The 72,089-nt window shown below is 38.7% G+C and overlaps 2 protein-coding genes across 4 annotated transcripts; both read right to left on the bottom strand.

The window, feature by feature from the left end:
• Positions 1 to 12,826: 12,826 nt before the first annotated feature.
• Positions 12,827 to 25,805, bottom strand: aldh8a1 (aldehyde dehydrogenase 8 family, member A1). Its single transcript, XM_017707195.2, has 7 exons — positions 25,551 to 25,805; positions 21,918 to 22,065; positions 19,717 to 19,872; positions 17,860 to 18,009; positions 17,417 to 17,673; positions 16,665 to 16,826; positions 12,827 to 13,718 (listed from the first exon to the last, which is right to left on the bottom strand). The coding sequence occupies exons 1-7, from the start codon at positions 25,683 to 25,685 to the stop codon at positions 13,266 to 13,268; spliced, it is 1,461 nt and encodes a 486-aa protein (XP_017562684.1). The 5' UTR covers positions 25,686 to 25,805; the 3' UTR covers positions 12,827 to 13,265.
• Positions 25,806 to 28,114: 2,309 nt separating this feature from the next.
• On the bottom strand, positions 28,115 to 67,404 carry hbs1l (HBS1-like translational GTPase). 3 transcript variants are annotated; one of them, XM_017707174.2, is made up of 18 exons: positions 67,251 to 67,404; positions 66,384 to 66,449; positions 65,045 to 65,182; positions 64,021 to 64,233; positions 47,680 to 47,788; positions 41,439 to 41,662; positions 39,799 to 39,964; positions 38,772 to 38,889; positions 36,229 to 36,375; positions 36,011 to 36,085; positions 34,986 to 35,103; positions 33,433 to 33,501; positions 31,811 to 31,915; positions 31,088 to 31,178; positions 30,841 to 30,949; positions 30,640 to 30,740; positions 30,417 to 30,561; positions 28,115 to 29,094 (listed from the first exon to the last, which is right to left on the bottom strand). In XM_017707174.2, the coding sequence occupies exons 1-18, from the start codon at positions 67,291 to 67,293 to the stop codon at positions 29,083 to 29,085; spliced, it is 2,049 nt and encodes a 682-aa protein (XP_017562663.1). In that variant the 5' UTR covers positions 67,294 to 67,404; the 3' UTR covers positions 28,115 to 29,082. The 3 variants fall into 3 exon arrangements, with proteins under 3 accessions (XP_017562663.1, XP_037397356.1, XP_017562671.1); XM_037541459.1 differs by lacking the exons at positions 64,021 to 64,233; positions 65,045 to 65,182; positions 66,384 to 66,449; positions 67,251 to 67,404 and adding an exon at positions 47,884 to 49,225; XM_017707182.2 differs by lacking the exons at positions 28,115 to 29,094; positions 30,417 to 30,561; positions 30,640 to 30,740; ... (9 more) ...; positions 41,439 to 41,662; positions 47,680 to 47,788 and adding an exon at positions 60,600 to 63,014.
• Positions 67,405 to 72,089: the final 4,685 nt, after the last annotated feature.

Here is a 72,089-nt window from a genome sequence, read left to right as displayed (position 1 = left end):
CAGTATATGGTTTCTAATAAATGGTCCACTGAGTGTAGCTACATGATAAGTGAACCTAACTAGTAAATATGAATAATTTAATGTAAATCATGTTACACTCACACATGCTTGTTTTCAGACTATTGCAGTGCTAAGGTTTGGTTGTACAAAGAAGAGTTCAACTCTTGCCTAATAAAAAATTGTTCAAGCAGATTTTTTTCTTTGTGGTATTTCGGTAGGTACAGTTCTTCCCCTGGTTAGGACTTCAGTAGCTGAACTGAAGGCCTAACATTTCAGATTTCAGAACTCTTAGCATAATTAAGAACTGACATTGGAATCAACCAATCTTGTTTTGATTTGGGACCAATTTTGTGATATTTTGTGATCTCAGGATATCCAGGCTACCTTATTGGAAAGGAGTAGTCTGAACAGTGCATTTCAGTCAGATGTTAGAGATGGAAATGATCATTTACAAGCTTTAAATATTTGTGTTTAATCTACAGCCGCCAAAAAAATCATGTGAATCACCATTATCTTAGCGCTAACATACTACTAGAATCCTGTAGGGGTGCTAGCAGAAGCAGGCATTATCATAGAGGTATTTTGATATTGTGCCAAACCAAAGGTCTGCACTCTTAAAAAAAGATGCCACAAATAGGCGTGATAGAGTGATGCTTTTGAAGAACCATTTCAGCTTACTAAACAATAGTTAAAGGATCTCTACTTCTTCTTAGAACCTTTAAGTTATGTGGTGGTTCCTTAAACTTCAAAAGGATCTTCACACTCACACATTCTTTTTAAGAGTGTAGCTCTTATAGTCATTAAATAGCTACTGTTTATTAGAAACTCATATCTTGTGTTTCCATTCACCAGACACTTTTTGAAGCCCTCCTACCCTAAAGATCCAGTATACAGAGGGACAGTTTCACATTGTGGCCCATACTTGCATCATCCAATACTGAGAAACTCCTAGACTAAGTAACCATGATAATTATTGACTCTGAGTAGCTCTTCAGTTCTGCTCTGTGATCAATTTCTCAAAACGTAGCTTGGTTGACAGTGGCCCACCACCAAAAATATCTAGCCATGAGCAGCTCTGCAGGTCATAAACTTACCACTGATGGAAGGCTAGTGGATTGACAAAAATTGTGTATCCAGGCAGCTGCAAGCAAGGGCTTTCCAATAAAGTGGCCAGTGAGTGTATCATTATCATGTATTGTGTGAAGTGGGCCTGTTTGTGTCATCCTGATGCGTCGGATATCATTGCATCATTGCAGTGATACACAATCATTAGTTCAGTGCAGATCCTGCAGACAGGCTAAACAAATGCACTCAGGCTCTAAAATGGGTGCTGTGTTCTTAAAGCAGGGCCATTATTCAGCTGAGTCATTTTCTGTGGATGAGCCCAGTGTTCTGCTCTGGGTAATAACGTGATTGTGCTCACACTGTGATTCAGTGCTGGCTTGTGGTGTGAGTGTGTGTGTCCGCTGTATCACGCGGTGGTGGTGTGTGTGTTTGTTCATGCTGAATTGTAGCATTGTACGCTTGTGCAGTGTGGGAGAGCTGTTCTCTCTCATGCTTTGAGTCTTATAGTGACACTGCTCAGCTTTGTAGTGACTTGTGTGATTAGCCAGATTAGGATTTGCCTGTACAAGCTCCGCCCACAAGTGTCCATTATTGGACACACTTCACAAAATTTCCATTCAGTTTGATGAGAAGCTAGTGTGCAAATTCAGCTTTTCTCCAAACTCCTTGACAACATTTGCAGTGTGGCTTTCATTTCAAACAAAATTTATTCTGTATGTGAGTGAAAAGTCACACCATTAGGATAAAGCTAGTACTATCATAGTGGCAAATTCAATGTTGTTTATCAAGCTGCCTACTTTTGATTACCCAGTTCAGCAGTGTAGCATTTTAAACTAGAGACATTTTGTAGGCTGACCTAATCTAAATAACCACTGGAGCTGTTAGCATTAGACAAGAAAAAAACATGAGATTTCTGGTTCACCAAAATCTCTACTAAAACTCAAGAGCATGAGTTTACTGCATTTTTTCAGGAGGAATGTCTAAGCAGCAGGAGACTTAATCAGAAGTCTCTTCTGTCTCTCCATATGATGTAGTCTTTCAGGGGAAACTAGACATTGTATCTCTTTCTTGATTTTTCTTTCCTTTGGGTAAAGAGTCCTTTCATTTTTCAAAAGTAAAGGGAAACATCTAAATAGCCTGTTTTCATTTTTATTTTTAGGCTATTTTAAGGGTTATATCAAATTCCTTGCTCTGTTTCACAGCTGGAATAAGTCGATCTGTATTCTGTTTGCTTTGTTTCTCAACACAAGATGATGCAAGGAAGGCTCACTATTGCAGACAGACAAAAGCTGAGTTTGAACTGGAGTGAATCAGAGATACTGTGTCCACATGCTGCAGAGCGGAAAATGTGTAAATAGAATCACGGCCTTGTGAATGTGCAGACTAATGTGGGAGTCAGTTTTATCATGAAGAACCATCTGGGTCACATAAGTTTTATAGTGGTCAGCAAAAAGTCTATCTAGGACTGACTGTATTGCACACACACACACACACACACACACTGTCAGGCTAAACACAATTTAACTTACTCATTACTTTGGCAGGTGAGAAGTCACCAAGCCATATCACATGACCAATAGGCTTTAATCAGCATAACTGGCCATTTCATTTCTTTTACTGCAATCAGCTGTTTCCTTTTGAATAAATTATTGTTCCCATAGTCAAAACACTTAGGGATTCAAGCTAGGCCAAAAGCTAACCCTAGCAGCTATACCATCTCTTTTCCTCTCCATGGTCTGCTCCCTCGACAATAAACTGGACCACCTCAGACTACAAGGAACTCCAGGACTGCTGCGGTTTTGTTTTTACAGAAACGTGGCTCAGTGACAGCATTATAGATGCCATCCATCTAGAGGGGCTAACCGTACACCGATAGCAACACTGATCCTGTATTTCCATCAACAATGAAAGATACAGAAACACTATGGTAGTATCGACACAATGCTTGGTGCTACTGGAGTGTGTGATTGTAAATACCCAGGCCTTCTACCTCCCCAGAGTTTACCATTATGATCATTATGGCAGTACAAATTCCATCTAGCACAAACATATGGGAAGGACTGAGCAAACTATATGGGGCTATCAGTAACTTACAGACTGCGCACCCTGATGCATTTTCACTGTCGCTGGGGTCTTTAATCATGCAAAACTTCAAAATCAGATTTTATATTATTTTTCTTACAATAAGCTTTACTTGGCAAGATACCATTTTTGAAGTGTAGATCAATCAGCATACATACACAGTAGTCAGGTAAATCTACAACACTTACCGTAAAGTTTGCAATTTTTAAACACATGAACTCATTAATATTATCTTGGTAGCTTGTCCCTAACAAAACTTGGTTTAATTGAGGTATTAATGTTTTTTCCCCACTTAGCAGCTCAAATGCTTGGAGGTTAAAAATGACGTAATTCAGAGGTCTGACTTCACACTTTCATGCTAACCTTGCAAGAAAAACCATGTGTTGTGTTTTGGATACAGGTATAACGGTCAACCAGCATGACCGTGCTGGGTGAGGACCTAAATCAGCACTGGACCAGTAGTAGATCAACTTATGGAATGGAATTCATGCTGGTCTTTGATGTATTTTTCAGATTTTTAGAACTGCTGTCAGAACAAAATCTCGTATATCCATTGTAAAATGCCTGCTGACCTTTACATTATGTGTAAATGTCATGATGAATGGACCTAAAGAAACAGCCAAAAACTACTTTAAAAAAGGTTTGGTTCCTTTGACTTAGGCCCAACCCCATTTCTTATTTTTATGAGGGCATCATATGCCTTAAAAGAGAGGGATGACAGTTATGTATTTATTTATCGCCACCAAGAATTCTTCAGTGCTATGAAGCTGAATTCAGCTTTCTAATCGCCAGCTTCATATCAATTTCCCGTTCCACCTTATTTGGTGCAGCAGCCTCAGGTACCAGAACATAACTGCTGCACCATTTAAGGTAGACATCAGCATATTGCTAGCGTTTTTTTATGCATTATGAAGGAAATGACCATAAAATGCTATAACAACGGTTCTCTTACAAAAAAAAAATGGCTTTTTAACAGAGAAAATATTTACATTAATGTGTCTCTTTGGTTGCTTGTGCAGCCATCTTGCCAATGATTCACAGGGCATTACGGGAATTTTCTCATAACGCTCCGTTTGTAGTGCGCCTCTGAAAAATCTCCGTTTGAAGGGCCATGTAGACCTAACACTTCACCCTACCCCTCCATCTCAACAACAATCGGGACAACCCTACCCCTACTCATGAACGTGCAAAACAGAATGGTAGGGCTGTTAGGGGCAAGGGGTGAAATAGGATTGGTCCTTACATTAAAAATCAAGTATGTTTTTTCCTTCTCCTTTAAAGATACAATGTTTTGTTCCGACAGCGGCGATATGCTAGTACCTTCTGTAATGTGGTGTATTTCTCAGTGAAATGTGGTATTAGGGTTAACTTTAACTTTGCAACTTTCAGCACTACAGTGGATTCTATGTACAGGCATGTGTTTTATCACTAAGAGAGGCCATCTGGGTCTCATAAGCATAATAGCAGCCAGCAAAAATACAGTCTAGGACTGGCTGAAACACACAAAGCTAAGCTGTCACAACCCCTCTGGCTGTGTCAAGGTGAGTCTGGATCTGTGGCTTACATAAGAACTGTGTCCATGTATGCTTACAGCAGTGCTGTGACCAAATAAAGGCCCGATGACCCAATTAAAACTCTCAGGTAACACAGGTTACAGTGCTCAGGATGAGACAGCAGAGCAGTTCTGCCAAGTTTACACACACAGTGGGCGGGGAGGATGGACGGAATGATGGACAGATGAATGGATACTTTATTAATCCAATGGGGGGATAATATTTGGGTTGCCAATCTCTGCACTAGGATAAGGTTACATTGTATATGATCTTAAATATAGACAATGTAACTAATATTTCTTTATATTATAATAATATGTTACAAGCTTATTACAAGATAATTAAATACATTTTAAGGTTTTACTTGTTTTAAGTGATTTTATTAAGTCAGATTAACTCACTGTATTGACTATATCACTATAAAATGAGCTCTGTTAATATAGTGAGATCATTTCACTAAATAAAATTGCTCAAAGCAAGTAAAAGAAAATCTATAAATGAATTAAAATCCCAGGCTTATTACATACTAGCCCGTATTATTCAGTAACTACGGCAACTTTAATGCAAAGTAGCTGAGTTATTCTTGGGTTATAGAAGTGTGCAAATTAAACTTTGGGTCCACCAGTGGGCCCCAGCAATTTAAGGGGTTAAACAAGCTTAAAATACCAAAGAAAAATATTCAGTATGTTGACCAGATTTAAGATATTTTCACTGATGCATTAAAACACATTAGTGAACATTTGATAACCTTTCATGTGGTTAAAATGATTCATTTATGTGACTAAAAATATTTACATTTGTTGGATCTTGTGAGTGCTGTGAAAGCCAATATCAGGATAATATAGACAATATCAAACAATATGCTGCACAGCCCTAATATGAGCAGGTAGAATAACAATACATTTAAATTAAATACTGACACAGGTCAATTGTGCGTTCACTTTACTTCTCTTTTATGATTATCAACTTTATGTACAAAACTCAGAAGATATGTGTGTTCACTGGTCGGCTTGGATAATAAAGAAAATGGTTGCATTTACATTGTTGACATTGTGACCTCTGGTTTCTATCAGCACCACTGTAAAAATCTAAATAGTTTTCTCTACAATTAACCATTTCACAAAAAACCTCAGACTGTTTGTAGGCACTGCATTATGGAGAAATCATGAAAAATCTGTGGAATTCCCATTTAATACCCTTGATTTCAGAAGAAACGTTAAAAGAGTAGGTGTCTACAAACTTGTGTCTATATAATGTAATTGCAAACTGCTATTAACCAATAAAGTGGCCAGAGAAGCTGCACAGATCAGAGCACTTGGAGGCCCCATCCACTCTCCACACGGCAAGCGGATGGGCTGGGTGCTGTTGGCACACATACACACACACACAGGGCCCTGCCCTTTGCAGAGAGTTTCACTGGCTACGTGATCTTCCACCATGTACTTCCTAGGCCATACACACAAGAAAAAGGGAAAGAACGAGGGCAGTGCTTACCCTCCATTCATTTTCCTCTCTCTCTGACTTTTCTTGCTCTGCGTTTGTTTAACCTGGATAGTCTGAGAGCATTTTCACAGGAGTCAGCGTTATGCCACTTGGCCATTAGTTCTCCCTCCACCCTGCAGAGCCCACAGAGGAGCATTAGAGCAGGCTAATGCTGACCTGCTGTCCCGTTCTCACGCTTTATTTGCTCACTAACGCCCACACACACCTGTTTCTGCCACTAGGGCTGTGAAGACATTAAAGGATCCCCAGTCACACATGTATAATAAGCGGATCATGGTGTATGGTTAGCACATGTCACACATATGGCTAAAAAAACATGAACTAGTGAGTCTTTGTGTAAGCATTACAGTTTGTTTCAGCACAATATGGTGTGCTAGTGAAGACATTTGGTAGTAACTGTTGTTTAGGAGTTTGATATACTGGCAACATGATAGTCTTTTGCTTGTAAACCACTCTTTCTCAAATTTACTCACTCACTCACTTTTAGCAGGCTGAGCACTCAAATAATTTGTGGTGCTTTACATCCCCAATACTTTTTGTTCTTATTCTATAAATGATTGTGCACTAGTGAAGACATTTGTAGTAACTGTTGTTTAGGAGTTTAATATTATACTGACAGCTTGACAGGTTTTTGCTTGAAACCATTCTTTTACACCATCACTTACTCACTCACACACTTTCAGCAGGCTTCACATTCTCCACAAGGGGGGGCTATCCATTCTCAAATAGTTTTTGGTGCTTCACATGGCCAATATTTTTTATCCTTTTTCTATAAATGACTGTGGCCCTTCAACCAGTTAAATATGATCAAATAAAATATTTTTCCCTGTAACTCCAGATTGTCTGTTGCCAGATTAACTAGGACACTGTTGGCTCTCTGTATGCTCTCTGTATGTGAAATGTTTTATTGAACCACTAGTGAGCATTTAGGGGTGAAAAGGGAGAGCTGTGAAAACAATTCAAACCTCCCCACAAAGACAGATATGCTACAATAAAACGGACACCAAATCTGCAGCTTTCTTCAGTCATGTACAATTGCTTGATTTGCTCGCTCACCTACAAAGATGAAAATGCAGTTCACCCCTAATTTTGTACATCATACACATTTCTATTGAAACATATTTCATCGATATTATTGAAAATCTTGATCATGATGCAAAAAACAGAAGGAGCTCCAAAACAGGCGGAAACTGCATTTTATGGCTGCTGTGACAAAAACATTTGCTTTATCAGTTTTGCACAGCACCTCTAATGCTAAAGTAGCTAAAAAGCAATAGAAGCTAATGTACACCAATTTCTGCAGACTCTATGTCTAAATCATCACACATTAGCCTCAGTGTTGGGTTATTAAGTAACCTTGACTACACTTGCTCATGTGGTTTGTAACACTGTACGACACAAGAACAAAAGTATAGACAAAATGTATTTCATGTCAAGAAGACGGCTACTGCCATTTTTAACAATACAATATACTTTCCCCTTTAACTGCATGAGCAAATCTCTTTCAGATGAATGAACTGTTTCGTTAACATGACTGTGAAGAGGCAGAGTTATCCTGACTCTCTTTCTCTATCAGGCATCTATTGTGTTTAGAGCCTGTGTGAGATGGCTGAACTGAAGTAAAAATTGAAAAGGCTGACAGGCTGTGCTGATACCCCAGGCCTGGACTGAGGGGTTTCCGGTGGTGGACCGCTGACTCAGCAGCCAATCGGCAAGGCCTGGTCCTGCACGTCCAGCCCCGATAACGGAACCCTCACACATGGCTCCGGCACGCGAGCACACAGCAACACAGGAGCATGAGCAGGCCTTCAGCCAAGGGAAATAACCCCTGACTTTCCAATAAGTGTGTGTATGTGCAGTATCACAGGAAAGTTTGAACACACGTGATTGAATGCGTTAAGCTAAGGCCTAATGCTTTAAATTAGTTTCCGATAGAAATATAAATATTGAAGCTCACACCTATATATGATTTTATTTGCAAAAGAAATCATTTTAGGTCTCGGAATGTATGGAATTTTCTCAGTCCTGTTGGAAAAGCAACTCAGATTGCCCTTCATGAAACTGCTTAAGATAATGGCAAGTGTATGCAAAGCTGCTTCAAGGCAAAGAGGGTACTTTGAAAATCTAAAATAGTAAAAAAAAAAAAAAGGAATTGATTAAAGAGGATGTATCATGGAAAAAATATTTTTCACCATTTGTTTTAAATAGGAGTATATATAAGGTTTGCTTCCCAGTTTGTAGGGTGCACATACAAAAGATAAACTGTTAAAATGGTCCAGTTTGAACTGTTTTTAAATGAGCCACAATACAGTGCTTATAAACAGAGCAGAGGTCACTTACACACAGTTATATGCAGACGTTTTGGCAACCCTGATCCAATGGTATTTTGTGGGAAAATTTTGTGGGTTGTGCAAAGGTATGACAGATTTAATATTTTCTACTTTATTGTCTCCAATATGTTAAATTCAGCAAATAAACTGTGAAACTTTGCACTAAAATTATTAGAAAAATTAAGTGCATTAATTTATTTTCACATAGAAAATCAACAATACAAGTCATTTGACTGGGGCTGTTCAAACCCTTACTTATTGTATATTGCTCTTAATGGCACAGCAAGAAAAATAGCTTGTTTAATTCTAAGGGATAAAGAGTTGCTTTGAAAAAAGGAATTATGACTTTTTATGTAAGTAAAGCCATGCAAAAGTGGACCTCAGCGAAACAATAACATACTAGAAAATGTAGGATATGGGCCCTTTAACACTTTCTTGGTCACTGTATACTTCTCACGTCTTCATTATTGCTCAAAAATGTGGAAAACTGTATCAATAAAGAAAATGAGTAGGTGTGTCCAGACTTTACGTGTACTTTGTGTGTGTTTGGAATGGTGTGGGCATCGCCTGCAATCAAGTCAAAATAAAAGCTGACTCTAAGCTGGGTGTGGAGGCAGTGGGCCTCTGAGCGTTTGATTGAATGACGGAGAGACGTGACTGACCACATTTGCTCGTTTCCTTCAATGTTTTTTCTGCTTTCTTAAAGCAGCCTTCCTCCCAGATGCTGTAATTCCTCTTTCATTAACACAATATTCACATTCTCTGTGTCGTGCCAATCCACCTCACCTCACAAAGTCTTTTGTAGCCAGACATTTTATTTCTTTATACTCCTACTTCTTTATACTCCCTTTTTGCAGCATTCATGTCCTCACTCCAAACATGCAAACCTCACATGGCTTTCCACTCACTGTTTGCTTATTTTACAGCTACTGAGGGACTGAAGAGACTTATCTGCTGAATCTATTGCATATGGTCTATTACCTTGTGCAATAATTTCAAAACATTTTATGTAAATAATATAAGAACAGAAAACAAGTTCATTAAAAAATACTTATAGTAGAAATCAGTGGGCAGATGCTGCAAGCTTTCCATTGTCTTCTACTGTGAGAGTGTTTTGAGGGGCCTATTTCACAGAAACTGAATTTTCCTCCACTAGCTTAAAACAAAAAGGTCAGATGTAGTACTTAAACAAAGTTTATTTAAAACTTATCATTCACTTCTGAGTCTATACAGTCCACATATGGTAACTAAGCTACTAAAACACACAGAGGTCATGAAAAGCAACACAATTGCACATATCTAGCAGTTTAACATTAGTGAGAGGAGCTAAAGTTCTAATGGGTGTTTCAGCCTGGACTGCTTTTAGAATGAGTCACAAAATGGCAACCAATCAGAACAAAGCTCATTTACATATACAAGTCCTAAGGACACAGTAGGAAAAATAGCGTGTTTAATTTTAAGGGATAAAGATAGGTTGGAAAATGGTCATGGAAAAATGACTTATGACTGTTTTGGTACACAAAACCCACAACCATCATAAATGGACCTCAGAGAAAAAAAGAAAATGCTGAATATGAGGCCTTGAATGACCTCTTGTTGCAGAAGCAGTCTGGGCTATAACATGGGGGAAAATTGAAAATGTAAAAAAAAATAACTGGGACAACTTTAGTACATAAAACCACACATAAGATTAAAACATTTTTAGGGGGATGCACAAACTTTTCATAATGCACAGTTTATTTCCCATGTATCCAACAGAAAGAGATCATAAATGGTCCTACAAACTATAAACAATAACACATAACAAATATATTTATTCATTAAACTTTTCTGCATGGCAGTGGCCATCCCTCACATAATCCTTAATTAAGCTTAATTAATATATTCATTATTTTTAGGACACTATTTTCTCATCACACACAAACTGTGTTAAAATGTTGTGACTATGTTGAGCTCCTAGTGAACAATGAGTGGGGAAAATTTTTAACATAAGAAAAACACTTCTAGACATTTTGACTTGCTTGCTCACCTACAAAGACAAAAAATGGGTTCACTTAATGTTTTGTAAGTCATGAATATTTCTGTGAAATATATTCCATTAACATTACTGGTTAACCAAAACCACTCACAGTTCAACTGAGGGTCCTACTAAACAAGCAAAATGGCATTTTATAGGTACTATTAAGAAGTGTTCAAAAAACAGCCTGAAAAATTAGATTAACAGTTTACAATGTTGCCATGAATGGTCTGTCCAGAGTGTTTCCTGCCCTCCTCCCAGTGACCGCTGGGATAGCCTCCAGCACCCCCTGCGACCCAGAAGGATAAGCTGCTTAGATAATGTATGTATGTGACTTTACATTCACGTTAATGTTCACTTTGAGCAATGGAAATTGTTGATGATCATGATTTTTTCACGATTTCTTTTAGGCCATACACATAATGCAATATGTAATGGTGTAGACACTAACACCACTATCACTATACCATTTGAAACATCTCATTTAAAGTGCAACAACAGAAACCCCATAATAATAACATAAAACTGGGCTGAGAGCAGATGAAACTTCATTTCTTTCATTTATTTTGTTTCTTCAACAGACACATTCAATAGTTGTTTGTTAATCTAATGTTCATATCTGCAGTAGACTGTCCCAAGTATTTGAGATATTTGTGGTCTGATGCCTATGAGAGTCAGAGGCACCCTGGTCAGTGGCCCCACTGGCCTTCATCTCTGCGAACCAAACCAAACATGAGCAATTGGGAAACCTGTTGGGCTCATTAGAAGCTCCAGTCGCTCAGTCCAAGTCAAGAGTAGAGTTCTGAAACATGTATCCAATTCTCTAAAACATTTCTCATAATCAAATAAAATGTCTACATTGTTTTAGTTTCTTTCATGCAACTTTGTTTTTTCTGGATCCTCACAACAGCACATGCAGATGAAGCGGATGGCCAGACTAATTTTCTGGAGTTTGTTACTTGAATCAGTGTGTGATGTGGTGTGTCAGACTGTTGTGTGGACAGTGTGGGGAGGGAACAGTGGAACAGGAGCTTAGGGGCTGATTCACACACAGAACATTCTGTTACAGCGAAGCACAGGACGACCGTGGGCTTCTACAGAAAATGGTGTGTGTGTGTGTGTGTGTGTGTGTGTGTGTGTGTGTGTGTGTGTGTGTGTGTGTGTGTGTGTGTGTGTGTGTGTGTGTGTGTGTGTGTGTAAAAGTCACTTCCCACACTCTGTAAAACTGCCAGCACACACTCCAAATCAGTTCAAGGCCATGGGAAAATGATAGCAGGCCAATCAAATTACAACTCTGTATGACACAGGTGTGCATTCATGGGTGTAAAGTAGCACTTATAAAAGCTAAAGTCAATATTAAAGGAATGCGAAGAGCAGGTAAAAAAATTACATTAGGCTTACTGTGATTAATAACCTTAATGATTTATAGTTTGGTAAATATATTGTATACTCATGGCTACTTTATTACATTCCTATGCAAAAGTCAAAGACCACCCTTCATTTATTAAATTTCCAGTCAAATTGGCCATTAAGTACAGCTCATTCATTTTTCGGGAGATGTTTCTGAAGAGATTTAATCCACTTGCATTAGGAAGGAGAAAGTCACAGGAAAATAAGTGAAACAAACAGGAGTTTCAAAAACTGGACCTGGGTCAAAAACAAACCTTGCAGACCACAGAAACTGTCCCTATCAGATAATCAGCACTTAAAGCTTTCATCTTTGAGAGAGAGGAGAAAATCAAGCTGCTTCAGATCTGAAACAATCCACAGGTGTTTCTGTCCATCCTTCCATTGTGAGAAGACAACTCAGTGCTATGGATTTGAAAGGTACTCTCAGAACAACAGACTGACCACAACAGATGCCGGACTTCAAAATCATTTAATATGTTTGGGATTATTTAGATCATGAGAAGCAGAAAATGTAACCAATGTCTAAGACTGAACTGTGGAAAAATAAACATACAGATTTTTTTCTCCTGAAAAGAAGAAGAAGAATGGAAGCTGTAATAAAGGCAAAGAGTGGAAACAATACATACTAATCTAATATTAAATTTAGTGGTTGTGTCTTCTGTGTAATTATCTATTAACTATTTGTTTCCTGATGTTGAAAACTGAATAATCTGTATTGAATGGGCCTTCCACCTGATGACAGCTGGGATAGGCTCCAGCTCCTCCCAGGACCCAGAAGGAGAAGCAGCTTATAAGGTGTGTGTGTGTGTGTGTGTGTGTGTGTGTGTGTGTGTGTGTGTGTGTGTGTGTGTGTGTGTGTGCGTGTGTGTATTTATTGGCCATTTTGACTGGAATAAATTTAAGGCTGCTGTCTTTTTTTTTGCATAGGACTGTACCTAATAAAGAGTACTTATCCTTATGGGCCACATTTTTTGAAACATTAATTGGCCATTTATAAGCTCCCCTTAGCTTGTTGGACCCCTATAAAGGTGGACAGTTACAAACTATAATATCTGTCATGTCAGTGGATCATTCTCAGCACAGCAGTGACACTGACATGGTAATGTGTGTGGTGCTGGCACAAGTTTTTACATTAATCAGTGTCACCGTTAGACTGAGAGTGGACCACCATCCAAAAATAACCAGTCAAGAGTAGATCTGTGGTCAGAAACTGCATAGACACAAAAAAGCATTTAACAGATAAGCTACAGTCTCTAACTGTACACCAGCAAGGTAGAGCTACAAAGTATTTGTGCTGACAGTAACTTAGTGTTTGACTGTGATACTCTTGACCTCCGTAAAGAAGTGATAGGAGTCTTTCCCTCCTTCTCTCCCGATGCCGGAACACTTCATGCCCCCGAACGGGAGGTTCAAATCTCTGATCATCCAGCAATTGGTCCACACCATCCCAGCCTGCAGTTGCTTAGCAACCCGGTGCACTCGCCCCACGTCCCGCGACCACACTGAGGCTGCCAGGCCATAGCGCACACCATTAGCACGTGCTATCACTTCTTCTTCCTTCTCGAAGGGGGTCAGGCAGGTGACAGGGCCGAATATCTCTTCCTGCATAACTCGGGAGGAGTCTTTTACCTCAGTTATGACGGTGGGCAGCATGAAGTAACCGCCCACATTTTGAGGTGGCAGGTTAAGAGTGTCGACACCCTCCCCACAATGCACCTGGGCTCCCTCTGCCCGCGCCAAGAACACATAGCCTCTGACCTGAAGAAAGGGAACCAAAGTTAAAACCAAAGTTGTGAGAGTAAACTGGAATTCAAAGGTCTGCCAAGCTTAACATTAACAAGAAAGATCAATACAAGTATTAGTAAACAGTGTAGCACCTTTGAATATTGCTGTAGTCATAACAAAAACCTCATATCACCAAAACAGTAACTTAATAGGACAAGAAAAAAACATACTTAAACGTAAAGTATGCTAATGTGAAGAGATTTAACAAAGAGTAATTTTGTAATGATAGGTCATTTTGGCCATTTGCTATTACAATATTACAAATTATTGATTTATGTTGTCCACACAATGTACAGGGCAGCCGGCATTTTCAAGCATATAGGAAAAAAAAGGGAAACCCATCTCTCTCTCTCAAACACAGTTCCCTTAGAGGGGCTAGGGATCAAATGCCCACAAATGTCGACTTTCAGTATCAGCCCAGAAATCTCTGCAATCTGACACAATTCCTTTTTCAAACTCCAAAACAATGGCAGGCCAAGCTGTTTACAAGCCCTAGCAATAAAATACTTTACCCTCTATAGGCTATGAAGATAGAAACAGCTAAAACTAAAGGCAATACACTGCGATAGTTGTGGGTGATATAGCATTACCGTTGTATGCCAAAAATAAACTTATGCAACATACATACAGTGCAAAACAAGCCCCTGACCTACCATGTAGTGAGTTGCAGTCTGTGGCAAGCTCAGTTTGATGTTGAAGGATATCATAATGTAATGAGTTACTGAGTTAAAGAGGGGAAAGAGAGTGCAAGGAAAAGCCAGTCTCTTGGGGTTTGCCGCTGGCTTTCTGTGCTCACTGCCTACAGTGCCCCTCCTTCAGTCAGTTGCTTCAGGCACAGTCTTGGGCTACAAGCTACAGCGCTCTGCTGCTTCTCAGCTAACAGTGATAGTGTAAATAGCTTGCAATTATTAAATTCCAGCACCTTCTGACAGCCACACATGTGGTTGAGTGTAAAAATGTGTGACTTTTCAATGTAAAATAACATTCAACACCATTTTTGCCAAGCTCAGAGAATTTACACACGCTTGCCTTTGTCTGGTTAGTGTTAGAAAGCATCTGTCTATGCATGGATAATTTCTGTTTAAGTTAAGTGATACTTTTTTGATCCCACAACTGGGGAAATTCCACCGCCGCATTTAACCCATCCAAGAAGTGAAACACCACATACTAGGGGCAGTGAGCACACTTGCCCAGAGCGGTGGATAGCCCTATCCATGGCACCCAGGGAGCAGTTGGGGGTTAGGTGTCTTGCTTAAGGACACCTCAGTCATGGACAGTCGGCCCTGGGGATCGAACCAGCAACCTTCTGGTCACAGGGCCAGATCCCTAACCTCCAGCCCACGACTGCCCACTATTCTGAAAGCTTATAAAGCAAAGCTTATAAATAGAAAAGGCAACCGTTCACAAAATGTGTGTATGGTGTGAGCAAACTCCTCAAAAAAAATGTTTGCACTGCTAGAATATTAGCTCCTCGAGGCTAACGTGGCAGAAGGCGATTGAGCTCTGATTGAAAAATCCACTCCTCATTCCCCATCCTCCTCTGGTGCTGATTGGCTACTTCTGTAATGTAGGTATAACCAGAAACAGTTTATGGGGATCCTGGCCACTTTCTGTTTTTCCCCATTACATCAAAAATATGACCAGAATTGCTAGAAGGCACTAGTGTAAAAGTCCTAAATGAATGGGGGCTAATGGAGCTAAATGGCTAAAAACAAAAATAAAATTGTCCAGGACCTCCCTTTAAGTTTAAAAAGTAAAAGGTTGTATTTCACTAAAAAACAAGGAAAACATACCTGTATCGTTCTTCTTTCTACAGCAAACAGGTTTTGAGCAGTAGAACACTAGACTAGTTACTGCTGCTGGGTGCTGACTGGCTGGTGTCATGGCTTAATACATGAACATACAAGAAATTCCCATAACTGGAGTTCAAAACTACAACAGCAGTGTTAAATGTTTTATGCTGTTCTGTTCTCAGGAAATTAATGCATTTTTCTATATAAATGTGTATAAATATAAATTCTATATAAAAAGTGCTCACTCAATATTGACCCATTCATTTTGGACTCACTCTGAAGCGCCCTCTAGTGTTTGACAAACCAGGAAGACATTACCGAGGGGCGATTCTCCTCTCTCCAAATTCTTTGGGCATGACACTTCTGAATCAAAGTTACTGAGGGTGTGGCAAAAATAATATTGAAACAGATCCCAGATATTAATATAAAATATACTAATATATAATATACTAATAAAAACAGCATCAAATTATAGATGATTGAACAGTTCTGTTGCTGCAACTGTCTCTTGGGTTTCCTATCCAACGAATAAATTATCTTTCTATCTATAATCTATAAATGTTCAGAGTTTTTAATCTGACAGCAACTATATGTGTGTCTCAACTTATAATATAACTGTAACAAAACTTGCATGGAAAAACTGGGGCACCCCTAGTCGAATGATTATCTTCTAATAAGCTACACTTCCTCTACAGAGACCACCCTTTTTAAAAAATGCAGTTTGTGTTTATTTGCTGAATTTAACACTCTTGGGGGAAAAATAAAACAATAAAATGTAGCCTGTGCAAAAGTTTTGGCACATTTTCTTCAGCAAATAAATAAAAATTGTGCTCTAATATTTGCAGATAATTGCCATGTTTAAGTGTATTCTCCATTGATAATGTGTTAATATATTTACTTAATCAACAAAACATGTAATTTGACCAGGTGTTCCAAACTTTTGCATATGACTGTATGACTGTATAAGATACAACTGTAATATTCCATTTTATATACAAATGTCATGTTGACCTCACAGCTCTAAACTCATTTTATAACATTTCAGCCTTTCTGCTGCTGAGAACAATCTGTCATGCGTACGTAACACCGATAAGAGTGATAACACTGTAATATTGCATTATCTAACCTTCTCCAAGTGCTCCTTGCTCACTAGTGCACCGTTGTTGTTGGAGGGGTCAGAGGGCACTCCAGTTTTCCACTGTCGAGCCGCGTCCACAAACTTTGCCAGGAACTGTGGGTAAATACTTCGCTCAACAAAGATCCTGCTGGTACACAGACAGATCTCTCCCTGCCAGGGAGAAGAGGGGGTGATGTAGGACTGATGGAACATGAGCACCCCCATGTGGCAGTGCACTGTATAGCCAGGTAACTGGTGTCACTTTAAATGAACAGAACATGACAAGAATAACAGAGCAACAGCAATCAAACACAAAAACAAACAAAACTACAATAGTTATTGTTAAATATATACATGTATATATACATATATACAAACAAAAGTTTTTTTCTTCAAATTAACTACTAATTTCACACATTAAAAAGATATGTGTAAGTTCACTGGTGATTTTGGATAGTGAATAAAATGTTTATATCTGTGTTGTAGACATCATGACTCTCGTCCTATCATCACCACTGAAAAAGAAAACATTTCTCTACAGCATTTATAGCATTTCACATCAAACCGCTCTGAATGACTTTGTTTACATCTAAACAAACCAAATTAGGCAAAAAATTTGAAATGTCAGTGGAATACCCCTTTAGGTAAACTACTAACCCTGTACTGGCTCTTCTTCTGCCTGGAGTGACAGCAACATAATCAATGGCCCTGAGAGTCAGTGTGAGCTGACTGTCTGAGCTTATTTGAGTGAAAGGGCTCACCTGATTGGAGAAGCTGGAGCGCACAGTGGTTCTGATGCACTCCTCCAGGTCCGCATCAGCGAATACAACAGCTGGGTTTTTGCCACCGAGTTCCAGCGAGAGCTTCTTATAGTGGGGGGCGCTGCGCTCTGTTATTACTCTGGCTGTAGATGTGCTGCCAGTGAACGATATTAATGGCACATCAGGGTGGGCCACCAGAGCATCACCTGCACGCGGACCAGTCCCAAACACTATGTTGACCACACCAGGTGGAAAGCCTGAACATACACCAACATACACAGAAGGAAAATTTAGAGGAGTTCAGAAGGAAGAAACAGAAGTGCAGGCTGGTAAGTAATTCCAAAGTGTGGAGAAAGGAATTCCGAAATTGAAAGATGTTCAACTGATACTGTAATGTGTGTAACTTAGAGCACACAGCTACAGGTCACACACACACTCCTCACCGGCCTCCTCCAGTAGCTGACACATCATCCAGGCGGTGACTGAGGTCATCTCACTGGGCTTAGCCACCACAGTGTTGCCCAGAGCAACAGCTGGTGCAATCTTCCAGGTGAGGAGGTACAGAGGCAGGTTCCATGGACTAATCAGACCAGCTATGGAGACACAGCAGTGTAATATCACTGCATTATTACTGCCCATTGTGGTTCTCTTTCTCTCACTGTATAAATAAATGATGTCCTCATGTACACATAATATCCACGTATCCATGGAGAGGGACTAATTTAAGAGAAATCTCATAACACTTTCACTCTACAGCGACAAGATTTAATTACTATTCTTTAGAAAGCTATTCCAGTCATCATAAAACCTCAAATTTCTACATGATTAGGTTCCATTTACCTATTTTGATGTCATTCAGAATTACGTGTAAAGTTTACAAAAAGTTTGGAATCATTTTAATTTTATTTATTTATTTATTGCGTTTTTGGCACAACACAATGAAAATTTAACTAATACAAAACATTCTACAAAAGGTCATTTCAGATGTTTCATTTCTAATTAATATTTATTTTTTATATCTTCTTGGAATAAAAGGAAATGTCTCAGCAATTTGAAAAAACTAGGCATTCTGGAGGTTAAATTTATTATAACTCTCTCAGTGCTATACAGCTATGTCCATTATTTTAGAATCTCTATAGCTTTGTTCATCATTCTGGACAAATCGTTTTATTTCATAGTGTTCTGCTAATTAATTGACACATGTGAAGTATGAACAAGCATTTAAATTGCGATTCCAAACTTGCATTATGTATTATTATTTTTATTGTATTTATTATTTATTTTGTAAGCAATTTTAACATTCCAAAACTGATGCAGCTGAATCACCATATTCAGATTAATGCAACTGCCCACAAATTACACAGAAGTACAGTAATAATAATAGTCCCATAAAACCATCATTTATGGGCATCGTGCCCATATAAGAATTAGTAATATGGGCGGATGTTGACTGTGGGAAGAATGAATAATCGCTATCACGCTCTATGGTAAACAAAAATGTTCCAAACATGATGCGTTTTGTCCTGTCTGCATTTTTCTCCCGAGTGTCACTGGATCCTCTGAATAATGAGGTCATTACAAAAATGTGGATAACGCTATATACATGCTATAGACAAACTAACACTCTTGCACTTTGATATGACATTTCACAAAAATCTACTTTCAAATGTAAATGTTAGGTCTGTAAGAATTTTAGTATAAACATTCCAAAATCAATTAAAACTATCAAGAAAATGTGAAAAACGAACAGTTTTGACAGTGTCTCAAAGACATCTATGTATCGGGTTGCAGAGATACACTGTGTGTCCAAAAGTTTGTAGACACCTGCTCATCCAATGTTTCTTCTACAATCAAATGTATTTACAAAGAGTTTGGACCATTTTGCTGTAGTAACAGCCTCCACTCCTCTTTGAAGGCTTCACACTAGAAGTTGAACATTGCTCTGAGGAGTTGATTGCATTCAACCATAAAAGCATTAGTGTTGTCAGGTACTGATGCTGGATGATTAGCTTTTAATCACAAATGTGCTACTACAATTCATCCCAAAGGTATTGGTTGGAGCAAAATCTCAAATTTAAACTGTTATGTTTACCAATGGTGATCACTCATGCTTAGTCCTGGAGGTATTTTTATGGGCATGACGACAACTACAGAATGACAACATGACTTTAAGGGCCTATTAGAGCAGCTACAAGCTGACAGAATCACATTCATCCTCTCTATTCAATCAGCTGGAGGGCCGCACATGTAGAAACGACCTTCTGACTTTCTGCATGCCACACGCACTCACACAGCCTTACCCACTCCCACCGGGCAGCGGATGGTGTAATTAACGCAGCCCATGTGGTCCATCTGACTGCATTCTGTAGTGTGGTACAGGATGGATGAGGCAAAGTATCTGAAGTTATATACAGCACGAGGGATATCAACATTTCGGGCAGCGGTTATCGTCTTCCCTGAAGAAAAAAAAATAACAGGTGGAGGAATGAGAGCAGAGAGCCTGGATCGTTAAGCACAAAGAGGGCAGACACTCATTCTTACAGGCCCTACTGTGATATAAAAGGGCAGATATCCTAGCAGCAGTGACCCCTTTAAAGTAATTTTTCCATCATAAAAATCTCATTTTAATCAATTTTCCCCATGCTCCAATTGCAGTCTGTCAGCCAAGACATGTGGTTTGCTTCTGTAGTTTTGCGGAGGAGCTGTAAGGCTAATGTAGCTAATGAGCAATACATTAGCCAAGATATAGAACAGTTTTTGACATTGTGCCTCTGTCATCACGTCAGTTAAGTAATCTGAAATACACTTGCTAATGTGGCTTTTGACACTATAAGACATACTGATGGGGAGCGTGGGGAACAACCTAACTATTTAACACAGACTCTTTATGATGTTAAAGAAAGTCCAGCAGAGTGTGTTTCTGGCCACATTATCCCATTTCCTAGACACGGTCTCCTGTGAAAATTCAGTGTTTTAATAAGATCTGTGCCAAAGACTGTTTTCAGAGCATGTAGGTATTTTTCGCTGGAATCTGTGTGCTGGAAAACTGTCAGCCATCAATAATTTTAACCATATTTTAAACAATCATTTAAATTGAATTCAACTGTATGATATTAGTAGGATATTTAGTAATGTTCCTAGTTCCTTGTTTTATTGCCTTAAAACAAAAAATTGTTACATAAGCCAACTTACAGTCATGTCTCTGCCAGACATGACCTGGATTGTTCAAGGGCATGGGACCTACTTTTGGCTCAAATGCAGTTTGCCTGTGCTGACAATGGGCCTGCAGTGCTATATACACTATATTGCCAAAAGTATTCAGTCACCCAAATTTCAACATGATTAGGTTCCATTTACCTATTTTGATGTAATTCAGAATTACTTTTAAAGTTTACAAAAAGTTTGTAATTTTAATTTTATTTATTTATTTTTTGCATTTTTGGCACAACACAATGAAAATTTAAGTAATACAAAGTATTCTACTTTTGGCTCAAATGCAGTTGCCTGTGCTGACAATGGGGCTGCAGTGCTATATACACTATATTGCCAAAAGTATTCAGTCACCCAAATTTCAACATGATTAGGTTCCATTTACCTATTTTGATGTAATTCAGAATTACTTTTAAAGTTTACAAAAAGTTTGTAATTTTAATTTTATTTATTTATTTTTTGCATTTTTGGCACAACACAATGAAAATTTAAGTAATACAAAGTATTCTACTTTTGGCTCAAATGCAGTTGCCTGTGCTGACAATGGGGCTGCAGTGCTATATACACTATATTGCCAAAAGTATTCAGTCACCCATCCAAATCATTGAATTCAGGTGTTCCAATCACTTCCATGGCCACGGTGTATAAAGGTGTATAAAACCAAGCACCTAGGCATGCAGACTGCTTCTACAAACATTAGTGAAAGAATGGGTCGCTATCAGGAGCTCAGTGAATTCCACCGTGGTGCCTTGATAGGATGCCATCTGTGCAACAAGTCCAGTCATGAAATTTCCTCACTACTAAATATTGCACAGTCAACTGTCAGTGGTATTATAACAAAGTAGAAGTGATCGGGAACAACAGCAACTCAGCAACATAGTGGTTGACCACGTAAAATGACAGAGAGTGGGGTCAGTGAATGCTGAGGCACATAGTGCACAGAGGTCGCCAACTTTCTTCAGAGTCAATGTCTACAGACCTCCAAACTTTATGTTGCCTGTTATAGCTGCAAAGGGTGGGCCGACATCATATTGAACGTTATGTATTAAGAATGGGATGTCACTCAAGTTCATATGCATGTGAAGGCAAACGAGCAAATACTTTTGTAAATATAGTGTTTTTGCCAGAACATTACTTGTTAGCCTTAGAGCATAAGAAGCAAACTTCTTCAATTGGCCTTATTTTTAGTAGGTTGGGTAAAAAATGTATAAGAATAATACTTATCGTACCTTTAATGCTTATGGAGCTAATCTTGCTTGTGCAGACTATAGTGTGGAGTGTTGAGGCTTACCCTGGTCTTTAGACTCAGCCTGGGCAAACTCCTCCAGGCGAGCCTCCAGCAAGTCAGCCAGTTTATTCAGTACCTGAGCTCTCTCTGCTGGACTCTTCGCTGACCAGCTAGGAAACGCCTCTTTGGCTGCTGTCACTGCAGCCTCCACCTACAGGCAAACGTTCTTATGGTGACTACACACGCAATAACCTGTGCCTTACGATATTTACCTCATTACCAATAATTAATCATTCTCACCACCAGATGATTCTACTCTTTTTCCAGCATATATTGTGAAGTAATGCATTTATAAATGTTTTTAGTGAGTTCATGTACTTAAAGGGGAATTCCACCAATTTTTCTAAATTTCTTTGATGAAAACACAGAGATGTAAACAGTCATTTATGTGGTTTCATGTGAAATGAAACAGTGACTTGCAGGTGCAGCGTCTGACACTATGACTGATATCTATGAAAACAGGAAACATATAGACGCAATTCAGGCATCAACAATTCAAGATCAGAACTGGCAGTTCTCCAAACAAGATGAGGTGTCCAATGATGTTGCACTAGCAGACATCATTAGTAAATAGTTCTCTGTGTATATATATATATATATATATATATATATATATATATATATTATATATAAAATAAACATCAGTCCTGTGTGCATGTGCATTTGAAGAAGAGTATAACAGACTTCAGTTCATAGGCTGGATGTCCTAAGACATTTGCACATTGCAGTTCTAGAGAAATTTTGAAATTACTGAAACTTTAATTTTACTCAAGATGTTTTTTGGAAGCCATGGTTATGTCTACTTTAAGGGGAATTAGACTTTTTTTTAAAATGTCTGCATGCATGAATCACAGTGATGGTGATAAGAAAAGCTCCCTCACGGAAAGTTTGTACATGAAATGATTAAGCTTAACAGAGATGTCTTTTTATAACAGTTTTGGCCTAAAATTATGTTCAGAGAGTACTTACAGGTTGTTATAAGGCGAAATTGTCCACAAGAAAAACATGTTTTTTTTTCAGATTTACCACTGTTTTACTCCTTTCATCATCAACTCAGAAGATACGGTAGGTTCACTGGTGGTTTTGGATAGTACAACCCTAATTTCAATGATGTTGGGACGTTGTGTGAAACATAAATTAAAACAGAATACGATGATTTGCAAATCCTTTTCAACCTATATTCAATTGAATACACTACAAAGACAAGATATTTATTGTTCAAATGGATCAACTTTATTGTTTTTTGCAAATATTGACTCATTTTGAATTTGATGCCTGCAACACGTTCCAAAGAAGTTGGGACAGGGGCATGTTTACCACTGTGTTACATCACCTTTCCTTTTAACAACACTCAATAAGCATTTGGGAACTGAGGACACTAATTGTTGATGCTTTGTAGGTGGAATTCTTTCCCATTCTTGCTTGATGTACAACTTCAGTTGTTCAACAGTCCGGGGTCTCCTTTGTCGTATTTTGCGCTTCATAATGTACCACACATTTTCAATGGGAGACAGGTCTGGACTGCAGGCAGGCCAGTCTAGTACCCGCACTCTTTTACTACGAAGCCTATTGTAACACGTGCAGAACGTGGCTTGGCATTGTCTTGCTGACATAAGCAGGACGTCCCTGCAAAAGACGTTGCTTGGATGGCAGCATATGTTGCTCCAAAACCTGTATGTACCTTTCAGCATTAATGGTGCCTTCACAGATGTGCAAGTTACCCATGCCATGGGCAGTAACACACCCCCATACCATCAAGATGCTGGCTTTTGAACTTTGTGCTGATAACAATCCGGACAGTCCTTTTCCTCTTTGGCCCGGAGGACACAACGTCCATGATTTCCCAAAAATTTCCATCAGTTCATCTCAGATGAGCTCGGGCCCAGAGAAGCCGACGGCGTTTCTGGGTGTTGTTGATATATGGCTTTCGCTTTGCATGGCAGTGTTTTAACTTGCACTTGTAGATGGAGCGACAAACTGTGTTCACTGACAGCGGTTTTCTGAAGTGTTCCTGAGCCCATGTGGTAATATCCGTTACAGAATGATGTCGGTTTTTAATGCAGTGCTGCCTGAGGGATCGAAGGTCACGGGCATTCAATGTTGTTTTTCTGCCTTGCCGCTTACTTGCAGAGATTTCTCCAGATTCTCTGAATCTTTTGATGATGTTATGGACTGTAGATGATGAAATCCCTAAATTCCTTACAATTGCACATTGAGAAATGTCGCTCTTAAATCTGTTTGACTATTTGCTCACGCAGTTGTTCACAAAGTGGTGAACCTCGCCCCATACTTGCCTGTGAACTACTGAGCCTTTCAGGGATGCTCCCTTTATACCAAATCATGACATTCACCTGTTTCCAATGAACCTGTTCACCTGTGGAATGTTCCAAACAGGTGTTTTTTGAGCATTCCGCAACTTTCTCAGTCTTTTGTTGCCCCTGTCCCAACTTCTTTGGAACATGTTGCAGGCATCAAATTCAAAATGCGTGAATATTTGCAAAAAACAATAAAGTTTATCCGTTTGAACATTAAATATCTTGTCTTGGCAGTGTATTCAGTTGAATATAGGTTGAAAAGGATTTGCAAATCATCGTATTGTGTTTTTATTTATGTTTTACACAACGTCCCAACTTCATTGGAATTGGGGTTGTAAATAAAAAAGGCTTTATTTGTGCTGTAGATGTGAGCCTTGGATTCTTTCACCACCACTGTAAAGAAGTTCTCATTTCACATCAAACCACTCTGAATGACTTATCAGCTGAATTATACAGACATTTTTGGGGAAAAAAGATGGATTCTGTTCAAGCCCTCATTTCATTCAAGTAACAGTACTTATGGGAAAGTTTCTCCCATCTCTGTTGAATTATCATAGCAGTGTGTGGACAGACGTTTTGGATGCTGTATGTGCAACAGAACTGTCTGTGGTCAAATGGACAACTTGCCAAATATCTTCTTGAAACCCACTTACACAGTTTTTATGAAGATTCTGATATGCACCAGTGTTTTCTTATTCAGGATTTGTAGGTAAGAACAGAATCTGCACACACTCAAAAGCACAAAGGTGCAAACACATGAATCCGACAGTTTTTAAAGACCTGTTTCAGGAACAAATCTGAGAAAAAACTGAGGGAGTGAATTAGTGAATGCGGTCCATTTCTCTTAAATTAAAACAACACTTGTGAAATATTGTACCATGTAGAGTCAAACACATCACCTCGGTTCCACTGAGTAAGAGCTGTCCTGTACTGAAATTTCTCATAACAGTAAATGTGCTGATGAAAGATGTTTTTCTATGAAACTTGGTAAGTACAATGCATTACTTTTCCAGTGTGGACTCTGAGCCATTTCTCGCTGCTGTTTAACTATGTCCATAGTCATCACACTGTTGACATGGTAAAGTCCAATAGGGCAAAGGTGCACCTGCTGCCCCTGCAGACCAAAGCCATTACTCATTAATTAATCTGCTCATTAAATAATTAAATAATCTACAATTTCCAAAGTTATTTGCCTCTATTTTAGAAAAAGCATGTAGAAAAGTATGTATTTTTCTTGTTTTCAAGAGTTTTCAATAAGTTAAGCTAAACCATTCAACTGAAGTTAAGATGAGCATAGAATTGGAGGCCAAACCTCACTCACCTCTTCAGCTCCGCTGTCCGGCACTCTGCAGTAAACTTCTCCAATAGAAGGGTTGAATGAATCTATGTGTTTTTTGCATGGCAAGAACTTTCCACCAATGTAGTTTTCCAGCACGAGTTTACCCTGGTTCGACATTGCTGCAGCTGCTAGGCTTTATTTGAATGCCAAAAGCAAAAATTAGTGCCACTATAGGACAAAAGCACGACGCAGTCAGGATGAAATGCACCTCTGCAGCTGGTTTAATATCACCTGCAGTTGCCCCCACACTTTCAAACGTAACTTTTGCCCCACTCCTTTTTTCGACCCACATTCCTACAACCCCGCCTCCCCGGTGATTCACTCACTTGCATGTCACTGATTGAACCAACCTTGCCACTGTTCTTCATGTGATGCAGAACTGCACCCAGTTTCAAGCTCATTGGTTTTGTACAATCACATACAAGATGGAAAATGGCACCAGAACTTTTAGAGAACATCATTGCATAAGTAAGTAAATAATTATATCAGCAAACAATCTAACAAATAAAGGTTGAAATAATTTCAATTTTCACAGCTCTGAGTTTTTTTTTTTTTTTTTTTGGTGAAGGAAATATTGAAGCTAAACACTCACCAAAGGCACTCAGACCTGTGACTGTGATAATTTGAGATAAGCATGAAAACTATATTATAAACAACAGTCATGATAAAATGTTAAAATAAATAAATCAAATTTAAAGTGTAGCTTGAGGAATATTATAAGTGTTACGAGAAATGGCAAACGATCAGAATCACAGTTTTACAAAGGTAATAATGAAGGACGCTTGCTTGTTTTCTGTTAGCTACTATTTTATACTTCTTTTCCCAACATTTGTACATAAACCAGTTGGTTCTGGAGCTTTATTTCCAGTACACTTATTACCTAACTAGAAACATTTTTGCTCTGTTTCAGCTCCACACATGCCTGAACCGTACACCTGGCACAGGTTTTGTAGGAACCAGGACGGAGCAAAAATGCAGAGGGGCCAGAGGTACATGTGCTCCCATAGACATATTTGTGTGGTCCAATGAGAGTACACTAAGCTGGGGAGGGGGGGTGCTGGAGCCTATCCCAGCGGTCATCGGGCGCACGGAAGGCAGGATACACCCTGGACAGGTCGCCAGTCCATCGCAGAGCAGACAGACATACACAATCACTCACACCTAGGGGCAATTTAGCATGTCCAGTTGGCCTGACTGCATGTCTTTGGACTGTGGGAGGAAACCGGAGAACCCAGAGGAAACCCACGCAGACAGGGGGAGAACATGCAGACTCCACAGAGAGAGGACCCCAGTCGCTGCCAACAGATTTTTGTGGTAAAACATCTGAACTCAAAGTTACTTAGTTTTCATACAATGCTGTAGATCTACAAATGCAACATGCAAAAAATGCTTTACCTCTTATGCTCCAGGGTATGTTCTGAATTTACATGACCAAATCTTTGCAAATTCAGTAACTGCATGAATTAAATGCTAATTCTTATTTGTAAAAAGTTTTTTTTTTTTTAAAGTGTTTTATGATCACACATATTGCTATATGCCTACAATTTACTGCTGAAAGCCAAAAATCTTAGACGTTTTTTGTACCAATTTGTAAAAATAATTTTTACAGAGCAGATCACTGAAGAGACACAATCTGTTTGTAGCCCAGATTTGTGGAAAAATGGGTCAACTTTCAGTAGAAAAAAAAATTGCAAGTTCAGCTTCTCCTATTGTAAGGGTTTAAAATTACATTATCGTGACTAGAAAGAAGTTTTAGCTCTCATATGACACCCACCTTTTGAATGAAATATGAACGTTATGAAGAATATGATGAAGTGCGTTTTGGAACCACCGGTGGTTCTAAGAAGCATAAGAGGCTGCAGTCGACAAAAAACAGAAACTCCTAAAGCTTTTCCCTTCAATATTGCAATTTTTTCAGAGTCGTACACATTGACAGCGAGGGTTTCTGAGCTAGTTGAGCATTTTTTCTCCAGGTCAGGTTGGGTGGTAGGAAGGAGAGGCGAAACATTTTTCCCAGCTGCTGGTGCATGCCTATGTAACCAAACATCAGAAGACATTTTCAAGATGGGCAAAAGTCGTAACGTTTTGATGAAAGACTTTTTTTTTGTCTCAAATTATTTCATGAATCATGCTTTAATATGAACAGAGAAATGAACTAAAAAGTTAGAAAAGCTCAGTTTTGATTTCAGGTTGACTGAGATCCCTTGCTGTAATGTAGCTATACAGCAATGTGAAAGAGAAAATGTCTACCTGACAGATCTGTGGCTTTAATAAAGCACAGGGCTGCACATTACATTGTTTGTGAATAGATGTGATATTGGTCTTGATAATACTGCAAGGCTGCAATGCAAATGAGGCCTTTAATCAATCACAATGCCTTATACTGTGATCCATGTCTAACACTCCAAATGAGGTTCTGTTGGATTTCTGCCAAATCATGTTTATGATCCAACAGAAGTAAATTATTTTGTAAAAAAAAAATCCAGGCCAATATTTAACCATATCTGATTCACCTGTGTGCTTTAAGGAAGATGTCGACAAAAGGGTTTCTGCAGTCATGTTCTTGGTTTTAATTTTTCATCGAAGCAGCTTTCAGGTGGTTCAACTTTAAACAAAACATTTTCAATGACTAACCAAGCTGCCAGTGCTCAAAAGCAATACAGACAATACAGAAACTGTACTGTGCTTCAGGTCCTCCTTTGCTTACTGTATGATGGCACCCTGACCAGCATTTCATTCTTCCATCTCCTCCTCTTTGGCCTCTTTCATTCACTCTGCCCCACTGTCTTTGTCCTTTTAGTGTCATTTTAAGTCTGCTGTTGATATTAATAGCATAATTGTTACTTTTCACACGCAAGTGCAGCTCTTACAATGGATGTGATGAGGTCTGAGAAGTCTATGTATAGTGCAGTTCATTCCTGGAAAGCTGCAGGAGTGTCAGCCATAGAGGATATGTAGAAAGTTGTAGACTGGAGCAACGCATATTTTTTCCCCCATATTCCCTGCATCTCTTATAACAAAGCCCTTAATCAATAACTCAAACATCCTCAAAATAATACACCCTAAAAACTTCTCACCTTGCTATAGGTGAAGCGCCCTTTATCTTTCCCAGCGATCTAATCAAATTAAGATTAACATATTTAATAAAAATACAGGGAAATATAATAAAATAATCAAAATACTGTTCTTCAGTTTGCGTATGAGGGAAGCAAATAACAAAAAGGAAGAGAAAACAGTTTAATGTAAACACACTAAGTGTGTATATATGCGTTTCTGAGTCTGTTTATGGTGTTATTGGCAACTAATAGGAGCATGTGATGAACTTGAGGCAGGCAGATATGTGCCATGCACGCACATGAGCCTTTAGGTGTCATCTTATAGGCAGGGTGAGATAGGAAAGAGGTTGTAATTAGAGGAAATGAGTATAAGTATGGTTTTGGGTGGAACTGATCATCTGTTCAGAGGCGCCTCCGTCCAGTCAGCATGGTGTGAAGGATCTGGGTGCAGCTGAAGTTTACTCTTTGATCTACAATGACAAAAAGAAATACATATTGACACTCAATATAACATGACTCTCTATTATCAATACCAGTTGTATGTATTTATATATGTGGCCATATTATTATGCAAAAATATTCTATCTTTTAACAATGGTGCATGTCAAGGTCTGTGATAGAAGATAAGCAAACAGAAAAAAAGAAAAAAAAAATAAGCAAAAAGAAAAGCAAACTCATAGTCAACGTGTTGGTTGCAGGAGAAACAGTTACGCTGTGAAAACCTGCATGATTTTCACAAGAACCAAACCGTTATGGACAGACAACTGGCCAGTCTTGTACAGCATCCACAGACACTAACAGTACCTACAGAGAGTGGTTCAAGGATGGACAAACCTCATCACCACCTACCAGTGACAGTTTTGGGCACCCAAGGCTCATCAATGTGTGAGGGCATCAAAGGCAATCTAGTCTGATCCTAACTGTCAGAAGAGCTACTGTGGCACAGAACTTTTTAATGATTATGAGTGGAAGGCGCCACAAAACACAATGCATCGTGCACTGCTGCATATGGGGCTGTGTAGCAACAAACCAGCTAGAACACCCATGCTAACTCCTGTCCACTGTCAAAAGCACCTATAATTGGCATGCAAGCGTCAGAATTAGCCCTTAGAGCAATGGAAGAAGGTCCACTGGTCAGATGAGTCTTGTTTTCCTTTACATAACAGGAATGCCCGGGAACATGTGCAATGTTGTCCTTCAGAAGCGATGGCCCCAGAATGCACACTTGGAAGAAGACAAGACGGCAAAGTGATTGTGATGCTTTGGGCAATGTTCTGCTGGCAAACCTACGGGCCAGTCATTCATGTGGACATTAATTTGATATTAAAGCTACCTAAATATCATTGCTGACCAGGTAAACCCCTTCACAGCAGTGAAGTAGTATTTTACCGATGGCAGTGGACTCTTTAAGCAGGATAACACAACCTACCACACTGCATACATTGCTCAGGAACATTTAAGGAACTTGAAGGTGTTCAAGTGCCACCAAATTATCCAGATCTAAATCTAACTAAGCATCTGTGAGACGTACTGGAATAAGAAGTCTAACTCGTAGCGGCTCAACCTTGCAACTTACAGGACTTGAAAAATTTGCCGCTAATATTTCGATGCCAGATACCACAGGGCACCTTCAGAGCTCTTGTGGAGTCCATGTCTCCAGGTTGGAGTTGTTTTAGCAGCATGTGGAAAACAAACAGCACATTGGGCAGGTCATAATGTTTTGGCTCATCGATGTATGACCCCATGGTCTGACATTGTATAAAAAGTGTGTGCATGGAGTCAGCAGTTTTACCTCTGTTACAACTCCAGCAGCAATGGTAGAGCCAACATATCGGAGCATGAAGCGGCCCAGTTCCTTGAAGTCCTTATAGAGCTCCAAAGCCACAGGCCTCTGTGTCTGGATCTCTACCACAGCATTCTGGCCCTTACTCAAACACCTACACACAACAATTCAGGACAATGAACATTCTGAACATTTCAAACAATCACCCAACATCCTATTACTGTGAACTCACTTTGGTTTCTTTTTCAGAACCTCCCCACTGTTTTTGTGTAACACACTGACTAGTTTTCTGATGGTGGCAGGCTCACTCACTGTCTGATAGTGTAACAGAACCTGAAAAACAACACACATACTTTTACTTTAACAGTAATAAAGTAAAAACTTTAGTAGTAAATAATAAATAACAAAACACAGTGCAGCTGTGCAAACTCACAGGGAAGCCTTGTGTTATCGGGACTTCGATGTTGAACAACAGAATTCTGGCCCGGAAACGAGAACAGGCCTTAATGGGCTCCTTAGGGCCGCAGAATACACAACCAACACTAGATAGACAGACAGACAGACAGACAGACAGACAGAGACAGAGTGAGAGAGTAAACAAAGGGTCATTTAAGTAAGAAAATAAGCTTTAAAAATATTACTTATTTCTCAGACAACTTGATGTGACAAAAGATGCTCACTTTATCTTTATGATGTCCATCCCGGTGACTGTCAAACTAACATGGTCACCTGCAGCCGCCCAGTCTAGTGATTCATCATGAAGAGTGATACCTGCACAGAAAACAGATGTCTTATTCAGAAGCCACCAAAAGAGGGCACTCTTGCGTTTTTTAAAGCCGTTCTGTGACCCTATTTGCTCTTCCAGAAAACAAAACATTACATTTACATTTACGGCATTTGGCTGACGCTCTTATCCAAAGCGATTTACAATTTGATCATTTTACACAGGCAGGCCAAGGCTGTGTTGGGAGTCTTGCTCAAGGACTCTTATTGGTATAATAGTGTATGGTGTTTTCCTAGGTGGGGATTGAATCCCAGTCTACAGTGTAGAAGGCAGAGGTGTTAACCACTACACTAACCAACCACCTACAAGCAAACATGCAAGTTTAAAAACTCAAGTGCCAGAAGACCACAGTCAATTAGTATTTTCATTACAGCAGTTCATCTTAGAGTGCTATAAATCCAGGATTGGAGTCTTATCCTCTTTAATAAAACAGAATAGATGAATTAATGCTATGCTTTATGTATAATTATTTTAGAAGAACTAATTTTGCTATACCTATATGGAGGAATGGTAACCCACATATAGCTGCCTTAAGAATGCTATTTTTATGTTAATGAAGTTATTATTAATATCAAAAGGAACCTAGAGGCTCTTAAGTAATACTTCTTTTTTGCATTACCTTTTACAGTGCAGGTCTCATTGGGTGGCATGGCCAGCACTTTGTCTCCAGTCTGAATGAACCCAGCCTCAATCTTCCCCGTCACACAGAACCCAGAACCCTGATCTGAGAACAGTTATACTGTTACATATATACCAATTCACTCATATTTACATACACATACTTGAATTTCAAATCAGTTAGACCGCCTTCGAGATGTGCTAGCTCTTCTGGATTGCAAGGAAGGAATAAACGGGGTGTGCAGAGGTAACACCACATGTTGACTAAACATTAAAATGTAAATATGTAGATAGAATACTTCTTCCGTTTTGCCCACGTAGCAATGTGCTAGTGCGGCAGTCATTTATGATTTCTGCTTTCACACGCATATGAAACTGAGTGACATCCCTTTCTTAATCCATAGGTTTTAATATGATGTCGGCCCACACTTTCCAGCTATAAAACCTTCAACATTTCTGGGAACGCTTTCCACACGGTTTACGAGTGTGTGTTTATGGGATTTTTTTGACCATTCTTCCAGAAGCGGATCAAGTCAGACACTGATGCTAGATGAGAAGGCCTGGTTCAGTCTCCACTCATCCCAAAGATGATCGAGTTGAGCCCAGGACGCTGTGCAGGCCAGTCAAGTTCTTCCACACCAAACTGACTCATCCATGTCATTACGGACCTTGCTTTGTGCACTGGTCATGTTGGAACAGGAAGGGGCCATCCCCAAACTGTTCCCATAAAGTTGGGAGCATGAGTTGTGCAAAATCTCTTGGTCTGTTGAAGCATTGAGTTCCTTTCACTGAAACTAAGGGGCAGAGTCCAATTCCTGAAAAACAACACCACACCATAATCCCCCTCCACCAATCTTTAGACTTGGCACAATGGAGTCAGACAAGTACTGTTCTCCTGGCAGCCACCAAACCCAGAGTCATCCATCGGATTGCCAGACTCTAGATGCTCTACAGTCCAGTGGTGGCGCTTTACACCACTGCATTCTGCGCTTTGCATTGCGCTTGGTGATGTAAGGCTTGGATGCAGCTGCTTGGCCATGGAAACTCATTAGATGAAGCTCTCTACGCTGTTCTTGAGCTAATCTGAAGGCCACATGAGGTTTGAAGGTCTGTAGTGATTGACTCTGCAGAAAGTTGCCAACCTCTCAGCATCCACTGACCCTTAACTGCATTCTGTAAGCCTGTAATTAACATTGGCACATGTTGATTGGTCCACAATCTGTTCAAGTCAGTAAATATACCCAGTTCCAGTGCCTCACACTTAATTCTGCTTTAAACAGACTGACATTCAGGCTTGCAAATTAAAAGACGGTATAAAAAAAGTATTATTTAGGAATCAGCAGCACGCAGAATAGTGAAGCATACAAAATGGAATGAAAAACTATAATACATAAATAAATTAATTCCATCTACTGATTTTATGGCCATTCTTTTTAATTCAAACACATTTGTATCCCCATTGGATCCCCAGAACATGTCACTAAAAGTCACAGCAACTACATCATCTGTGTCTGTACATGAGTGAAAAGCCATTCCTTTCACTGCAATCAAGGCCAAGAATAAATGGCATGTGTGGGATAGATGTCGGTTTTGTAAAGCTTGTCAGTTTTGTGGTGGGCTAACCTTTAAAGACGTCTGAGACACAAAGTCTGAAGGGCTTCTCCACTGACCTCTGAGGAGCTTTAAATGAGTCTGGCAAGAGAGAAAAAGAAAAAGGGACGTAAAAAGCGACAAAGTATATAAAAAAAAAATTCCCTTCAATAATTTCTTACCATTTTTAAACAACTGTATTACTAACTTTAGACAAAATTCTTATTTTTACACCACTTTGAAGTGTGTGTGTGTGTGAGAGAGAGAGAGAGAGAGAGAGAGAGAGAGAGAGATAAAAGAGATAGAGAGAGATAAATATATATATATATATATATATATATATATATATATATATATATAGAGAGAGAGAGAGACAGAGAGATGGAGAGAGAGACAGAGAGAGATTCTCTGTTTGCCTCATCAGCGTTTGAGTCACAGCAATATAAACACCTGCTGGTGTGAAAATCTGTACTACATAGATTTCTGCACACATTTGCAGCAAAAAAACTGCCCGTTTACGCCATTTACCCCATGCCATCGACAATCACGGTGACATTTTGGTGGGTGCTGTAACGCTAAGTCATCCGCAATTCAACAGCAACACTTTTAAACAGCAAATTTGACCATTTTAGGCTTCTTCTTTAACAGTAGCATACAATTACATTGTTAATTATTTATATGGCAATTGGTATATAGCAAAATCACCTACTTCGAATGCATGGATAATTGCTAACCAACCTACAGTGTCAGCATAATGCCTACAAGGCAAATATAACAATTTCACTTACTATCCAAAACCACCAATGAACCTACAGGTGTCTTCTGAGTTATTGTATGTAATGGTGACTATAGTGGTGAATCTGAAATGTAAAGTTTTCTTTGGGACTATTTTGCCTTACACCCTGCATGTACATTTGCCTTACACCCTGCATGTACATATATATATATATATATATATAAATTCTCTCAAAAATATTATAAAACAACATCTTGGGCATCGGGCAGTGCATTCCTGACCATTACATTTCATAACTTTCTGTGAAGAAATGCTTTGGATGTCTGGTTATCTTCACTACCACTGTGAACAATTCTGACTGGAGACAAGAGAGTTCATATCAATGCATATTAAATGACTGTTTCCATTAAGAACAAAATAAAAGGCCATGTATACAAACTACTATAAATATTGTACTTGCACTAGCTTATAGCTATGAACTATATACTTTTAAATATTTCAAACTTGTGCTCTTGCTTGCACAGTAATGGGGGAAAATGGTGATCGTTTTATCAGCATTGTCTTTTTTCAAGAACTGATTTTTCCCTGTGTGAGCTAATGTAGGCTAAGGATGCTGCAATGTCACCGTTACATGCGGTATCATGCTTGGGTTAACTGACGGAAAATCACAGTTTATATACAAATCTTCTCTGTCCAGTTATATAAATGTTTTGACATTTGTGGGTAAAGACAAGCAATAAATGACAATGCTGCACACTGAGCAAAAATACTGTAGACATCTTAAAACCAGGCAACTGATAAGCTGTCTTCATTAGGAAGTTACTGAACATCCCAGTCACCTAACACACACCTATCTGTTCCAGCAGACATGGTCCAGTGTACCAGGCTGTGAGCTCAGCTTCTTTGCTCCTTGTGGTGAGATTCTCTCCTGAAAGACCACTGGTTGGGACGTAATAAACATCAGACTCCTGCAATATCACAAGAGTTATTTAACAATATAGAACAAACACTGTACCTACAAACTTTATATAAAAGCTCATAAGAACAGCTTCCTGGAAAGGGATTAAAGAAAACTGACCAGGATCCACACAGACTTAAAAGTGAAAAGAACCAATTAATGCCTCTATTCTAGCTTCAAACCAGTATGTTGAGGAGCGAGCCCTTTAACCTAAATTTGACTTTAATAAGAATTTAAGGCAGCTTATGTATAAGTATCCTAAGTTTTTAATACAAACCAAACTAGCTGAATAAGAACCCACAGGATTACATGGTTCTGTGTCATTCTACACTTTTCAGATGAAAATTATGTGATGAAATCCTAGGCAATGGGCAATTATGCACAAGCTGTAGGTACAGAGTAGGAATCAAAAGTCTCAGTAATCTACATACTAAAGTAAAGGCCTTTCAATTCTACAGTGACCAAGCAATAGATGTAAATCACATACATAAATGCTATTTTTCATTTATTCAACTTCAAACACCACAGGATCAAAACAATGTGTTTCCCTACAGTTATGAGTAGTGTTAAGAGTATGATCACTTTATTAACCGTATTACTTTTCATGTTGTAGAATATGGAGGACACCTTAGCAGATAATAATCAGAAAACTCCCAGTCAAAATTTGGAGCACATGTTGGTTTCCTGGTATTCTGAGGTGCAGTCATTTATAAACAGGAGGTTTTCTGAACTAAACTGGTATTAAATGAATCATTCACAAGATATAATCAGTGCTAAGCTTATATGAGCTGGACACACACAAATTAACATTCAGTGTGACGTGTGCAAAAGAGCTGATAATCTTTGTGGCCTAAAAAACAAACCACATACTGACACCACAACAACTGTAAGTCAAAAGGAACTGCATGGGGTGCTACCTTGAACCCAGCCAGCTTCAGAAAATGACCAAGTTTGGAGGTGATTTCCTGGAACCTCTCCTGCTGCCAGTTCACCTGGGTTCATCAAATACAGAAACACGCATAAGCAAGCGAAAACGGTGGGAGAAAGGCAGTGGCTGAGTTCTCAGAGGCATAGTGAAGCATGATTGACACTGCCATGGTAATCATGCATCGTTGTGGTCACCATGGTTACCCACCTGGTCCATCTTGTTGACAGCAACAGCGAGCTGTGTGACGCCGAGCGATCGGACTAGGAGGGCATGCTCTCTCGTCTGCCCACCTGCTTCAAACCCAGCTTCAAACTCCCCCCGACTGGCATCCACCACCAGAACGGCTACATCTGCCTACAAAGACATACACATATATGTATATAGGGTTCTATGGACACATCCACCGCCAGGGGTCTGTCTCAAAAAGTATGATTTCTTGCTGAGCCAGCTAAGCTGTGTTTGATCTATCCCTGGATTTTTGGTCTCACGACAGGGCTACATCACCATGGCAGCTTATGCTGCTTTTCTAACCTGCTCCAGGGCACGTTCAGGATTCCACATTATAAACAGCTGGGCATAACTCCACTTTTGCTCACAACTTCATAACAATGCTGAATTTTTAAAAAGTTCAAGTATTTGTAGCATATATTGCAATACTACAGAGTTAAAAATGATTGTTAAAAATATAATGATATATAATAACATTTTAAAAAGTGTAATGCTTTGTCATTTAATTAAATGTACAAAAAATATACAAATAAATGTACAGATAACTAATTTTCCAGTAGGAAGTGGTGGAACTCAAGTAGCATTTCCGCTGTCAGAGAGAAAAAGGAAACCCACACCACCAGGAGCTTTCAAAGATTTCAAAATACAAAGTGAAGTAGCATATTACTAGAGCAGAACCATTTTTCTGAACTATAACAAATGCAACTGAAATTTGATTATTGTCATTAAGCTCATTAAATCCATCTTTCAGGCTTGAGACTTGAACGCTGACTGTAGTGTGCCAGAATGGTCAGTTAGTCAGTGAATTCTACAAAGGGACCTGGGCCAAAAATAGCAAATACAGTAAGCAGACAGCAGGTGGTGCCTTACCTTCGAAAACCAGAGACATCTTTGGGCTAACATGTTCTTTTCCCAAATGATCGCTGGATTTTTGTATATAAGCCAAACTGAACAACTTTGTTTTGCATTTTGTACTTAGTAAGACCCTTTGTTTGCAAACATTTTCATTCATTCTACAAGGTTTGAATTATCTGATAGACTACAACAACAGTAAACAAAAATCTAAGTCTATACAGTCTACAAACAGAAACTAAGCTAGAAAAATCAGTTTTGAATTTGTTGTTTGTGTGATGTCACTATAACCAGCATAATTACAAATAAAAGCATTTTGAGTATGTTAGCCCCACCCATTCAAGTTGAAGTTATTAAATGTGTTTTAGCTTAGTCTGCTTTGTGAATGAGGTACAATACACAACAGCCAATCAGAATCATTTACATATATCAGCCTTTAAGGCACAGTAACAAAATCCGCTTGTTTAATTCTAAAGGATAAATAGAGGTTGGGAAAGGTGCTTTTAAAATGAACTTTGACTAATTTTAAAACATAAAACCAGTCAAAAATTGTAAGTGGGCCTCCAAGGATTCCAATGAGTGCAAATAATAATGACTGATATACTTTTAATTGGTGAAACAGACTTATTACATTGTGCTTTACTTACTGAAATAATCATCAGTTGTCAACTATCAAATTTCTTAAACTCTGAGCATAAACTTTAGTCTTTAATAATATAAATATTCTCATCAGTCTTGTTGTTTTTTTCTTAATTAGTTCTTATTAAGATTATTCATCAGTTCACATTATGTTTGGGATTTTAAAAGCCAACAGCTGCAAACAAGGGTTTTAACTTAGTTCAGATGGTGGTTAATTTGCCTAATCCCAGCATGAAATGAATCTGCTTATACACTCAGAAAGGAACACAGTCTGTGCATCTCACCAAGAAATCTACCAAAATTGAATATACAAATGAAGAGTTTCTCCAAAAATCATTGTTAGATGATTTGAGAACATACACACAACCACATGCACTTGCATTTCAGTATTTCAAGAAATGCTTCTCAAATGAGGTTCCAGCAGAAGCATCAATTACCTTATATTGTCTTGCATTTTTCATTTTACCAAACTACCTTCCACTGTTAAAAATAGGATTAATGATCGTTAATTTAATTGTTTTTTAATCTCTGCAAATTGCCAAGTCATTCAAAGCAATCAGATGAGTCAGATTTAACTCTCACCCAGGCACCCACCCTCCTAACCATAGTCATACACCTGTCCTCACACACACTTTCTCCCCCACTGAACCCCCTTCTTGGTGCACACACAGCCACACACCCACACATCCACACACTCAGAACCACTTTCTCTCTACAAAACACACCTTAGTCAGCAGTTACTCACAAGGAAATGAGTGAATCCGGCCAGTAGAATGTGAGTAATTTCATTCATTCGCACAGCGGTACCCAAACCCAAACACAAGGAACACAGTCATTTATAGAGCTCTGCAGCTAGTGGCACCCTAATCCCACAAAGCGTAGCTTTCATTGAGACTTTCAACAGCAAATTTTGCAGAGTCACTAAGCACCTTTTGAAAAACATCCGCATATGCATCAAAGCTTGGCAAAAACGGCAGTACCTATGATGAGGCCTTCGGGGTCAGCTGAGGTGGGGGATCCAGTTTTCATACCTGTGCCGCTCCAGTGATCATGTTGGGAATAAAATCTTTGTGTCCTGGCGCATCCATCAGAGTCACAACTTTGGAGTTGGTCTCAAACTTGGTCATCCCTACATCCATGGTCACCCCTCTGCCCAAAACAGAGAAAGAAAGACAACTTATTTTAAGATGCAAACAAGATATGGCAGAGCTGTTCTGTTCAAGTTGGGACAAACCAGACAATACGACAAAAATATAGCACCATTATAGTTAAAGACATTTTCATTGTACACAATATGTATTATGACGTATTTATTTACTCCGTTTTTTGGAGTTTGCAAGCAAGTTGGAACTGGTGAAATGCACTAACAAAGCACTACAAAAACAGAACAATGAAAATGGAGTATAACAATTTCTATCTTGGTTGTAAACTGAGTATTTTCAAAGAAATAGGAGGAAATGTTTTCAAATATGATCACAATGGGCTGACATCCAAACAGACACTGTTACTATACACTGCTTTTTTTTGTTGTTGTTGTTTACAGACTCTTCATAACTCATCCACCTGTATTCTTTTGTGATCCATGCAGCTGTTCAGTGCTCTAGAAGTACTGAAGATTACCCCTAATCCTCACATAAAAAAGATAAGAACTTCTGGCCATATTGCACCCTATGACTAAGGACATATACTGTACATTAAAGTGGGGGAAAAAATGGGCCAAGCCCAAATTGGCAAAACATAAATGTTCTCAACAACAAATCAGAAAAACAGATAAAGTAACTTAGTATGAGATAGTTTCCCTTTGCTTTGATTTAATTGATTTATGTTGAAGTCTTTTAGATTGCAGACAGCAATTATTTTTCTGCTGAGCACTGATGACTTCAAACAGTTAAAACACTATCAAACTAGTTTGTTTTTAATGTGACACCCAATTTTTAATATAGGTTTTAAGTATGGACTCTGAACAGCCCAAAACCATCAGTAAAAACCATTATATTTTGCACTTGGCATTTTTTTTTGCACAGGAGAGTACATTATATGCATGTTTGTCAAACTGACCTGTCTCTCTCTTCTCCTGTCTCATCCAGTACCCAAGCATAGGCAAAAGAGGCCTTTCCAGCTTTCTTTGCCTCCTGCTCATACTTGTGCATGGTCCGTTTATTCACATTCCCCAACAAGTATAACAGATGACCCATCAGAGTGCTCTTACCGGCATCCACATGACCTGACATGACATGTGAACACATGCAGAATACATGTTAGAAGCAATTACTAGTTACTTATCAACATTTCTAGGTAAACTGAATGTTTCTTTTTTGGTTGAACAAAAAAAATACCATTTTGCCTTATTACATTTTTTTTTTTTCAATTTGAAAATCCCAGCTGCCTTTTACATTGCATGAAAATTTCATAAGGAACAGATCAGTAGAAATGTTGCAAAATGAAGCCTGGAATAAAAGCTCTTCACTTTAACTTGCACTGAAAGTTAGGGGGCAGGGGACGGGTGCACGGTAAAAGAAAAAAGTTTTGTGACTTTCCCCTTACTAAAGATGTGGGTGAACACCAAAGTCATTTTGGCACCTGAGGTTTGTTTCTATAATTTGTAGTGACAGAAGCTTAAACCCACCAAATATGTGCAAAAAGCATGCCTAAATCATTACACAGAAGCCTCAAATTGCATCAAGTTGTTAGACTTCCACTATGCACTTTTAGTTTCTGGAGAAACTGAAAGTATTACCCTTACTGAGTCCCCCTGCATGTCACACTGTAAAGCCTGAAATAATCACTTAAATGTCAGAGGTGTCGGGTCAGATTTTGCAGGAGTTTTTCAGACCAGGTCATGCAAGTTTTACGTATTAATGCCACATGCTCAAAAAGAAAGGTCTGACATTTAGGACTCAAATGCAAAATCAACATTATACTGATTAAGATCTGATGACAGCAGATCATTGACTTACATCCTTGGAAGACACGTCCTTCACCAAGTTTTGACTGAGATCTGAATACTTTAACATTCATCATTTGCTCAGGAAACAGATCTGAAGCACAACCAATGTTACAAAAAATTTTTCCCCATGTTGCGTGTAATTACACATTTCCACCAGAGAGGTCCCCGAATCCCCAAATATTGCATAGTCTTACTTTTAGCCATTTCAAATAAACTCATGCAAATTAAGCCTAAAGTATTAAATCTTCACACACTTGCCTTCAACTGCAGTGAATTATTATGCAATCCCAAACAGACTTGCTAATATTGTTTCTGACACTAAGACATACTGCTATCTATAAAAATCTATGCCTACAAATCTACAAAATCTAAGAACAAAACTGGCTTCAAAGTGGCTGCTACTACTGTTTTAGATATGTAACGTTTTGTCCATTTTTATAGAAAACATTGTCATACAGTGTCAGAAAACACAAGCAAGTTAGTCAGAGATGAGTTAACAACTAAAGATTTTGACACACTTTGCTCACATGGCAGAAGTGAGGTGTAAGCTTTAATTACTTATTAGTAATATTAGCCTTGTGGCTACAGGAAAATGTCATCGCTGACTAACTACAATGGGGAAAAGGTTAAACTGAGTACATGATTTTTTGCCAAGCACTATGTGCAGCATGACAAATAACTGATACATAGGTAAATGAATGGATGAATGTAAGGATGAAACATATTGATGGAGAGCCATATGGGTACGTGCCTATGACAACTAGGTTGAGAAGTGGTTTCCCCCCCTGCCTCTGCTCCAGCTCTGCCCGGATGTTCAGCTGCTGTTTGCTTTTGCTGGCTGAGCGTGGTGGAGTAGGGGCCACCGAGTCCTCCACTACACTGGCAGATTTAGATGGTGTCTCAAAGACAGGTACTGTCATTGCCTCCGGGCTGGGACCTCTCCGTACAGATGGGGTAACGCCATTTTCCTCGGAACTATGAAGAGACACAATAAAGCCAGAGTTATCTTTTAAAGCCAAAGTTATCTTTGCTCCTATGGCCTTTATGTAATATTACCTTTCTTTCTTATAGGATTAGGTGGCATTTATTGCTTCCACTAACATGTTCTGGAGTCATTAGAGATGCTTTTGGATACATATGGCAGGGTTTACGGGACTTTAACAGCTAACAAATAACGTTTTTACTCAGTTAAGATACAGCTTGGGCTTCAGTTCTGTATTTTTCAATGTGATATTTTTCCTCTACTGTAAAAAGACAGGTGGTTATCAGAGAAGCTAATTTACATTATTGACACTTTATAAATTGGAATGTAAAATTAAACACTGCAACCATATAAGATACTTATCTGAAGGGAGATATGCTTCATGAAAAGCAATTATAAATTCTGAAAAAAATTCTAAACAATGAACTGCATGTGCAGCATAAGCACAATCTTGATGCTGGGTAAGTCAAGCCAAAAAACAAACGTATACTGTCCTCATGAAACACCTTCAAGTTCTGTGTGGAAAATAACAAATGGTACATGGTTAAATTGTGATTATTATTACTATTATTGAGGCATATTACAGCATTTAATCTTCTGGTAATTTTTAAAACACTTAGGTGGACAAAGAAGCAAAGAAAATAACAGCATGTGAGGTCCTTGTAAAATAAAAAACACAATAACAGCACAGGTCAGTAAGGCCCAAACCCATTTCACCTCTTAGCCCTTAGCACTCTGTTTTGCACATTCATGTCTAAGGTTAGGGTGTCCCAAATTTTGTTGAGATGGAGGGGTTGGGTGAAGTGTAAGGGCTACATGGCCCTTCACATAGAGATTTTTCAAACGCATGTTATCAGAAAAAAAGAAAAACCGACAAGATGGCTGCGCAAGCAACCAAAGACACCCAGAAATATGAGGATTTTGTTCGTTACAAAATTACAATAACTATCGTACTATCTTAGTTTAATGTCGTTTCAATGTATTATGGTCGTATTCTTCATAACAAGCATAAAAATTGCTAATAGCATGCCAATGTTTCGGTAGCTAGTTAGCTAACTTCCCATTCCACCTTAAATAGTCTAGTAATGTTGACGCCTTAAGCGCCAGGATGTAATTGCTGCACCATTTAAGGTGGAACAGGGGAAAATTCGAACAAGAAGCTGGTAAATAGCTGACCTCAGCTTCATATCACCAAAGAATTAGGAGCAGGTAAATAAATAATTGTCTTAAGCCCACTCTTTGAAGGCATATTATGCCCTACATGTAACTAAAGCCCAGCGGTGAGGTCGCTGAACTTTCCCCTTTTCTGCTATCACAGAAGACGCGCTGGGTCGCCTACAAAGCACCACTAGTTAATGAAGCGATGTTTTTTTTTTTTTTAGGGTGACAAGGTTTTTTAGGGTTAGGGTGACACTCAAAAACAAGGGGTAGGGGTAAAAAGGCTGCTTTTTGTATAGGTGGGATATCCTGCAGCACCCAGCAGGTTCAACCAGCACAGCTGAACAGACAAATTTTACAATAATCTCATCTATGTGAGATACAATAAATATAATATTAATGTAAGCCATCTGTTCACCTGGCGTGCTTAAAAGTTCAATTAGTGCCTTCCTGCAGATTGTGTGAAAGAAATCAGTGAATGAACAACAGGATTCTAAACCACGATCAACGAGTGTTTACCATCACTGGGGCTGTTAAAGGTACCTCGTTTCACAGTCACTTTTAGGGCTATTACAATCATGAAATTTTAGCTGATTAATTATCTTTTAAATGTAACGGGCGGTTCTTTGTACTTGTTTATTCATTTAATTGATTACAACTACACAAAAATAAGGCTCAAGTACCTAGATTAGCTGTTTAGCCACCTTGCCTGCTAGCTATGTTCAACTAGTCACAGTGCTTTCACTGTAGAAACAATAATGTGCACGTTCACACAAATGACTGAAATCTAATGACTGTGGAAAATGACTGCGGTCAGCTTAAATAATTGCAATTCTCAAATAACTGCGATTCCATAATTATGTAATAACTATGACAGGCCTAGTCACCAAGCACAGGCCTAGAGGGCAAATGTTCAACAAAAAGACCTTATTCATCTCCTAACACTTTTTGTGAAAGCCAACCTTTTAGACTAATCTCAGAACACTGTTTCTGTTTCTTTTGTAATGATTCAGATCAGGGCCTGGTAACCTTGCCCTAGATTTGCGCACACACTAATTGCTACTACCAATGTTTTTGCACTTAGTAGTTTCTCATTATGCATCATGCTTAAAGTGGCGCTTAAGCTGCAACTTTATTGTTAACAAGACTATTCACATTTGTAAATAGCACAGATGGCACAGAACTAACATTGATATCAGGCAGACATCAGCAGAACACACTAAATCGAAAAATCAGAGGGGAAAAATAAAGAATGTGACCCAGTCCTATAAGAAATACACCCTGAAATAGCACTTGCACTGCACGAGCTGTGTGTGTCTTCCTGTGGGGTAGTAGATTGTTTGAGTAGTGTTTGAGCATGAGAGCCTAATCTTAGATGCTCGTCCTATGTAAAAACTCAAAGCTTAGCAGTTTTTAAGAAAAAGTATTGGATGGGTATCGGCTGACACCCACAAGTTTCAGTATAGTTATCGGAAAAGGCAAAGTGGTATCTCTAGTAAAGATGCTATTCACAGTCTGCTCTAAATGCAGCATTGTGGCTTTCTTGACTAACTACTATTAACTAATATTCCATATTCTTCTTGTATTTTATCTTCTCTCGATCAAAATAATGATACTTCATTTGTACACATCCATTTTTCAACTATCATTTCATTGTTTTTGTTTAATATTCCTCACTGATATGTTTAAATGAACTCAGTTCTGATTGGCTGTCCTGTATTATGCTCGATTCAGAAAGCAGTCAAGGATGAAACACTCCTTATAACATCTGTGTGAATGGGTGTGGCTAAGCTGCTGTAGGCAACAGAATAGGTGGGTATATGTAAATGAATTTTTTTTTTTGTAGCATCATGAAAACAGTGAAATCAGCAGGTTGTTTTTGAGCTTTGTTTCCATATAGACTATTTCGCCAAAAGTATTCACTCACCCATCCAAATCACTGAATGCCATCTGTATAAAAAGTCCGGTTGTGAAATTTCCTCGCGACCAATCTTCCACAGTCAACTGTCAGTGGAAGCAATTGGGAACGACAGCAACTCAGCCACGAAGTGGTACGCCATGTGAAATGACAGAGCAAGGTCAGCGGATGCTGAGGCGCATAGTGCGCAGAGGTCGCCAACTTTCTGCAAAAGCTTCATGGAATGTTTTTCCAAGGCCGAGCAGCTGCATCCAAGCCTTACATCACCAAGCACACTGCAAAGCGAATGCAATGGTGTAAAGTGCCACCACTGGACTCACTGGAGAACACTGGAGACGCGTTCTCTGGAGCGACGAATCACACTACTCCATCTGGCGATCTAATGGACGAGTCTGGTTTTGGTGGTTGCCAGGAGAACAGTACTTGTCTCACTGCATTGTGGCAAAGTTTGGTTGAGGTGGATTATTGTGGGGTTATTTTAGGAGCTGGGCTCGTCCCCTAGGTTCCAGTGTTAAAGATTAACTCTAACACTTTCTGAGATAATGACTGCCCTCCCATCCTGTTGAACGCTGTTGGAAGACCATCAGGGCCTCCTCCTCACCATCACCAAGTCGCTCTCCTGTTCATTTATGCCAACTGCAACACCCTCAATTACATCACTGTGCCATCCAGATGTACCAACATTGAGATAGGATGGGACAGTTTCAGCTCACTCCCACTTTTCATAAAGACTCAGTCAGAAACTGCCTCTACCAGTGGTAGAGTCACCAGTCTTCAAACAGAGATCCTCTCAGCTTCTATTTGGTATTTAGCTTATTAAATTATAAATACTGTTTGACCAGAGGAGGAAGGGCCTCCCCTTGTGAGTCTTGGTTCCTCCCAAGGTTTCTTCCTCCAGACTGAGGGAGTTTTTCCTTACCACCGTCGCCTCTGGCTTGCTCACTGGGGGATATATGCTATAACTGTTTTCAAACTTCTGTAAAGCTGCTTTGTGACAACATTGTTGTAAAAAGCGCTATACAAATAAAACTTGAATTGAATTAATGCTTCAGCACTAAGAGGTTTAGGACAATTTCATCCTCCCAACTTTGTGGGAACAGTTTCAGGATCGCCCCTTCCTGTTCCAACATGACTGCGCAGCGGTGCACAAAGCAAGGTCCATAAAGACATGGATGAGTGAGTTTGGTGTTCAAGACCTTGACTGGCCTGACCTCTACCCTATGGAACACCTTTGGGATGAATTAGAGCAGAGACTGCGGGAAGCCAGGCCTTCTCGTCCTACATTAGTGCCTGACCTCACAAATGCGCTTCTGGAAGAATTGTCAAAAATTCCCATAAACAGACTCCTAAACCTTGTAGAAAGGCTTCCCAGAAGAGTTGAAGCTGTTATAGCTGGAAAGGGTCGCTCAACATCATATTAAACCCTGTGGATTAAGAATAGGATGTCACTCAAGTTCATATGTGTGTGAAGGCAGACGAGTGAATACTTTTGGAAATAGCATATATGTGTATGGCATTTTTGAAAATTGTAACATTTTTGAGACTTTAAGAATGTTTACATGCCACATCAAACTCTTAATTAAAAAAGTGAGAAAAAGGTGACAGTGCTTGCTTAAGACCTGTGTAAAACATGCAAAAATATCTAGAAATAGGTTAAGTAATCGTATAATAAGCATACAATATCAAAATGAGAAATATTAGATATAACAACCATATAAGATAATTTCACTTGCCAAGATACCAATTTCTGCAGTGAGTATAAACTTCAGCTTGAGATTTCTTTTCAACACTACTGCCTTTTCCTGTTAAACTATCACAGTTCAAGACTTCTATTAAATATTCAACAGAAAGTTCTACAGAATGACTTATGTGAGTGTACATAATAAAGTAAATCCACCTGCAAAACCCCAACACTCTTCACAACCCCTACTTTTCCCCTATGGGTGTGGTCTGTGGTTTAAGGTGTGGAGGTGATAGCCTGCGGGTTTGTGTGCGACTGTGTGCTCATCTCAATAATCTATAGGCAGCAGCCACTCCTGCGGTTTTAATACTGTCCCAGAATGCAAAGTGAGCAGACAAACATGTTGTCCTGCTTACATTTCACTCTCGTTCCAGAGATAAAATATGATAGCTCTTTTTAAAAGCATAGTATACTTCTACTTTCTCTATCTGTGAGAGAATAAGTGTATGACGTTAAGGTCAAATACCATTTATTAACAAACATGCTGAAAATACTGCCCAAACTATTAAAATAAGTAAATTAATAAAAATAATAATAATTAAACTTTGGGTTACCAAAAATCACTGAATAACGCAACAAGTTACGGTAATGACATGTTTTTTTGCATGTTAAACAATACACAAATTATGATGTCCAAGCTTATTTGACATTAGACATACTGAAATGGCATCTTCCTTGCTTTTACTGAAGTCTAACGCAGTATGTAAACAAATATACCTGTCAATCTCCATTCTACAGAAAGTCAGCTGAATTCATTACTTGTGACGTATTCACGCTCAAACCCATAACAAGCCATGTTTTATTTCACACTTCTATAACCTAAAAATAGGTCCATTAGTTTGCATTGAAGTCCATGTAGTTATTGAATAATAAGCTTTTATATGAAATAAACTTGGATTATTAAGGGGTTAAGCAGTTCAGATCCGACCATTGACGTTGAAGTTATAAGGAGTATTTCAGGCCAGGCTGCTTTTTTTTAATATAATGAAGCACAGCAGAGAGCAGCCATTCAGAACAGGGATCATTTACATATGTCAGATGTGCAGGCACAGTAACTAAGCCAGCCGTATTTTAAGGAATAAAGAGAGGACATGTAAAAGTAAATGGCGACTGTTTCAGGTACATATAACTACATAAGTGGACAAAAGGGGGAAAAAGGTAGCATTTGGGCTCCTCAACCGTAGCAGACCTACCTTGGAACATCAAAGCCCATGGTCTGCTTCTTGCCAGAGACAGTCATTCGAGCCACCTTAGGAACTACCTCGGATTCCAGGCCACTCTCAGGAGCCTCACGGAGTTTAGCTACACCAGAGAAAAACAACACGTGTCAAAAGACCCATACAAAACTTGAAGTACATCATTCGATACACAGTCTTGACACTAATTTCTTTTACTACCTGGGTATTAAGGGGGAACCACCTTATGGCGGTAAAATCTGGAAGAAAACAAGCACTGTTGTTAGATTAGAACATGAGGACAAAATAAAAAGCGAAAAACAACAAAAAGTCCTTCAGTTCTCCCAGTCTTCACAGTATTGTATGTTAAGACATGAGAAAAGCAGTTGTTTATGTTTTGAGTCATTCATTCTTCACAAAATCTCATCATAAAGATGAATGGCATGTCATTAAGAGGCACATAATGAGTAGCAACTTATTTAGTTGCCTTGGAATAAACAGTAACAAAAAAACTATCAAAGCTGTGCATAGGCATTGCTGAGACTTAAAATGGCTGTTTAGGCAGACAGATGATGCCGATTCCTCCTATATATTTGAGCACGCCACCAATGTGTACCATAATTCTCAGATGATACATAAATGGATTTATTTGTCAATTTCTTAACAGATTCCATTATGAAAGAGGCACAAACGATGGATACAATTAACCAGCAAATTTAGAGATCAATGTTTGTGCTCTAAATTATTAGTACTGTGCAAAGATCACCCATGATACATTTACTTTCCTGTCAAAATAGTCATTAAGTTAATTTTTCAGGATATATTTCAGAAGAGACTACATATAAGATAATCCATTTGCACAAAGAATTGGATAGCCAAAGGAAAACAGAGTTTCCAAAACTAGGGGTCAAAAAATGATTAAAAGCTACAACAAAAATGGGACCACAGTGCAAGACCTGGTAGACCACTAAAACTATCCCCTTCAGATATACAGAGAAAGCTTTTATGTTTGAGAGAAAGGAGAAAATCAAACTGCTTCAGATCAGAATGTTTTCATCCAGTCTGAAAGGTATGTGTAGTTGCGAAGAAGCCCTGACTAAATGAAGCTACTGGAGCTCTGAGAATGGTGGACAGACCCCAGAGCATAAACCTCAACATCACTGAATGTGTTTGAGATCAACTGGATTGTGAGAACCAACAAACTTCTATACTAAATTTTGAAGGTGTTTACAAGAAGCATGGAAAATATGTCTGCATTTCTTTGTAAAATCGAAACCGAATGTTTTGTGCTTATTTTCCTGAGGCTGAAAAACAAATAACTTATACATATACATGCCTTTGCCTGGAAATTAAATAAATGAAACGTGGTCTCTTGACTACATTGCTATAATCTTTGAAAGAGTAACTTAATAGGAGAAGGGAAGCAATTTTTATTACACATTTTATAACTTTTATTCCAAACCATCTAGACCATTTCTATATTTCAGTTCATCGTTAAATGTTCATACAATATAAAGCGCAGCTGACATTATCGAATACTATTAAATAAAAAATAGACAAGGTTTTGAGGACACTCATAAAACAGTGTTTTAGTAGGTTCCCACCAGGTTTTTTTTTTTTTTTTTTTAAAAACACATGGTCAGCTCTAGAATCTCTCGTTTGATGTACCGTGTTAGTTTCGTTCACTTACTGAAATTCATGAGTCATGAGCTGCATAGACAAAAGTGACAAGCAAGAACACGGGAAAGGATGAGAGAGAAAGAGTGAAAGAGTGCATTTCCCTCTAAGGTAACTGGGCTTTCTGCCTGTTGTGTCATACCAGTACTGCAGAGTCAGTTTTCAGAGCCACAGCCAGTCATCTCTCTCTGAGCCACCGGCGCTCTGGCCAGGAAAGTGTTAACTGTGCCCGCGTCAACAGCAGTTACACACTGAGTGTGCACCAATGGCATAATAGAATCCTCATGCAGATGCGTTCAATAAGATGAAAATGCACACATACCTCATCAGGATAACTGAGCAGATAAAAAGCTGACCGCATCACACCCGCATACTCACACACACTCGACCTGGGAAGAAACTTAACTACTCAGCTCTGAAACCTCCTCCATCACCATTCTCGAGAACTCAGAGACTGAAATACACTTCAGAACGTTTTTGAAATGATTCAATCTTCGTCTAAGGTCAAAAATAGCCCAAAAAGAGTCAAAAGTTCTTTGCTTATTTTAGCGGCATCAACCTACCCCTCTTCAAGATGTGCACTTCATTACTCTAAAACAGGTTGAAAAGGTTTAGTCCTCTTTACCAGGCTTATAGTACTTTGCAAACTACTTAATTACATGTCAAAATGACCATGAAGTAGAGTTATTCATTCTTCAAGAGACATTTCTGAGGAATAAGATGTATTAAACAATCCACTTACATAATGAAGTACAAGAGAAGAAAAAAAGGGAAAAGGTTTACTCCTGAATAGAGGAAATGCTTAAAAGACACATAAAAATGACAAATATGCTAGATCTGGTAGACACCAAAACTCTCCCCATCAGATAAGCATTGCTGTTATCTTTGCAAGACAGGGGAAAAACAAGCTCAACTCTTGATTTCGTTCTTAAAAGAAAAATCAGAGACGTTTCTTTCTATCCTTCCATTGTGTGAAAACAATTCAACGCTATGGGTCTAAAAGGATAGCTGTAGCTGTCAAGAAGCCCCACTGAAAAGAGAAGACAGGCAAAAAAATACCAAACGAAGAAGCTGCTGGGTTTCTCAGAACAAAGGACTGACCATCCACAATTCAACCTGATTGGATATATGATTAGGATTACTTGGATTGTGAGATGCAGGAAATGCAACCAACTTCTAAGACTGAACTTTGGATATGTTGAAAAATGTCCCTGCAGATTTCTTTGAAGAAGTGTATACACACATACACTGAACTGTTGAGTCTTTTTTTTGTTTTTTTTTTGTTAAATTTGTATTTTCTGATGCTGAAAAATGAATAAGTTGCACTTATTGGCCATTTTGACTAAAAAATGAATAAATAAATGAAGAGTGGTGCTGTATGCGAGTGGACAAAACATTAAATTATATTTAATTTATATTCATTTATATTGGGGCAGTTGTGGGCTGGAGGTTAGGGAACTGGCCCTGTAACTGGAAGGTTGCTGGTTCAATCCCCAGGGCTGACAGTACATGACTGAGGTGTCCTAGAGCAAGACACCTAACCCCCAATTGCTCCCCGGGCGCCGTGGATAGGGCTGCCCACCGCTCCGGGCAAGTGTGCTCACTGCCCTATAGTGCGTGTGTGTCTATTCCACTAGTGTGTATGTGGTGTTTCACTTCACGGATGGGTTAAATGCGGAGGTGGAATTTCCAGTTGCTCCCAAGTGGCGCAACCGTCTAAGTGTTGACCCATGAGGTGACCGCAAGTTCGATCCCTACTGATGCTACAGCCATTCGTAGCCAGGTGTCCTAGAGAGCACAAATGGCCTCGCTCTCTGGGCGGGTGGGATGGATTTATTACATAAAACAACTTTGTTCTCTAAAGAACCTTTCAATAGATGGTTCTTTTAAAAACCTCCTTTATAAACAATTCAAAGTTTATTTATATAGTGCTTTTTACAACAGGTGTTTCCATAAAGCAGCTTTTCAGAAAAACTGGGTCCGAAACAAGAAGTGTGAGAGAGAGGAACAAGTTTCACAGATTTCTTAATTAAATCACTCCGATGTAAACAGTCATTCACAGGTTTGATGTGAAATGCACCATTCTAAAGAGGCAGAATTGGCCACAAATGTTGGTGACAGGAACCAGATGATTTACTTCATTTAAACAATAGTTTTATGCTTCTAAAAACTGCCTAAAAGATTTTACACACAACCTGATGCATAAGACACTGTTTTACAATAGTTCTGAGGTTTTTTCCCTTTTCCCTAGGCAAAATGGGTGCATGCAGGATAATCGGCAATTTACCACTATTTTACATTATCTGAGTAATGTTGATTATGTTCAATGGTGGTTTTGGAAAGTAAATAAAATGGCTATACTCATATAGATGTGGTGACCCCTGGTTCCTACCAACAGCATTGTAAGAAATCTGAGTCAGTAAATTTCTCTTAGAAGAACCATTTCACATCAAACCATTCTGAACGACTTTATTTACATCTCAACCATCGAATTACAGTTAAAAAAAAAAATCAATCAATGGCATTGCACATTAAAAGCTTCAATTAATAATGGCTGTTATTTAACCTTAGTCGTATCTAAAGGAAAACAGTTGGTTTGGTACTAAATCAGGTTTTTGACAACGTTCTTCTGTCAGGCTCTCTGGCACTGATGGATAATACTCTGATTACCATGTACAGCCGCATGCATAAGTTTGGGCGCCCCTGGTCAAGTTAGCCATTTTTAGTTTCCAAGCAAACGTAAGTGAATTGCCCACTATAGCAGGAGTGTCAAACTCAATCACTAAAAGGGCCATACTAAAAATCTCAACAAATCTGCAGACTAGCTGTGTTTTTATTTTAATCAACATTTTGCCATGACTTGAACTTCCACTGAACACTTGATTCAACGATTCAAAAAGAATTTTAAATAAAAACATGTCTTTATATAAAATGTAAGCTACATTAGCTGAAGATAACTGTTAAAATGTCCCCAATGTACAGTATGGTTTTTTTTAAACTGCCCATTTGCTTGAACTACATACCTGACACCTTTTTTGCTTCTGTTTTTGTGGTACAGTCCATAGATCTTTCTAGGAAGGCGGTGGGAGCACCAAGTATGTTGCAGTGCATGCTGGGAACTGTAGTGCAGCTCATGTAATGGGCTAATATTAATAGAAAATTTAAATAATTTTGCAGGCTGAACAGGAATGTGCTACAGGTCGGTCTTGGCCTGCGGGCCTTGGATTTAACACATGGGCTCTATAGACAAAACACTTCTGGGAGGAAAAGCAAATATTGCCTGTGCAAATGTTTTGGCACATTTTGTACTTTTGTACTATTTTATTTTTCCCCCCACAATACATTCAACTCGACAAATAAACAGAAATACAAATTAAAATTCACAAATAAATGCCATATTTAAGTTTGATACCTGTAAAGGATGTGTTGACTTCTCATTTCAATTCAAACTTATGTTTATGGCTGCATGCCTAGGATTCAAGTATCCAAATAAAGCAGAACTAAGAGGATAATGTATTTTTATTTTAATGATATCGTTTATTCAATTTTATCATCACCATGTTGTTTTAATATCATATTGATGCAGATTTTTGTTGTTGTGGTTATAACTGACTACACTAAAACAAAACCCTTTGTCAATGAGCACTTGCACCAGTAGCTGTTATTATTTGGGATAAACACTGCTCTAGATATAATGTGTTCAACCAGACTGCAATAATGTACTTCGACTAACCACAGAATAAGGTATTCCTAATGACATTTGCCCCCCACGCCCATGGCCCAAGCACTATCCACACACACATATACACACACGCCCCCAGCAAACCAACCTTTATCTCTCCAACACACACACTCAAACACCTGACTCTGCATGCATAGCCACAAGGCCAGGAAGTGGTGTGGGGGTAGAGATAATCCTTCACCTGCACACACACAGCTCACCACACCTACAACACATCTACTCTCCAGATACACACCAATAAATGTACAGACATTTCACAGTCAGCCACCTACTCATCTTATCACACTATCGTGAACATGGTCAATTAAATTTCTAGACACAACGAACGTGTCAAAATTGTACAAACGTACACAAATTGAAAGTGAAAATTGCTGTAAGTTACCCTGAATGAGTGAGAACATACTGTAAGTAGATAATACTAAGCAGTTCAGTCCAAGGCTAGGACCTTTCTACCTAATCTGTGCGCTGTATCTGTACAATCACTTGTCAGGACCAAAGAAAACAAAAAAAGCTCCTTACAACTGAAATCAATGGACAGGTGCTTCAGAAACGGCTTTCAGTAGGTTTCATCTGCACTACTAAGCGGCACCACCATAGCCAGTGGTTATCAAGTGGTGGATGCAGACCTAGCAAAGTATTTCAGCAGAACAAACCCAGCACTTGAAAAATCTGTAGGAAAGTCAACTGAGGCAAATTTTTTAAAAATAAATAGATACAAAATTACCAACAGTAGCAACATACATGAACATGAACCAGTAAAGCAGTCCTGTTTTGCAGTTTGTCCAGTCACTTATGTCCAGTCATTTATGTAAACAACATAGCTGAAAGTAGCTGAACGGAACAGAGGCTACAGTGCCAGATATCAGGGTGGGGGTGGGGTAGATGGCTGTAACCTACCAACACCGTCAATGACATTATCACCTTTAATGAATAAACGCTTAGCCTGATGCCTTTTTGTGTGAAAATGTTTCACCTGTCCAACTGTATCAGACCTCAGACATGAATGTTTTTCCTGAGACCTGAAGCCATATCATCTCATGTCTGAAACCTGACACTGTGGTCTGGGGATGTCCTAAAACTTCTAGCATTTTCGTACATGCATGACATCTACCTGCTGCAAAGACACTGATGCAGTTAGAGATTTCCTTTGAGCGAGCTGAGCTGCCCAATGACCTGGCTTTACTGCAAGTTTGCAAAGATACAGCATTGCTTCACATGACTTGTAGGAAGAATGTACTAGTCCTAAACCTCCCAGCTTGGTAGCATCATGTGAAAAGGGGAGACTTAGCGAGGGGAAACTGGACTGAATTGGGAGGAAATGTGCATTTAAATTAAAAAAAAGGGCTGAGCACTATGGCAATATTTATAATTTTTGTGATAAACTACATCACAGCATGTTGAGTATATTGAGAATATCATTAGCACTTCTAGAACACTGATCGACTGCTTGTTTCATTACGAAAAGAGAATAAATAGTCCTGTTTAACTGGGTTCAGTGCAGCACAGCGTGTTAAATGCTGAATGCAAATCAACTTGATTAGATGTCAGAAAAAAATATTGACATATGTCAAAAAAGATCTTAAAGCATCTTGATATTTCTGCCCAGCTTTACCCATTTCACTGAAAACTTTTTTGACATAGTATGTTCACATCTGTCATAGCATGCACACATTTTTAAAGTTTCAAAATGTACTGTTCACAAAAGTATCTCATTTTAGACTCATTCCATTTTGTGATGTCATGAAATGCATTTACATATATATGAAAATAAGAGATTGATGAGCTATGTAAACATTCTTAAAGTTTCAAAGCCATTTCCTCCTCAGTCCATACAATCCATATATGAAAAACTAATTTACAAATATCCACCTATTTAGCTTACAGCAGTTTAGTCCTGCCTATTCACACTGAAGTTATAAACAGTGTTTCATTCTGGGCTGCTTTTCTGAACGCGACACAACAAGGCAGCCAATCAGAGCAGAGCTCATATCAGTCTTAAAAGGCACAGTAACAGAAACAGCTTGTTTAATTTTAATGGAAAATGTCATGTAAAATTAACTATGACTGTTTTTGATATACAAACCCAAATCCCAGAAAAACACAAAAAATAAAAATATGGGCTCTTCACTGCATGATGAAGTTTTCAGATTACTGGTTAGAGGGTGGTGTGGCTTTCACATATGGCTAATAGAATCAAATTGGCCTTTCCCCGTATTAGCTTTTAGCAGCCTGTGAATGTGAATCAAGTGTTTTTTTCAACCTAGAGTCAAAAATAACTCACTTTTAAAGAAACAGCCCAAAGAAATTCATTCTCTTGCTTACTTTCTCTCCACCACCTGAGCTCCCACCCCAACACACCCACACCCAGCAGGATATGTAAATGTCCTCTTCCTAGGAAAACGGATCCAAGCCTAGTCAAACATGACTTACACCTGATCCAGTCTAATCCTTCCAATACATAATATTTTTTATCTGTTGCTCACTTGCTTCACTGGAGAAGAGTAAAAGGTGACAATCAATCATCAGTATGACAGTTTGAGTGAGATATATATATATATATATATATATATATATATATATATATAATACTTATTAGGAGTATATTACTTATTATACTATTGTATACAAAAGTTAGTCTAAAAAAAAACTGAGCATCAAATGACTGTTTTGTAAGAGAAAAGTTAACAAATCCTGTACAGATAACATACACAGTTAATGCATTATTACTGTTTATCTGCTGAACATAGCATATTGGAAATAAAATTAAAAAGTGACCTGGCCAAAAGCTATGGCAAATTTTACCAAAAGATGCTTTATATTTTTTCCCCAATGTGTTAAAAAAAAAATCAGCAAATAAAAAAATGCCATATTTAGTGTGTTCTCTGTAATTAATGTTATTTTCACTTGGAAAATCACCTAAATGTAATTTTACCTTTGGATATGACAAATTACAGTCTGAGTGTTGGTTTCCTGGACAGGAATTAAGATTAGTCTTATATTGCATAATATTGCGTTCCATTAAAAAAAATGCAGCCTAGGATTAGTGTCTGTACACAATTCCATTATTCATAACTACACCACATACATATTACTTTTACAGCAGTTACTAATCAATCATTCTTACATTCAATTAATGAGAGCCTGGAACTTAAGGGCTTAATCAGACTACAAAGAGAGAGGACTATAATCCAGGAGGGGGAGCTGTCGCAACACAAGTTCCACAGAGAAGGAGTGTGCTACAAAAAGAGGAAAAATACTCAGATCTTTCAAGCAAAAACAACCTGTATCTTCTCCCCATCTGCCACCCATTATAACATCCTTATTTTCCATGTCAGTTCAATTTTCATGAGAGTACCATTGACTCAGAACAGTGGGGAATCCCCACAGCTCACCATTCGGATATTCTCACACGCAGTGTTAACTTAGACCTACTGTACACACACTAACAGGTATCTGTAAACATGTTAAACTCCTTCTCTAAAAGGTCCACATAAAATAAAAACACTGGACACTGATTCATGTAAGGATTGAAGTTAAAACCAGCACCTGTTAACATTAAGATCATAACATGCTATTGGCAGCTTCTGCCTTACACTCATTGTCAGCAACATTAGCATGTTCAAACTATTCCATTAACGCATTCATTCACTCATGTGTTTATAACCCATTAAACCCATTTCCCTCATATTCCCTTAGTCTATATCATTGAGAACAGAATATTTCTCATCTTTTTTTTAAAGTAAGAGAGTTTGAAGTAGTGTATAAAAATAGCTTCATATGCAGACCATACGCCGTCTTTTGCACTTTTCTAATTTGTTAAATTCAGCAAATAAACATTTTGAATCAACATGTGCAGAAATGTGCTCTGTAGAGGATGTTTTTATTTACTTACAAAATCAAAAATGTAATTTAACCAATGGCATCTAAACATTTGCATATGACATATGAAAGCTAAACTGCCAAAACAGGGAGTTTTGAATTCACTATTTTTGTGATGTCATAGATTAACATATGTCCACTTTTTCAACTTACAGCAGTTTAGCCACACCTATTCATGCTGAAGTTCTAAAGAGTGGAGAGGCACAATACTGTGCAGCCAATCAGAACAGAGATCATTTACTTAGTCTTAAAATGTACAGTCTTAAAAACAGGTTGTTTAATTCTAAGGTACCAAGAGAGGTTAGAAAATGGTCATGTAAAATTAATTGGGACTGTTTGTGGTACACAAAAACAAACATTATATATGGACCACAAGGAAAAAAATGACATGCAAAAACGTAGGACATAGGCTGTTTAAATTTCAAGCTTTTTATTTAGTTATTCATCATGTTTTGATCACTAGCACAAAACTATTATGCAAATTATGTTGTACTAAGTAACTTGAGTGCAGTGTAGATATGGCTCCTTAAGGTTTAAGAGGTTAAGATGCATCTAGGGACTTTGCTCTGACAAATGTGTGCAATCCCCAGAGCCAATCTAAAGACCAAGTACTGATTTCAGACTGTTTTGAATTAATATACTAACTTGAAGAGCAAAAAAGAGAGTGTGGTTAATGACTGCAAGTGAATGGTGGCACGACTATGAGTGGTCTGAAGACGGTCAGTAACCTCTACATTTTTTAGCTTCTCACTCTCGATGATCAATTTATAGAACTTTGCACCGCTACAGAGCATGACATATCGACATTTTAGCAAAACCCACAAAGTGCAAAAACTTGAGAAAAGCAGCAACAGAGGGCCAGCTGTGAGAGAGTCACTTTTTCCTGTGTAGGTGGCAAGAACACAGCGGCACAGAAAAAAAGGGGGGGATGAGGAGAAACTAAGATGGTCAGATGGCATAAAGATAGTGTCAATAGTGCAAGAGAGTGAAAGAAAAAGAAAGGAAGAGAAAGAGACAGAGAGACAGGGAGGGAGAAAGAAAGAGGGGCCATCAGAGTACAACAGCAGTTTTTCCTGTTTTAATAGTTTTAAACAGCAAGAGAAAGTCAGAAAAGAAAAAATGAATGTCTGTCTAGGGCTTAGAAACTCTCACTGCTGCTTAGACACTAAGAAAATGAACAACACTGGGGAAAATAGTTGAGTCTCTTCATCTACTTTTAACAGTCAGAAAGAGATGGCAAAGAACAGTGGGCCCCAGTGGTTAGCCATGGGGAACCCCATGCATTACACACTTTTTTCTTCCCTCAAACTTATCAGCATGCAATTCATAAACTGAGACATATGTTAGAGAAGGGGAAAAAATAAAAAGGCCTTTCAGAGGGTCTTTAGAACTTGGACTGAGAACCATCAGTGCAGCCTATTAGACCTGCAGACAAGCTGCAATTGCCATGCTCAACAGCAAGCGCTACCATCAATTAACAGGCAGTGTTAACTATAACGCCTTTGCAAATCATTCACACTTCAGTCACAAAGCACTGGAATTGGCCCGGCCTATGGCTCTGTATACTCCCCACCTGCTGCTCTTTCAAAAACTGACCCAACTGAAGAAGCTAACAGTACCTGTCTCATCACATACTGTTTTTCACTAGTACATTTTTGATTTGCTGAAAAATACTAGCCTAAACATATTTAGCAAATTTACATGCATCAGCTTTAAGGTGGATAGCTTAAGTCCTCTGGGACATGTTTTTGGTGGCCAAAGATAGATGATTGCCAATTACGTCAGACAGCCTATTTAAATAAATTTCATTTTAAATTGCTCCTTATGCTCAGACACAAAGAGCCCAGAGAAAGAGGTTTCTCTTCGAATTACAACCTTAAACGCCTGGTTGGAGTTCTGACATGTAAACACTAATCTTGCTGCAGACTACAACACAGTAAGATAAAAAAAACCCTCTCAAATGCTTGACTTAGTTTTATGTTTTATGCATACTGACAATCTTCAACATAGTAATTGGTTCATGTGAAAACTCTGCCTACTGGGGTAATACAGAGTGAATTTTTAAAGTTGAAACTTCCTCACGTATATGAATTTTGCCATAACCATTATACAGGTATGCCTGAAATAAGTGCAAATTAAGTGACACACAAGTAGTGCCAACCATGCAAGTGTTTTTCCGTATAGCTGAATGCCTGAGGCAGGGATGTTTGTCCTGTTTCAATAAAAAAATAAAAGCGAAATAGTCTCAGTCACTTCCCACTGTATAGTCTGCTGCATCTTTGGTAGTCCCTTATTTTGAGGCAGTGGACATAAAGGTACAGGTAGTCTTTTTTTGGGGTCAGGCTTAGTTTAACAAGGACACCAGAGTAATTTCCTCTTTGTACCACCAGGGAAGTCACTTGATTCATTCAGCTGCATCTGTCTGCAACAGTGCGATGCACGGAAGAGACAAATGATTAGAAATCAAACAAAGCTTAAGTTGGATTCTTATTCATCTTAAATGGCACAGCAGTTACCTTGTGGTACAAGTAAATCTACCAGAATGTAACCACTGCTCCATTTAATGTGGAATGGAAAATTTGAGTAAAAGGTTGAGGAATAAGAAGTCTTGGAGAAATTTAGATGTGAAACATTTAGTTTCTTATTTGACACCAGGCTGGTGTTAGAAAGCAATACTTACACAGGTTGATACATGTATTATTCAGATTTTTTTTTAACCATTTTGCACAATAAAAATATTTCAGATTTACTTTGGCAGTTAAGTGTTTCTTTTTTAAAAGCGAAGGGACCTACAAAAAAAATAAATACTTGAGCATCTAAAATGGGTTTAGCTAAAATATACATACTGTGATATACCAACACCATCAGAAATTATAATTGTACCATGATATGTACTTACTGGCATACTGCTCATTACTCAAAATAAAAAATGAAGAGAACAGGTATAAATTAAAAGAAAGCAACAAATCCACAAGGAACTCTCTAAAGCTCCACCTCCGGCACTTGAAACATATATTACTGAAGATCCTGTGAATTACTGCTCTTGACATTTAAGCAATTTGCCATTTGAGAGCTGTCAAACATATCAGCAAATAAAGCTCTGTGAAAAGCAACCTGAATCTCATTTTTGACAATGTAAGGTTTCTCACCCAGTGTTATTGGTTAAGAGTCATTTTAGCACCTTGAAGTTAGTATTAGTCACCACATTTTCAGGCTTTAAAGCAGAATTCTATGTATTGTTCTCATGGTTACATACAGAGAATGATACTATCGAAAAACAAAAAAAGAAACTCAGCAGGATGAAGTCATGTTTGTATAGTGTGGTGTATATGTGGGGAAGAGGGCTAAAACTTCTACATCTACACCTGTCCTGTGGTTGGTCATGTACCACAGCAAAAGCAAAGAAAACATGTTGTAAAGGCTTATCCAGTACGCCGTGGGTGTGTTTACACCTCACTGTGGCCTACAGAAATACATTCTCGTCTTAAATGCACACATTTACAAATAAGTGATAAACACCACAAGCTAACACACCCAATAAAGTTAGCACATTTACAACGCTTACACACATGCAGACACAGTGTCATATACCCCCTCCACCCACACAGTCCCACCCATGCAGTCACACATTAGAATCTCAGCATATGAAACAGGCAAATCTTTATTTCAGTACATAAACAAACCTCAGGCCTTTGCCCACATCAATCAAAACCACTCTCAGCTGTACATCAGTGCTTTTAAAAGAGATTAAAACGATCACAGATCATATTCAATATGAAATAATTAGAAATCAATGTCTCATCTCATTAAAAAGTAAATATAATTAGCTGCACAAGATAGTATATCTAATATGCTCATTTTTATGTGCATATGCACGCACAAAGGGAAAAATTCCAGGTGTCCCCAAACCCAAATGTCTGTGCTCCCTCTTTTTTCTGTCTCTTTCTGTGTCTGTGGTAAACCAGAAATGCTCCTGACATCAAATTGCTGCAGAACAGCTGTGGAGCGAACATTTTCTTTCTCTCTCTTTTCAAACTTAATGAGGGACTGCACATAGTAAGGAAAGGCAAGAAAAGTCATGACCACTGATTACAAAAATAGAGTTTCATTCAACTATAAAAATAGTAACAAAATTGGATCATTATAAACTATATTGAACAAAAAAAAATTTATCAAGACCAGTTAAAAATAATGCTGCTCAGAGAAGAATACAGTAATCTGTACAAGCCAAGTTCAGTGGTTCCCTGGTTAATTTTGAAATGTGGTCTCGAGGCCTCTCGATTAAGGAAAATACTGAGCTATTTTCTAAGGTTTAAAAGTTCATAAACACACAAAACTGGAGCCTAATCCATCAGGCATAAACCTTGAGGATTTAAAAATCTCCACCTAATAGTTTAAAACAAATAGTTCTCCCAAATGTGAGAGGACAGCACTGATCTTTAAAACACAAAGAAATATTATTCAATGGCCATAGTGTGCAGTGCATTCAGTTCAGTTAAAGACACGTGAATTGCATACTGAACAACTCAGCTTGCCCGTTTTGAACATTTGCTTCAAAAGAGAGAGCATCATTGCAAAATATTATTTAGCGACCACATCGTGTATATAAAGTCAGTTTAAGAAAGCTGGTAGAACATAAAATGATAACATTTCTGGGGTAACAGAACTTCCTACTCTCTTGTAAATGCCTTCTTCTGGTTGGCTTTGACTATGTCATCGGGAGATGGCGTGTCAAAGGAGAATGGGGTGATGTGATGGAGGGGTGGACCTTGCACTCTTTCTTTCACTTTTGACACCTGTCTGCTATAAAGAAAAGCCTTATGCACCGGTACACTGCGCTGGCTCCTCCTCTTCATCCGCACGCACAATGTCAAAGCGAACACAGAAGGCTCAGCAAAAACACTGGGCACATTCCAACTGGAAAAATGTTGGTCTGAGCACAGAGAGACGGGCGAGCGGTTGTCATGGCAATGCGGAGAAACACTAGGTGACATCTGTGACATCAGTATACTTAAATCGACATTCTGAATGACGTTCCCTGGAGCCAAGCTAACATGAGGAGGATTTTTACTCTTTTTGTCTTCACTTCTACCCTTTAAAGGCATGGAGATGGCTGGGTGCTGTGGTCTTTTTGCAGCTTGGGGCTCTGATAAGAGGTCCGACAAGGATGCAGAAAAGCCAGGAGGAACAGAAGCAGCAGGAGGTTTTGTAGGAGAGTGCACAGCCAAACAGCTGAGACTGAAAGTGCTGTTTGGGGTTTTAGTTGTATCAGCACCACTCACAGTTTGTGGAGTTGCTGTACATGTGTTTTGTGGGCCTGGCACTGAGCTAAAGAGGTCAGGACTGCTACTTTGATGTTCCTGAATGAGATCAGCCAATGAGGGGCTTCCCCCTTGACCTCTGATGCCAGAAGTTCGAGAAGCCCCTTTCATTTCCACTGGCTTGCTAGCCTGCAAAACATTACTTAGACTCCCTAATGGGACAGGCAATGATGTAGTCACCTTAGGGTCCTGAAGAGAGAGACTACCCAGAGAGCAGGACAAGAGGGAGGAAATGGGGCTTATGGATAGGTTTCCAAGAACAGGAGAAGTGCTGAGACCCATACTGAGACCAGCAGAGAGAGATACAGAAGGGCCCAGAGCTAGACCTGTTGACGGTAGAGTACTTTGCCCAAGACTAGAAAACAAAGAGGATGTGGAGGAGTTAATGTTGAGAGTGGCAGGCAAGGAAATGTTATGACCTGAACAGGTGATAGGGAGAACACCTGTATGTTTCTGCTCATGCTTAGCCATTAACTGAGCCAGAGTCTGGCCTGCATTTTTCAGTTCGCCAACATCAGCCCCCGAGTCCTGAGTTAAGGTACCCTTCACCAAGCCAGTGGTCAAACCACCCAGAGCAGGGCCAGAGCTCTTACAGGAGTCTGTGACCTCATTTGGCTTTGATGGGGCTAAGAGATCGCTGAGGTTTAATGAAAGCATTGGCTGTGAAAGTGTGTGTGCTGAGGTTGTGTGCAAAACCATATCAGTGCTGCATTTTTTGGAGGCAGATAAGGCTCCTTACCTTACGAGGGCCAAATGCAGTCATAGAGAACCGCGGTGAGGAGAGTGAAGGTGGAGGATGATTGACAAGTCGCCACACAAGGCCAATGCAAATGTTGAGACGAGGCAGACAGAGAGAGGAAGGCAATACATCACTTACTTGTTGATTAAAACCAACAAAGATCAAGTCTAAAAGCAACGGCAACAAAAGACTTAATTCTAAAAGGAATAAAACTTTTCTGATTAGATTAAATGTAAACCTGATGCAAAAATTTGAATACTCTAATCAAATTATATATTTTGTTGATTTTCTAGTGAAAATAAGGAAAATAATTTTTTTTACGTGGAGCAAACCTAAATAATACATTTTTCCCTCTGTAAATTTCAGTGCACAATTTCTATTTATTTGTTTAAATAAGTTTAACATACTGAAATATAAGAAAATGTACTATAACTTTTGTACAGGCTACAAGTTTTATTTTCACCCCCAGTATTTTGAATTCAACCATGAGCAGTGATTGCACATTAAAGCGTTCAGAAAAGTGCTCTCCGAGTATGCGTTCACTTAGAGAATCAACAACACGTTATTTGACCAGATGTCCAAAGCTTTGCATACAACTGTATATCTGAAGGGTTTTGTTTCAAAGTGCATTAAACGTACTCCTATTTCTTTTCCTTTTTTCATGATATACAATGTTTAGAATGTAATGTCAACACTATAAGAATAATTAACATCACCTTTATTACACAAAAATCTTTTTGATAAAGTTGTCAGCTATCATTCATATCATTTCCAACCTTTTTGTTACAAATGGAAATACAACATTTTAAAACAAAACCAGAATTGCTGTGAAAGGCCAAAATGTATAGAATTTCTGTAAGTCTGAAGTGAAACTAGCTCTCGAAAATGATACAAAGCTAAACGCTTAAAGGCCTGCCCTCTTTTGGAAAAACCCTGGAGTTCGGAGTGGCCCACTGAGACGTGACACCAGACCTGCTGTGAGGCTAACTGGGTGTGTGTACCTTTCTGTGGTGGGGGTGCTGTGGTAAGCTCCAGTTGTGTGTTGGTTCTGGGTGCAGTTGCTGTTTGCATGCTGCTGCTTTCGGCAGACAGAATGGAGTCCAGAGCTCTGTGGGGATCACAGTCATACTTCAACGCAGCTTCGGTCAGAGTGGAGTCAGGTACTGAGTCTCCGAGCACTGTTCTCATCTGGTCCAAACACGAGTACAGACGACCTACAAAGACAGGTCTCATATTTTGTGAATTCAACCAGTCTACAAACACACAGTCATGACAAGCACAAGTAAAACCTTTCACTTGGCTCAAATACAAATAAGCACAATCAGGCTTTAGACACACACAGGCCTACATATTCTCTTAAAATAAAAAAATAATAATAATTTATATTGATAAATACAAAAATACAATTACTATAATTCTAATAACTACTCATATCAGAGTGGCATACACACATTTTTAAATCCTTCAAAAGGTCCTTATGCTGATGCATGTTTGTTGTAACAATAGCTGCTTCTGTTTCATACATTTAATACACAGCACTGGGAGTGAGAATTATCATCTGAACTAAAGTATTGTTTACAGGTTAAAAGTTCAGAATATAGCAATTTGGTAGCTAAGCATGTATGTTTTGTAACTGGCTGTTTAGCCAAATGTTTGGGTTACTCTCCACATAGGACAGCAAAACTTAAGTCCAGCATGTTCCTCCAATTCTAATTATGTCACTCTGGCACTTGGTATGTGATCCAGTTTCACTCACTTTGTCACTGCAACCCCTTAATGTTGTGTTTATCGTGTAAACATATACCGCAGTAACTATAAAAATATTATTTTTAAAGCAACCCTAATGTCTGGTGTCTGCAGTTTGTTTCATTACTTTTGAAGCTTACAACATTAATGTTGCTACAAAGTGAATCACCCAAAATCTACTGCCGAAATGTCCTACTGATGCAAAATCAAATAAATTGTTTACAAGTCACTTGTACACAAATTTTAGTACACCAGTACTAGCACCCATGGCAGGTATACCTTGCTCTAATGGGTCGAGCATATGCGTAACTGTTGGTGAGGTTGGCATCTCCTCTTCGTCTTCATGTTCCTCCTCCTCCAGTGGCTCTACCTGCCGTGTCTGCCTCGAGTCCTGACGCGAGTAAATAAACTGAGCAGCTGTGGAAGCAAGCAAAACCCACACATTATATGATGCGCTAACAGGAACTACAGCATTTAAGAAAAAACATAACTTTATAAGTACTAATTAGATAAGTGCATATGTTGGTGGAATTCCTCTTAAAACATCTTGAATAGAATAAGATGTTTTCTCTCATCACTTAGGCCAAATGTTATGTTTAATTTTGGAGTCAGGAGTGATCTTGATATTGCCTGTACTCACCTACACCTCACACCTAATAAGCTAATATTAACAGTTAAATTTTTACACTACAGTTGAAATCTTGCTACAACTGCATAAAGTTTCTTATGAGTCATATGATTTGGACTCGAGCCCGACTGGGGTCACAAGTTTGATGACATAAGTCTCAACTCGAAAAAGTCAAAAAATACCTGCGACTCGACTTCGACTTGATCACCAATGACTTGGAATTTGACTTGAGTCTCATAACTTGTAAAGACTCAAGTGGAAGAAATTATGCATCTGGGACTCAACAGAGCCGCTTACATTTCATGTCAAAGGATTCGCTGTCTGCCGTTGTCAAAAGTCTGTTGCTTACTTTTATTTAATAAGTGAAATGTCAGAGTTCAAGTTCACCTTCATAGGCTAGAAACTTTTCCAACAGCATAAATAAGCCCTTACTCAGCGCAGTCATTTTGGTTCCTGCTGTCACCTAAATTTAATTCAAACTAGCAGTTGCTTTTAGTTTACTGAGCTAGTTTTACTGGTGAGCTAGTTTTTATTTTAATTCTGTGCACCCAGTGTTTCCAAAAAATCATCCAAAATTGTCATCTTCAAATATAAAGTTGCTGTCAATAAAAGACTATATTACTGTTACCATCATTTAGTGTTGCTATGGCTTTAAATTACATGAGAAATGCACACTGAACTTCAGAACTTGGGACCTGACTCCACCTTTGCACTTTGCACATCCTTTAACTTACAGTTTATTTGTATGTCTGTTTTATGTTTCTAATCATTTTTATATATAGTATATCTTTTCTATATATATTTTATTAAATTTAGTTTTACGTTGACATCTGCACCAAGAGAAATTCCTTGTACACCTGGTACCTGGCGAATAGACTCTGATTCTGATAATGTTACACAGTTATTAAGAGCAAAATGAATACATATAAGCCCACTCTTGTTTTAGTCATATTGCTGCAATGATATGTCCACTCCTAGAGCAATACCAACCTGTAGCTGGTGAGATGCAGTAATCATCGTCCACTGATTGTCCATAAATGTCGTCATCCTCAAAATCTGAAAAATTAAAACAGAAAGGGATACTGTACGTGAATGCTGTACAGTAAAAGGGTTCTAAACAGCACCAAAAAGCGTTCTGCTACTCTTACATATCAAGACTGTAAAAACTCGGTTCTTTAAGGAAACATATGCAACACACTCTCCACCCATCTGAAGAACGGTTTCTCCATGAAATACCCATTTAGGCATAACATAGTTCTAAATAAAACCACTGCCATTAGAAAAGAGCCCTTGAGGAACTCTTGTTTTAAGTGTGCAACACAGCAGCGAAACGACAGAGTCAGCGACGTGGCCAAATGCTTTGCCTGGTCAGCTAGTCTGCCTGACAACAATGTCCGACGCAACCAGCTGAAGTTACAGAAAGAATGTGTATTTGTCATCACTTTAAGATTCGTAGAAAACGGAAATATTTAATCAAGAGTCTGACTAGCCAACATAATGCCAGCTAGCAAGTAAGTTTCCACTACTGTGAGAATTTAACGCTGTCCACCTAGCTGCGCTAACGCTGCAGTTAAGCTCGGTACCTAACCTGCCACTGCTGGCCAACAAGAAAGCAGCCATTTATCTTTGTTTTCTATGACCAACAAAAGTAAGTGAGGGTTATTCGCAGGCTTTTTATGCACTTATACACTGCAAAATAAGTGATACGACATCATTCATCCAATCACGCCGGCCACTTGCTAGTTAGCTGGCCGAGCTAAACGTGCCACCCAGCTAGTTAACATTTAGCTACCATTCCAGATAAAAAAGCCGAGTACTGAGACCAAAACAGGCAAACGTGGTACGTGTGCAATCTACCTTCATCGTAGTTATAACCTCGGACATTCCTATGGCGCGACATCTTGTGTTTTTATATGTTTACTTTTGAATTGTTTTCGTTAGCTAAAGTTGGGGGATATGCGTCTCACTCCACTGCCGCCATGTTTACCTCGCAGAGCAGCGAGGGTGCGCATGCGCAGTGAAGATACAACAGTGGGCTTTCCCATAAAAGTCGCTTTAGGATGGAAGCCCGTTTCTGCTACTGCACATATTCTCTAAAAGCTCTAAATACTTTAACTTCTCTGACCAATATAACCCTTTCCGCCTTAGGGTTGGTCACTGTAAACTACAAAAATAGGTTTCTGGTCTGTTGGAAATCATTGTAAGACATTTCCACGAGCACAAGCATCTTAATACCTCATCAATGCTAAATATGGATGTAGCATCACCTGTAGCACTTTTTTCATTTTCTTTCTTTATTCATTCATTCACTATTTATTTTGGCCACATGGATTTTCAGTTTAAAACTGTATAGGAGAGATGTTGTAAATTAGCATTTTGGAAGAAAAAAAGCAAGAGAAGGTGCTATATATTATTTATCTTTGTAGCACATGACATATGACCTGGCCTTAAGGAGACCATAGACTTCAGACTCCGTTTAAAGGAGAATTCCATCAATATTGCAACAGAATTCATTTACACAAGCCAGTCGCAGTGGTTTTTATGTGAAATGATTCATTGCAGAGCAAATGACCAACTTTCTTTACAGTGGTGATAGAAACCAGGAGTCATAACGTCAGCAATGTAAATATATTTTATTTACTATCCAAAAACACTAGTTTTCACATATCTCCTGTGTGTTTCTATGCAATGTTGATAATAAATCAGATGTTCAGTATTGTTTCCTTACTACGCCTTGCATGTACCTCTCCATCATTAATGTGTTTCAAAAAAGACACTTTAGGCCAAAAGCTAATCTCAGAAGTATCTTTAAACAACGTCAAAGGCATCAGGTAGTGAGTTTCATTTTGTGTAATAACTTGCTGTGAGGGAGTTTTAAGAGGCATTGAACATTTCACACGTCTGGTTCCTATCATGACCACAGCAAGCAATTCTGAGTCTGTAAATTTATCTAGAATCTAGAACAGAGCATTTCACACCAAACAACTCTGGATAATTTTGCTAACATCTTACCGATTGAATTTGCCAGAAGTTTTGAAAAATCGGTGGAATTCCCCTTTGAAACATTATTAAATCGTTATATGTGGACAAGGTGACCTGCCCAGGGTGTATCCTGCCCTGCGCCCGATGATAGCTGGGATAGGTTCCAGCACCCCTCGCGAACCAGAAGGAGAGGCAGCTTAGACGACATGTATATGTGGACAACTTACATTGTTTCTTCACTGAAAAAGTGATGCTTTGTATTTACTTGATTAAAATGTGTACATAATTTCCACATGGCTAAAATACATTACATCAACACAGTTACTGCCAATTATACATAAATCAAAAGGCAAAATGGAGTTAATTAAATACATTTATGTGGAATGACATGTGCATTTAAAGTCTATTCGGTACCTCACTTTTTTGCAGTGCAGAGTCACAGGTTGAAGTTTACCTTTGGCCCTGAGACATGCTGCGAGATGACCAGGTGGAAAAAATCCCCCGTGAGAGTGATTTCCCAGTGGAAACTGTCCCACAGCTGCTGCACCTCTACTAGTCCTGGAAATCACCTTCTTCTCCCCCCTCCGCCCCCTTTTGCTTCTCTATTTCTTTCTGTCTTTCTTTCCACCAGGACATTCGGAGGAAATGTCTTACACCACTGAAGAGCTCAATGGAGTTTTGTTTTTCAGACTTGATAATGTGATTCATCTAATATAATGGAATTCACAGTTGCCATGACCTCATTGATAAAGTGATAAAGGATGTTTGTGCATCTACTATTGCAAACAAATCAGTAATTCACATTCACATCCACCAAAGCACTGTTTACGTTTCTAAAAGTGTCTTTTGGGCTTTTTGAAGCCCCACCTCTCATCTGTCTCTCACATAAAAATACAACAGAAAGAGGATGTTAATAATAACGCTGCACAATTTGTGGCATCTTCTCCTCTCCACGCCTTCATACTTCCGCTATGATGTTTGTAGGTCATCATCCAGCAGGACGATATTTTTAGCCTGAAACATCAATAAAACAATTAGTAATAAAGGAAAACTTTAAGTGTCTCTGCAAGTGTGTGCACACATTTATATCTGATGTAAGTCGATGCATCACATTTGTAGCTGCAAATAAGCCCTTGCTGAGAAAAGGAAACAGACAAAACAGAAGAACATTTGCAGTAGAAGACCAAAAACTGGACATTTTAAAGGACTTGGATCGTGAGAAGCAGAAAGAGCAATCAACTTTTAAGACCAAACTTTGGAAAAATATCCCTGCAAAATTTCTTTGAAAAACTGAAAACAAAGAGTGGACACAATGGGCCTCATTCACTGACTGTTCTTAAAACCCGCTTATGCAGTCTTCACAAAGACATTCACCAATGTTTTCTTAGTCAGGATTTGTTCTGAGGTAAGAACAGAATCTACACACAGTCAAGAGCCCAAAGGTGTGAACAAATCTGTGGTTTAAGAACACGTCATGAATCTGATGTACACTTTTTATTAGGAACTTTCTAAAGAACACACATTTAAGAAAAAACGTAGAAAGATATTAGTGAATGAAGTCTAAATGTAGAAAAAAATGATGTTTCGAGGTTATTTTCTGTTAAATATATTGTTGCTGCTGCAACAAAACCTCATATCTCCAAAACAGAAACGTTACAGAAGAAGAAAAAACCTTCTTAACTTTCAATGGAAGGTAATGGAATAAGATTTTTTCCATGCAATTTTGGATCAACTCTTCTAGTCCATTCATCATGACATTTCAACACGTTGTAAAAGGCAACATACATTTTTTGACCAAAAAATTCATTCAAATGCCGATACAAGGTTTTGTTCTGACAGTGAAGCATGTTTTTCTAAACCGTTCATCCTACTGGGTTTCAGGGGAAGCTGGAGTCTTTTCCAGCGGTCATTTGGCACAAGGCAGGATACACACTGGTCAGGTCGCCAGTCCATCACAGGGCAAATACACAGACATACACTTTCACAAGTCCAATTGGCCTGACTACATATCTTTGACTGTGGGAGGAAACTGAATTACCCAGAAGAAACCCATACAGACATGGGAAGAACATGAAAACTCCTAGTGTTGAAGTTTTAAAACGGTCCATATATGGAAACTAAGCTGCAAGAATGAATCATTTTTGTGATGTCACTACAACTAACACATACATCGGCCTACTTTACTTTAGTTCTGCCTGTTCATACTGAAGTTCTAAGCAGCGTTTTAACCTGGCCTGCTTTCTAAATGGTGCACAACACAGGGCAGTCAAACACAACTTTAACTTTGAGGGCCACCACACAGCTAATGCATCACAGAGCTTACATAGCAGAAGGTCTCTACAGAATGCCAGCAAGTTCATTTTTACACTGTACTCATATAAACTGAACGCAATAAAGTGTTCAGGATCAGCCATCACACTTGGCATGAGTTTACTAATTTATCCCTTCATAAATTTGCTGTATTTGAGCTGAAAAAAAGATAGTAATGACTAGTAATGTTAGCATTTGTCTGTTTATCTAAAAAAAAGACTGGCTTTCCAAGCCACATATGGCCGGCTTTCTGTGGTCTCAATATAGTTTTGATTTAGTCTAGTTATGGCAAAATACTGAGTGAGAAACTGAACTCAGAGTTGCCATCATTAAAACCAATGCTCTTAAGGGATCAAGAGAAGTCGGAAAAATAAATCACGGCTGTTTTTATGACAAAAATCACACAAATGACACAAGTGAACCTCATGGAAAACAACTAAATGCAAGACAAATGGGTGTTATGGGCCATTTAAATGCATTGAGTGTAATAACATACAGAAATATTACATGTTCTCTCTCTCCATCCCTCACTCTGTATTTAGGTCAGTGTAAGAAAGCATGAGGTGAGAGAACCTCAAAGCTGCAGTGTTGAGAAAGTGTGTGAGCAAAGTACTGCAGGTGTCTGTTTTTGTTCCAAGTTAAATTTAGACCTGCACACAAGTGTCAAATGTCATACAGATGTGAATGACACCTTTCAGCGCAGAGAGATTAGAGAGTACTGGGGAAGATCAATCACACACTCACACACTCACTTACACACACAACCTTGATTCATTTGGCTAGAGCCTGACGTGTTTTTCTGTGTCCAGAGAGGGTGGAAAGTCTGAATACTCTTTTTACGGCTTGTACCTCAATGAGAGTGTTAGATTACTAAATAATCTTATAATTTAAGAATATTTAGTAATCTTAGGCCTTAGAATGTAACAAGCCTTGGAATTTAAGGGTTTAAACTGAAGATAGTATAAAACACAAACACTTTTTGAAATTAACTTTATATAATACAAATAAGGAATCAGTTATTTAGCAGCTACTGGCATCAAAAGGCCTAATCATAGTATTTAAAGTGCATTATAAACCCCCCTATACTGATGCGTTACCGAACAACCTGGCCAGGATGCACTGTCATAAATAAGCCTTGAGGTCCCCAAGTTTTTATCATGGGATTTTAAGGGTTAAACTGACTTATAAAGATCTTTTAATGCCCCACTGTTCACATATGCAGCCCACACATAAAAATCTATGTTTTTGTATGTGCTTCTATATCTTTGCAATAACAGTGTTTCACGCTATTAACACTTGAATCTCTAGAGTCACCCTTTCCGTTCCATCTTATCACAAGATTGTATGTGACTCACATCCAGAAGAAAAGGCTATGAAGAGGGGTTGAGATACACGTAATTTTCC

The sequence above is a fragment of the Pygocentrus nattereri genome, chromosome 9, assembly GCF_015220715.1.
Source record: "Pygocentrus nattereri isolate fPygNat1 chromosome 9, fPygNat1.pri, whole genome shotgun sequence".
NCBI classification, from domain to species: Eukaryota; Metazoa; Chordata; class Actinopteri; order Characiformes; family Serrasalmidae; genus Pygocentrus; species Pygocentrus nattereri.
This window is presented reverse-complemented; position numbering and strand designations above follow the sequence as displayed.

What these genes read in the sequence shown, in the direction of transcription:
- aldh8a1 (XM_017707195.2), bottom strand. Translation starts at nt 25,685, where the DNA reads ATGTCGAACCAGGGTAAACTCGTGCTGGAAAACTACATTGGTGGAAAG. An exon ending in CGGACAGCGGAGCTGAAGAG is followed by an intron (nt 22,066 to 25,550) that starts GTGAGTGAGGTT and finishes GTTTGCCTGTAG; the next exon opens with GTGGAGGCTGCAGTGACAGC. An exon ending in GGCTGAGTCTAAAGACCAGG is followed by an intron (nt 19,873 to 21,917) that starts GTAAGCCTCAAC and finishes TTTTTTCTTCAG; the next exon opens with GGAAGACGATAACCGCTGCC.
- hbs1l (XM_017707174.2), bottom strand. Translation starts at nt 67,293, where the DNA reads ATGTCGCGCCATAGGAATGTCCGAGGTTATAACTACGATGAAG. An exon ending in TGTCTCAGACGTCTTTAAAG is followed by an intron (nt 31,916 to 33,432) that starts GTTAGCCCACCA and finishes AACTGTTCTCAG; the next exon opens with ATCAGGGTTCTGGGTTCTGT. An exon ending in TGAGACCTGCACTGTAAAAG is followed by an intron (nt 31,179 to 31,810) that starts GTAATGCAAAAA and finishes TTTTCTGTGCAG; the next exon opens with GTATCACTCTTCATGATGAA.